Genomic DNA, 72,089 nt, shown 5'->3' with positions numbered 1-72,089 from the left:
CCAACTTAACAATGTTCTTTATATTTCCAAATCAATTCTCATATTTCAATAACTTAACAATGTCTGTCTCCATTTCTGGTGAAGCTCATGATTAGATTGTTGTAATCCAAGAAAGACTTTTCTTACTAGTTGTTGATCTAGACAAGAAATTTATACGCATTATCTATTAGATAGCAGGAGATTTTCTAACCAACTAAGTTAAAATCATCTTTGTCTCTTTTATGATTTTGATGCCTAGGGCTATTTGCTTGACTGGTTACTGGTATAACTTATTTTAGATTGCTCAAAAATTTTGCTTTCTACCGCCTATCTATTTTTCCCAATAACTTAGGTAAGAGCTTTAGTTGCTTTGTGATATTCTTGTTCCGTTAAAAATGAATGATAGTTTGGTAGTATTGTTAAATTCACTTCTAATTATCCCAGATTGAAGATGTCTCGTAAAGAATTATTTAGTAGTATTGTTAAAATCACCCACCTCCTCCCATATAGAAGAAAACATTAAATGGAAGATCTGTTTTCTTATAAATAATTATTTAATCCAACTGAACTTGGTGTATGCAACTTATTGTGATTCATCATGGGATGCAAAGCCAGCAGAGATGAAGAAGGATGAATAAAAAATGTTACAGAGAAGCAAATGGCACAATGAGGCAACAACATATGCAACTTAGTGTGATTCATAATGTGCAAAATATGAGAAAGATTGTGCACCCCGAACCAAACTTAAGAACTCATGTGAGCACAAGAACATACAAAACAAGGCTTTCATGATCAAGTAACTAGTGAATTCAAGATACAGAGCCGAACAGGATGCTTCAGAGCTTTAGAATTGGTTCTAGAGAATCTTAACTCAGTTAGCTATCGTGAATCTCACACTAGATGATGACGCACAAGCATTATTACTATTTAGTTCCTTAACATTCAGTTGGGAGAATTTGGTTGTCACTCAACAATTGTACTACAAATGAAAAGTTGACTTTGCAACAGGATTGACTACATGGATTCTTTTCCTATATTCCATCTACTCCAGGGATTTTCTTTGGTTCAGATATCGATTAATTGAAAAAACAATAGAAACTTAGTATAATTGAGATAAAAATTTCAATAATATTCTAATTCATGTTCAATTTAAGCAAATGTTTCTGTTGTCCCTACTTCCACACGTGAAACAGAAATTGATCATTCTAGAATTAAACCCAAGAATGAAGTTTGTTGCATTCTGAATCAAACATGAAAATTAGGATCACATTCTACATGTTAAAATTTGAGATGTAGGAACAGAGTGGGAATAGAAAAACTTTGAAACAAATGAGCTGTAAGGTCATATCAGTAAGGTATTTGAAATCAAATCCTTCTTCACTATTTGAACCTACATGGTCTTTGAAAATACCTATAACCTTCTCCACATGTTTTACCAACAATTACTCGTCAATGCTATGGCTTTTAGGTCCACATGTGCATTTTCAGAACTATTTATTTCCTATTGTTATTTTTCTTGTATTGGTATATATTCCACCTCTACATCTTCATTTTAGCCACAATTATCTCCAGTCAAAACAGTTCGCCAACCGCTCAGATTTATTCACGATATAGATCAATTTTTACAGTTCCAAGTTATTCCATAAAACTAGCAAAAATCTCTTGCTTCCATCATATCTACTATACACAAATCTAGAATGGAGTGAATCACCCTCAATCAAAGCGAAAAGCATTTTCATTGTGTCTGCCAACAGATTCAGAAGCAATCAAAAAGAAAATCCTGTCAAAATCCCTGGCACCCCCATGTTTCTTTTGAGTTTGAATTGACTCTAACTGATATTTAGGTTTAGCATTCACCAATGTCCACAATCTCTATGCTCTTTAATAACATAGGCTATCCTGATTTATCTCTTAATAATAATAAAAATCTAGCTGGGGATTATGACGGAAGGTCCTAATGGTTTGGCCAATCTCAGTTCAGTTTTTTATTCTACAATGTTTAACGAAATTTCAAATCCTGATTGGACAAACAAGGAAGGCATATTAAAAACTGTATGAGAGGTTAGAGAATTGGAATGTAAATGAAAAGCCAGGAAGTCGATCAGGTCATTTATTTACTTATTTATTTATTGTTAAGGGGCAAGCATGTAAAAAAAGTGTTATTAGGAAGAGAGAAAAAAGAGTAAGTAGAAAGATAATAACAGATCTTTCGACAACAGAAAAGTTGAATAAGTCAATTCCAGAATGCAAACAAACTCTTCCCAAAATAGACGAAGAGACACCTTGAAAGAGACCATGCATCTTAATCAAAGAGATATTGGGAAAACAAAAATTTCTCCAAAAGTAATGATATGGTTAACAGTCTCTAAAGACCCTAGTATTCCCCTCCGACCATAACACGAAAAATCCCAAATAGTTGCCAACAGTAAGGATTAAGTTTAATCCGCATCTTATCTGAGTCAACATATATAGATATTTACTCTTTCCATTTGGATGGTGGAAATGAAATTCAGTCATAGTATCTGTATAACTGAATATTAAAGCACGTGAATGTGATACTGAGATGAACAAATTTTCTAGGACCTGAACCTCACTTTGTTTTGAATACAATAGATGATCTATCAGGAAATCTTAGGCAGCGGATATTAAGAAGCATGAAATGATACAAGGCAACACACATGATAAAGACTAAATACCAATACATACATTATGCAATTGGATCAAGGCAAAAGAACTCTTCATGAATTAAGAAATGCATAAAGTAAGAATCAGATTTATTTAAAAAAAAAACAGAAAAAAAACTTGGAAAATCAAACATGCAGTTGAGGAATTATAAAAACAGGCTATGATTATTTTAAATACAAACAGAAACTGGAACAAGATAAAATTTACCTGGGCATCATACATGATAAGGCCTGCATAAACAACTGTGACTCCAAAAATGGAATCAGAGAAACCCCTAAAGACACAATTAAAAAAAAAAAGTGAAAGTTGTCAAGTAAGTCATTTAGCAAAATGATATTATCCCTTGAGAAACTGATACATACAGGCTAAAATTCAAGAAACATTACCTTTCAAGAGCAAGAGAAGTTGCTGCAGCCACCACAGACTATATATCCATATGTAAATAATCGTAAAGAAAAGGTTGAGTATGAAAGAAGAAAGTATAGAATAAGTAAAGCAAATTGCAGGAAAGATTAATGGCATACAGAAGAATGTGTAGAGGGGAAGCCACCAGCTTGAATCGCAGACTTGAAGTCGAAACGTTCGCCATAAAGAATAACGGAAGTGAAAGGCTTCGAAAGCTGGCCAATTGCCGCCGATGCAGCAGCCGCTATCAATACCTTCATATAGAAAATTGAGATTGGCGGAATGTATAAAAAAAACAAGAAGAAGATTGGCGGAATGTATAATAAAAAATAAAAAAAAAAGAAGAAGAAGAAGAAGAAGAGGTGTGAAAGATTTGAGTACCTTGTTATGGGCAATCTCAGCAACTTCCTGCAAATCAAATTTGAAGAAGCAAGTGAAGTGCGAAGGTTTCTTGAAAAGATTGTATTTCAGTAGGGTTTTGAAGAAGAAGGACCCTGGAAATGGAGCACTGGCATTGTTGGATGCAGAACACTGGAGTAGCATAATTCGTGGCTATAATTTCTTTAGCAAAGGTTTCTGTTTGTGTTGCAGAGGTGGAAGATAGAAAGGCTAAAACCAGAATCTCTTTGTTTATCCTCAAGTCTCTCTTCGTTGTTTTTCACCACAAACACTTGACTATTTTAGTTTATAAAAGATTTAAAGTTTAATTTTTTGACTATTTTAGTTTAATCACCTTATAATAATACTAACTATATTTTTTAGTTTACATATATCTTCATCAAAGCTATTTAATTCATCAAATTTAATAAAATATTTTTCATTTCGATTAAATTCATGAGCAAAATTTTAATTAAAGTACAATATTACGAATTAAAAGGCAAACACAAATAGATTTTGGTCTTCTATAATCACATATGATTTGAACAATTATGGTACTGATTTTTTATAATAATAAGACTAATGATATATGGAGATTTGATTATTTTTAATATATAAAATGATTAACTAAACGATTTATTTTTTAAAAAATAAAATATCAGTGATTGATTTACAATAATTAAAAGGTTAAAAATTAGATAAAAAAGTGAGAAATGACAATTAAACCCTTATAAATGTATAAACTATAATTTTAAAATCACTTTTTATTGTATTATTAAGGAAGCATCTTTTATCTTAGCATTATGGTAGTCTAATTCAAAAAAATTAACACTATAACAATCATCTCATAATATAATACTAGCCAAAATACCAAAATTTATCACATATTATTTGTAAATATTTAAATTTTATCATGTACTATTTCTTTTATCCAAATCAATTAAAAAATTATAATAAAAAAACATACAAATAATATCATCATTATTATGACCATCTGACGTAATTTCAAATAGGTAACATAATAATAATAAAGAGTTAACATGACAAAAAATATAAAACTAGCACCAGAATGAGCATATGTGAATAACATGTAATATGCCCTTTAATAGGTTAAATAACCCAAATATGAAATTGGTCCTCTATCTTCTCCACTATCACCCTCCTCTCTTCATCATCTATCTAACCATTTGAAGCACCATCCTTGTCGGGCTCCTCCATGATGTTCTGAAGCTTTTTTTAAAGGTAAAAGTTGTTTGCACTAGAAAACATTCCGAAAGTGTTGAAATTGTGACGAAGTGTTTATAAATCCTCTTGTAAGACCACCATAGCCTATAAGTTTTAGGACCTCTCTTCTTACTAAGTGTTTGGTAACTCTCTTACTACAGACCAACTACTGCATGATAACGAACTCCATCAATTTAGTTTCTTTGCCTGTCAATCTTCAAAAATCATCTTTCTTTTTGCCCTTAAATGTTTTGAAATTGAATTTGTTTATGCGGATGATTTAAGTGTTGAAACATTAGTAGAAATTTTAGGTTCTATTGTTATAATTTTGAACCCTTATATTTGGTCGTTAGGTTTTATAGTTTGAACTTCGGATAAATTTATAATTTAAATGCATGTTAGTAGAAAAAAAATGATAAAATTATTTTAATAAGAAAACTTGATAACTTAATGCTATATTATTGTGCCAAAGTTTTTCATACTTAGCATTCATATTAACTTATTTTAAAACCAACAAACAATTTCAAATATTTAATAACGTAAATGTGCGCACCAATAAGAATCATGATATAAATGTTAACTTTTAGTTTGACAGAACAATTTTTCAGTACTACGCAAAACCAAAGAACACTTAGAGGAATAATAATATTCATGAGCACTTAAATACACCAACTAGTAATCCATGGATGGCCAAGATAACCTTATACAATGTAAAGGAATAAGAGAGAATCTTTTTTTTTTTAGATAAAATAGTAGTATTGATATGTTTTATGTCAGATAATTAAATCACACCCTCTTTTAATTAATTATTTTAATGTACATTTGTTTCCATAAATTACACAATAACATCCATTATCTCTTAAGAAGAAGAAACAATAAAAATTGAAACATTGAAAAAGTTTCTGAGTTTCTGACTGAAAATCATTGAAAAAATAAAATGAATTATTTTCTCATATGTTATGTGAGCATTATCATTGATGTGTTTAATCTACGCCTTTTATGTCTTGGCATGTGCGCTATATTATAGTGGCATAAAAAATAATGGGGGCATTTGCAAAGTAACTCAATTTATTATTTTGAACATGTGGGTCCCATATTTGGAATCCATTTACATGTCACTTTAAGTTATAGGGGTCCATGTGGGGCTCCATGTCTTTTAGTTATGTATTCCCATGAATGATTTTTTAAGCTTGTGATTCTTAAAACTATTTGTTCATTGTGATCCAACATGTTAACTTTAGGATAACAAACTACTTGTTACTCCAAAATTCTTATAAATGAATTGGAGTTGCAAAAAAAAAAAAAAAAAAAATTTAAAAAAAAATATTTTATCTTTCAATTAAAAAAGAATTATTTTAGATTGGCACAAATGAGTACTATTAGGATGTAAAAAGAGATAAAAAAGAGAATATACATTTCTAGGACGATATAAAAATTATTATTTATTTTGTTAAGGGTGTCCAACATTACAAATTGGTTTTCACAATTATTGCGTAACTTATTTGTCGATAAACTTTAAATTATTATTTTTTACCAACTAACTTTCATTACAATAATTAACCAATTAATAGGTATGACTGATATGCCAATTAAATTAAGATTTCATCATAAAGGAAAATTTTGGTATAATAAAGAGTTGAAGTATATGGGTAGGGAGACAAAGATTTATGATAAGGTTGATGTTAATCAATTTGGATGGTTTACATTAAAGAACTATGTGGTTGATCTAAGTTATACAAGTATAAGAAGGGTATTATGGTTATTACCTAATATGAGCATAGGCAATAGTAGGTTTAGATTGTTAAAATGGCGATAAAGTATGTTAAGAATGTCCTGGGTTCATCTGTAGCGGTAATACTATGGACATTTTCTTGAAAAGATGTATTCCATTTAAACCTATGGTATATCCCACTAGATTGCAAATTCATGAGAGAGATTTATTTAGAGGATGTCTTTTGTATTTTCATTTACCATGAGAAAGTTGACTTTATAAGTTTTAGTGAATTAAGGAGACAAGCTATAGGAGATGATGGAAATTATTTAAAGGAAACAAGGGATGCCAAAGATGAGATAGATGTAGCACACTTACCACAAATGTGTGATAATAACAACATAAACAAATTAAGTAGTAGAGTTTTAAACATTTGAATATAAATTTGGCATAGAAATGGTGTGAGAGCAATTACACTAATTGATTAAATCCACGAAGTTACTTGGATAACGATATGTATTCATATGATGATGATGCAAATTATATTCCTAAAAAGGAGAAGCTCATTTTACAATATGGTGCAAATACAATTTACCTTGATTAGTCTCTCAATATATTGTTGAAAGATGCAAATGACTTTAAGAAAGTTGTCATTAAGTATGTTGTAGCAAAAGGAGTTTGGCTTCAGTATAAAAAGAATAACCCACCAAGCTACTAGTTATTTGTAGATGAAACTACCCATTAGGGTTGTACACTAGTAGCTCCACATTAAATAAGTCATTTAAGATAAAGATTTTCATACCGTAGCATATGTGTTACAGGGATAATAAGATAAAAGCAATCACAACTTTATACATAGATAAGGTCTATAAGAGCATAATTGATGACAAGTAAACATTAAATTACATGCACTTAAAGAGCTCTTCAAGAAGAACTTATACATAGATAAGGTCTATAAGAGCATAATTGATGACAAGTAAACATTAAATTACATGCATTTAAAGAGCTCTTCAAGAAGAACTGAAGGTGAACATCACAATTAATAAGTTCAAACAAACAAAGAAGATTGTTTTGGATGAGATTAAGGGATGTTACAAGCCTCGGTATATAAGATTATATAATTGTATAGAGGAATTGAGAATTCCCAATCTTAGGTCAATTTTCATAGTTGTGGTGCACAAGGAGGAGATTGATGGTAAAGAAAAATCATTATTCAAGAACTTCAATATGTATTGACGTTGTAAAATGTATGGATATCTATGTGTATACCTATTGTAGGCATTGATGGGTGTTTTTTTTAAAGAATGGGTAATTGTTAGTTTTTATCTATAATTGATAGAGATTTCAAAAATTAGATATTCTTAATTACATAGGGGATTGTGATGGTAGATTCAAAAGCCACATGGAGATGGTTTTTGCAATTACTAAATATATTGATTTATTTAAGGGCAAGGAATCAGACATGTAAAAGGTATGAGTTGCAGTATTTACTATAATTATTATAATTTTCACACAATTACCTTTATATATGATGACAAGATTTGATTCTAACAGTTGAAGAATGATATCCCTTGGTAGGCATAGACTTTATGCTAGACATATTAACTTGAATTGGGTGAAGAATTGGAGAGGTGATGAGCTGAAAACACAATTTTGATCATGTACTCGGTCAAAGTATGAACAACAGTTTGCACAACAACTAGTAGCATTTGACATGATCGTGAAAGGATTAGTTGGAAATGCAATCAATGTGAGTCCACATAAATCGGTCAAATCCTTATTCAACATTACACCAAAGTATGATATTATTGATAAAGACTTGGCTGAGACATTCAATACGTGGAGTTTAGAAGCTAGATACAAGCCGATAATTCATATACTGGATGAGATCAAGATGTTGATTATGAATATGATACATATAAAGTGGATATCAATTGAGTATTAGGCTAAAGGAATTTCCTCAAGAGTAACGAAAAGGTTAGAAAATCTTAAGGTTTATTCATGGACTGGAATTATTACTAGGATATCAGGTTGTATATAGAGATGATGGAGATATAATATGTCAAAGAACGAAGATGATATACGTGGTCAACGATCCACATCAGTAGAATGCACACGTGGTGGATACTTAGACAGGAAAGGAAAAGCAAAGGTGGCAGAGTTGCCACGTCAGGAGACTGAAGGTCGTCTCCCTCCACCTCAGTAGCAGCAGTACAGAAACCCTTAAGTCTTTGTCATCGTGTCTCCCAATCATTGGTGACCTGCAGATCTGTTAATGATTTTCCACATATTCCTTGTAACTGATTGTGCAGTGGGTGATGTACCTATCATATGGTTGTCTTTGTTTATTTTATTTTTTGATTATATTTTATTTTATAAAAAGGAAGAAGAAAGATCCTTCGAGAAAATACTATAATTCTTCTTCATTTTTATTAATACACAAGAAAAGGAAGGCAGTAGGTGATACTCTATTTTTCACCAAAACTGCAAATTTCATTTTCTCTCAAACTCGTTTAAATCTTTTCATGGTATCAGAGCCATGGCTCAAGATGAACAAAACCAAACCCTCAACATCAACTCCTTTACTGTGAGCGAAATCATTTTCGATCCTACCAATCCCATCAGTCCATATTACATTGCCCCCAACAAAAACTCAGGAGCCGTTCTTGTTCCGCAGCTTCTTGATATAACAAACTATCATGGATGGGCTAGGTCCATGAAGAGGGTGTTGAGAATAAAAAAAAAGTTAGGATTCATCGACAGGAGCGTTCTTCCTCCAGCTAATGCCAATAACTAATGGACCCCTTAATGGAATACTGGCTCAAATGCAACGATATAGTGATCACTTGGTTGCAAAATGCACTGTCAGCAGACATTAAGACAAGCACTCTCTATGCAGAAATGACACACGAACTTTGGAGTGAGCTTGAGCATAGGCATGTGCAGCAGAATGCACCAAGGATTTACGAAGTAAAACAGAACATCGTAAACCTCGTATAAAGAAGTGACTCAGTATTTACTATTCTAAACTCAAGGCACTTTTTAATGAACTGTTGAACTACGAGTTAATACCAAATTGTACATGTGGAGGCTTGAAAGCCGTGGTTGATTACCAACAACGAGATTGCGTGATGAAATTTATGATGGGGTTAAATGAATCCTTCAAAGGATTGAAGGCTCAAGTGCTCTTGATTAAGCCTTTTCCCACATTGAATGAGGTATATTCCATCATTCAGCAGGAAGAAAAAAGGAGGGATATATCAGCTGACCAACCAAAGGGGAGACGATGGCCATGATGACCAAAGATGGAGGAAAGCAAAGCAACACACAAACTCCAAACTCGAAGAAGTATTATTGTAGCCATTGCAAGGTTCCGAGGCACTCACTGGAAAGATGCTTTAAAGTGAACCCAAACAAACCTAATTGCTCGCACTGCGGAATGCCAGGGCATACGATGGAGGTCTGCTACAAACTCCATGGATATACCCAAAGGGCATAAACTGTATAAAGGAAGTAAATCCGAAGAGACTCATGCAAATCAAGTCTCAAAGGACGCAACACAGGAACTGTTTGGGATAATAAAAACCCAACGTGATTAGCTAGCCGCACTCTTGAAGTAGAATGCTAGTTCTTCCTCAAAGGAAGATGACTCAAACAATTTGCCTAACTGTTCTGGTATATTTACTTGCTTATCTAAACTCAAAAACCCACTAAAATCCAGTCATCAGGCAACTTGGATCATCGACACAGGTGCGTCTGATCACATCATATGCAGAACCTCCACTTACACTTAAAATACACTCAAGGTATCACACTCAGTTGTTCTCCTAAATGGAAACAGAATAGCAGCAACCCACTCCGGATCCGTTAAAATCACAAAAATCTTGACCTTAAATAATGTTTTGTGTGTACCCAATTTTTTTTTTAATTTGCTATTTACCAAAAGATTGACGAAAAACCAGAATTGCTGCTTGACCTTCATATCCAATGCTTGTTGTTTACAGAACCTTTCGACTTGGAGGATCATTGGTATGGGTAGAGTAAAGGATGGCTTATATCACTTTGTGAGAGATGAGGACGCTGCTGCTGCTGCTGCAGGAGAGTCTCTTCCAGGTTTCCCTCAGAAACTTCAGCTACCAGTCGTTAATGCATTAGAGACAAGATTTGATTTATGGCATTTTAGGTTAGGACACCCCTCAGATTCTAAGATTAGACTAGTAGATAATAGTGAGATTAAATATTATGAATGTAAACCTTGTAACGTCTATTGTTACTCTAAACAACGAAGCTCCCATTTGGAAACACAACACAGAGCCTCAGAACCTTTTGAGCTTGTTCACTACGATGTATGGGGCCCCTGTAATGAGATTTCTTATGATAATTTTTGCTTTTATCTGAGTATAGTTGATGATTACAGTTGGTGTACTTGGGTTTACTGGCTTAAACATAAATCAGATGTGGCCATGAACTTAGAAAATTTTTGTATCATGATAGAAAATTAATTCGAAACCAAAGTTAAAACAATAAGGAGTGATAATGGCGGGGAATTCAACTTAAAAGAATTATACCAAATAAGGGGGATCTTACTCCAGAGGACTTGTACTGAAACACCACAAAAAAATGCTGTGGTGGAAAGAAAACACCAACACTTGCTTAACGTTGCTAGAGCTCTCAGGTTTCAAAGTGGATTGGGGATGGTTTTTTGGTCTGACCGTATTCTCACAGCAGTTCACCTGGTGAACAGGATACCCACTTCTGTTCTCAACAACAAGACCCCTTATAAAGTGTTATTTGGAACCAAACCCTCCCACAATCATTTGAAGGTTTTTGGGTGCCTTGCCTACTACACTACACTGACAAATGGGAGACACAAATTTGATCCTAGAGGGAGGATATGTGTTTTTCTAGGATACCCCACATGAATTAAATGGTATAAATTGATGGATTTGGAAACAAAGAGAATTTTCGTGTTAAGAGATGTTGTGTTCCACGAAAATGAATTTCCTTGCAAGTCGACCTTAAACTAGAACCCTCAAGAGAATCAAAATATCCCAAATCAACAAGAGATCAACATCCCTTATAACAATTTTCAATTAATGAACTTACAACCATCACCACCAGAAATGAGTGAACAAAGAGATGAACAAGTAGAAAACTTTATGAGTCCTCAAACAAAAGATGGAAATGAGATTGTTCAAACACAGTCACCAATTAGTACATCCAATCATATTCGCAGAAGATCAGATAGACAGAAGAAACCTCCTGCATACTTGCAGGACTTCATGTGTCACCAAGTGTCATCGTCCGAACCCCTGAACAATAATCCTTGCAAGAAGAAAGGGTCTGGTGAAACAGGTATTCTTTTTCCTTTAAATGACTTTATTTTTTATAATCACATTAACCCAGAATACAAGGCTTATGTATCTTCTATAACTACTCACATTGAACCTAAAAATTATTTTGAAGCAAGAAATGTTCCAAAATGGGAAAGGGCAATGAGGTTTGAGATCACTACCCTTGAGGAGAATGACACATGGATTATGTGTGATTTGCCTAAGGGGAAGAAAGTAGTGGGATGCAAATGGGTATACAAAGTCAAGTACAATGCTGATGGGAGTACTGAGAGGCATAAGGCCAGATTAGTGGCGAAAAGGTACACCCAGCAAGAGGGCTTGGACTATCACGAGACCTTTTCACCAGTGACGAAAATGGTAACTGTCAGAGTTCTACTGGCTCTCTTGGTTATGAATAATTGGTCTCATCACCAATTCAATGTTAACAATGCATTCTTGCACGGAGATCTTGATGAAGAAGTATATATGGAGCCACTAGAAGGTCTAGAGACAAAAGAGAAAGTATGTAAGCTGATGAAGAGCTTATATGGATTAAAGTAAGCATCAAGACAATGGTATACCAAGCTATCAGATTTTGCAGTTCAGATGGGGTTCACTTAGTCGAAGGCAGATTACAGTATTTTTACAAAGAAGAAAGAAAATGTGTTCATGGCAATGCTTGTGTACATGAACGACATTTTGTTGCAAGCAACAATGAGGAGGCCGTAGCTGAACTGAGAGACTCCCTCAACGGCAAATTTAAAATAAAAAACCTGAAAAATCTCAATTTTTTTTCTAGGGATTGAAGTTGCTAGAAGCAGAAGCGGAATACATATTAATCAGAGAAAATACGTCTTGGATTTGCTTAATGACTCCTGAACGAGTGAATCTTCACCATCAATGATTTCCTTAGATCGCAACTTAAAGTTATCTAAGGAAGATGGTGTGTTGCTTGATGATCCAACAAGTTACAAGAGGCTGATCGGAAGGCTAATGTACCTCACCATCACCAGGTCAGATTTATCTTATCCCGTTCAGTTGCTTAGTCAATTTATGGAGGAACCACGAAGCAGTCACCTTAATGTCGCTCACAAGTTCTTGAGGTATATCAAAACAACGCCAGAACAGGGCCTATTTTATGCTGCAAATTATGATGTACGCCTCTCAGCATATAGTGATAGCGACTGGGCCTGCAAGATACTAGAAGATCTGTCACTGGTTATTGTGTACTGTTCGGGGCAAGTCTAGTCAGCTGGAGATCAAAGAAACAACCAACAATTTCTAGATCATCGGCAGAAGCTGAATACTGCGCCATGGCAACAACTTGTTGTGAATTAACTTGGTTAAGGTACCTACTAAACGATCTTCAAATCAAGCATCTTGATCCTGCTGTTCTTCAGTGTGACAATAAATCGATGATGTATATAGCTGCGAACCCAGTTTTTCACGAACGTACTAAGCATATCGAATTAGATTGCCACTTAATTCGAGTAAAGATTAAAGAAGGAATGGTAGTTATTTCACAGGTCCAAAGTGGATTACAGTTGGCTGATATGTTCACCAAATCATTGGGTAAGGAAACACTAGTTTCTCATATGAACAAGATGGGAGTAGAAAATATCTACAGCCCATTTTACGGGGGAGTGTCAAAGAACGAAGATGATGTACGTGGTCAACGATCCACATAAGCAGAATATACACGTGGTGGATACTTAGACAGGAAAGGAAAAGCAAAGGTGGCAGAGTTGCCATGTCAGGAGACTGAAGGTCGTCTCACTCCACCTCAGCAGCAACAGTACATAAACCGTTAAGTTTCTGTCACCGTGTCTCCCAATCACTGGTGACCTGTAAATATATCAATGATTTCCCACATATTCCTTGTAACTGATTGTGTAGTGGGTGATATACCCATCATATGGTTGTCTTTGTTTATTCCATTTTTTTATTATATTTTATTTTATAAAAGGGAAGAAGAAAGTTCCTTCGAGAAAATATTGTAATTCTTCTTCATTTTTATTAATACATAAGAAAAGGAAGGCAGTAGGTGATACTCTATTTTTCACCAAAACTACAAATTTCATTCTCTCAAAACTCGTTCAAATCTTTTCATAATACACCTAGGTAATTGACTTGTTGAACATGGAACTTATCTAGCATCTCCTACATGCATGATCTTTTTTTATAATATTTTATGTCCAAAAGAAGCCTGAGGATTACATATAACAATACTATAGATATTTTGTTGAGATCTATCTTGTAGAGGTACTCAAATTAGATTAGATATTAATTTATAGGTTTCATCATAAATTTAATTGATTAATTCCAATTACACACAATAGTTCAAAGGAAATCCAAAGGTATTCCATTTTTCAAGAACTTCTATACCAAAAATAATTGTATTTCTTATTATAGCTCATCTAGAATGTAAAGTATATATCTTATCACCATCACTGTAGTGTAGGGACTATGTCGATTAGGGTCATATTCTATAGTTTCTATTATATCATATTTGTCTTTTTTATTTCGTTGAGAATCAATTTACGATATAAATGCTTATAACATTCCCCTTTATGCCTTGTGGCAAAGCTAGAGTATGTAACAATTTTACATGCAACCTGCCAAGTGAATGGCAATGTGGCCAAGTTGTATACGTGGTCCAATATATCTTCCAAGCTAAAATCTCATGCATGGAGAAGGGATAATTATGAAGAAAACAATCTCATGTTGAGATTGTTTCAACAAGTCGAAGTAATATGGAAAGGTACACGTCTACTTAAAATCAAGGCAACTCTAGGAGGAAAAGGACAACACGAGACACAATACTGCTAGAGGCAGAGGCATAGATAGGGGCATGACTGATGTAGATGCTCATGTTAGTGTAGTGGCACAAAGGTAGTTTTAACAAACTATAGTTAAAATTCCACAGGAAATATGTGGGGAACAATAAATTTTAAGTTGTGCCACCATGAATATGTGGAGAATAATAACACTATTAATTTTTGATCTTAACATGTGTGATTTTATCTATTTAGTTGTAAAATATGATATGTATATTTTAAGTTTTAAACTATGCCAGTGATAATGGCATAGTAGTATGGATTCAGATGTATACTTTATAGATGAGATTTTATGAATTTAGTTTGATGAGTTTATATATTTTAATGGATTCAGAAGATGAAGTGTTTTGGTTCCAATGTTTATAATGTATTTATATATATATCTTCTATTATTATGTTTTCCATTTTCTGTATGTATACATAGGACATAGAGAATTATCTAAACAAAATTCTTTACATATTTATATTGAAAAAAACAACGCCATAAGATTTGAGTCATTACATAACATTTAAATCATTACATAATATAAACATTTAAATCATTACATAATATAGAATTTAACCCAACAAAAAAAGTAGAACCATAGGGCTGGGGAGCATATCATAGAAGGGTAGTGCCAAATAGTGTATAAGCATTCCTGTAAAGCATAAACCCAAGCTGGAGTCCTTGAAGATTTTATAACTTTGCTTTTGTAGACAACCTTTCCCTCAGCTCTTCAGCTACTGCATCGATAAACTCTTCAGTATTAAGATAGTGAGCTCTAGTAACCCTGCAAAGAAATTGGAAGTACTAAACAGTAAACAACCATAACTTTTACAGATAAACTATATAACAATATCGTTAGCAAATAAATGCACTTCTAACTTTACGTACTTAGGGCCATGAATCAGAAGTGCTAGATCTTTAGTCATCTTCCCAGATTCAACAGTACTAATACAGGCTGATTCCAGTTTCTCAGTAAAATCCAACAGTCTGGCATTACCATCCAACTTGGCCCTGATAACATTGTTATAATCAGTTTTCTACTTTTTACGTGATCATTCAAAGAAAATCAAATATGAAAACTTAAAGATATTAAATAGCGAGGAAATTCATTGGTGCATCGGACAGTCTACATGAATTTGTTACCTATGTGAAAGACCCCGTGACCAAGCAAAAATGGATGCTATGCTGTTTGTGCTGGTTTCGCCTCCGTTCTGATGAACCCGGTAATGGCGGGTAACTGTCCCATGCGCTGCTTCAGATTCTATGGTCTTCCCATCTGGACACACCTGGAACTCAACCCAACATATCATGTATCAAAAATACAATCAGAAAGGACCTAAACGGGGAAAAGTTGAAGTAAAAATGTTGTTTTCAATACCAGAACTGACGTCATCAAACCAAGAGATCCAAATCCTACAAATAAAAACACCAATCAAACAATGAACTCTAACGTATATATCCGGACAAAAACAGTGTTATGAATCAAGAACAGAATGACACATTGCCTAAAAGGCAGAGGTGGGACCCATGACTGAAAAAGGCCCCAGGATTGTTAAAATTTTATTAGTTATGTAATTCTTTTATTTAGTCATGTAATAAACTCCTAAGAATAGAGAAGTTAGGATAAGTTTTAATGTTCAGTTCCTATAGATGTGGGAATTCAATTACTTCCAACAAGAGAAAGTAAGACTTCGTCGTGCATATGAAAACATTTCTTTTATTTTAATTTTCTACATTTTCATATGTATTTTATTCACAAGAAACATATAAGATAGTTAAGAATGAAGAAGATAAAACTGAAAATGAACGATAGAATTAGAGAATTTTAAAATAATTTTAGTGTTTCTAGAATATTATTCTCATTTTTACTCTGATTATTCTACAAACGTACACATTTTACATACTTTTTAAATAAAAACATGCATTACACTATTAATTAGAAAAATGAAAAGTAGAAAGTGCTTTCACGCACCAATCAGAGCCTAATCATTCCTTAGGAGAATTCTCGTGTAAGACCAAAACACTTAATTGAAGAAGAAAGGCAAAATATTCAGAAGAATCTAGTTCTTTGTTTATGAGATTGAAGGGTTCTCTCCAACTAGCCCTTAGCTTTTCATTGTTTAAGTTTCATTCAGCTATGTAATTGTTTTATTTAGTTTTTTAATGAATTCTTAAGAGTAGAGAAGTTAGGATGAATTCTCATTTTCATATACTAGAGATGTAGGAATTAGTTACGTCTGACATGGGAAGTTAACTCCTCCTCTGGAGCAGCTGTAATCTCTTTTATTCAAAATACTGATCTGAAGAAGTCATGCAGAATGTCCAGAAATATTTATTTCGTTCTTATTTATGACACTGAAGGGTTCTATCTAACAAACACTTGCCCGGCCATTTACAATGTCAAAAAGAAGAAATTCTACTAAGAATGCAAGTTCTTCACTAGGTTTCCCAGTGCAAAGATCTATAATGAGGTCTAGAGTAGATGGGCCCAACATTTTGGTATCTTATTTCCAGCAACAATTGGAGTCTTTTCTCAAACTGTATCGAGAGGATCAGGCTAGAGAAAGGCAAGAGTGTGATCCAGACAAATTGAAGTGAGAAAATGATCAGGCTGCCTTGGAGCCTAAATACCAAGAATTTGCCAATCAGTTAGGCACTTAGCCAACATGCATCTAGACCACGCCCCAGTATCATGATCAAGGAGATAGCAGACTCAATCATGGCATCAGATAGCAGCATGGTGAGGCTGTTGATGCTGGTCCATTTGTTCCTTGATATTCAAAATTGGACTTTCCATATTATGGTGGTACCATGAATCCATTGAGATGCAACAGATGATGATATTTCTTTTGCAATCAAGGGACAGCCACAGAGGAATCAGGTGGTTTTGTGTCCTTCCATCTTGATGATGATTCGCAACTCTGCTTTCTGAAATCTAAGAGAGACAGCCAGAGTTATCATCAGAAGAACTTAAAAGTTATTGCAATCTGCAGTTTGGCCTCCAGTCAAAATAAGCGTGGCAAATTATCCAAGTTAAGACAGGAATGTCAACTCACTCCTGACTAAGAAGAGCAAATTTCCATTAACAGTCTACAGGAGTAAATTGTGATTGAAGTGGAGTTGCAGGAAACCCCGTGATAACTGCCATGATTTTGTCACGCTTGTATGAACATAGAGGAGATCTTCAACAGCCTTCAATGCTCGGTGTCAGGCACCAATTAGGTTCTGGTTTGTCTTCTCAGTGGACACCCTCCAATTGTCAAAAAATTGTCAATGATTGGACTATAAGATGGGAGCCAAAAAAGATTTTGTTCCAACTATGATGAACGATATTCCTTTGGCCATCAATAGAAGCAGCTGCTTCAGTTGGAGAAAAGTGATGAACCAGAGGTGCTGCTGCTCTTTCCTCTGAGGGTGGTGTGCTGATTGGACCAGTTCCTATAGATTGGATTTAGTTACTTCCAGCAAGAGAAGCTAACTAACTATATCTTAAGAGCAGTTGTCTTCTCTTGTATAACATTAGAATACAATCCGAAGAAGACAGAATTCCAGGAAAAATTATTTGCTCTTTTATTTATGAGATTGAAGAGCTCTCTAAGAAGCCTTAACACTTGTTAGCAATAGGTCAAAAAGGAAGAAATTCTAGGACGTGCAAGTTTTTCACCAGATTTCCTAGTGCAAAGACCCATAAATAGAACTCAAGTAAAGGAATCTAGTAAATAGCAACTAGAAAATAAAATGAAGTAATGCATGGATCTTGTCACAAGTTAAAACCTTGGGCTAAAAAATCACTCTGTACATCTCCATCATAATTCTTGCATGCCCATACATAACCCCCTTCACTTTTCAAGGCATAGGCAACCATATCGTCAATAAGACGATGCTCATACCTGCAGTGCAGCAATGTGGATTAGGCACAAATTAACCAAACTGCACAGAGTATATACGTCCCAGGATCTGTAACATATCTCACCATATCCCTGCTGCCTCAAATTTGGATTTCCATTTTGTTTCATAGACTTCCTGGAAGATGTCTTTGAATCTTAAGAGAATAAAAAAGCATCAACACCAGATATAAAAGACAAATATCAATACAAGATGGGGCTAGAAAACATCTTTTACATAGAAGAAGAGTTAAAATTGGGGGAAGGGAAAGAGGTCCATGAGCTGAACCCATAAAAGTCGTGCAAGCTTACATAAATTTTTCCACCACAATTGAGTAAAAGAGTATGTAGGCATTATGAAGATTATCGGTAAGAAGAAAGGGGCCATATGAATGCGAAATGTAAAGTAAAAGGAATTTATGTAGAATAAGTACCTTCCATCATATTTTTTAAGGATGGTATTTTTAGTGCTAAGGTAAAGTGGCCAATTCTTCTGGTAAGCAGTGTTCATTGATACCTCAGCAAACGCATGAATAGACTACAGACTCAAGTAGATAAAAGTACAAATCAATGACTTTTACTTGCACTTAAACTGATAATGGGCTAAAATATAAAATAATAAAGAAAACTCTTTCAGAGTCTGTACCTCATCAGTGTTATACATAGACAAGGCAACACCTCCATTACCAGTAAATTTGAAAACCTCTAACTCAGTCTTCTCACTGTATCCATCAGGAACTGCAAACATTGCCATTGCATAGATAAGACAAATACATGTGAAATAATAGAAATTAAGAAATTACATAAACAACAAGAGAAATAAATAAATAATCATTCTACTATTTTTCACTTAAAGTTTAGGAGACAACAATAATTTTATTCCCCTCATCTGAAGAGACTATTGGCTCAAGAGGCACAAGAGCTCCATAGTGAGCCAATGAAATGGGATCCAGTCCCTATTTACAGCACCAATTCATATATTTATATATTACTTGCTCCAACATGCTATTGAGTAGATTACATCTAATAAGACCACATCACTTCCCTATTTGGTATATTATGGGTTGTAAACAAAATGACTTCACAAAATCAAAATCTATAACTCAAGTATACAATACTAACCTATTTACAATGCATAATGATTCATGCGATGTCTTAACTGATCAAGGTCAGATTATTAGACTAGTATGTAAAAGATTTCGGAACACAAAAACACACATAGCACTCCCCTCAAGTTGAAAGAATTTATGGCTTCATTTGGTTGCCATTTTGGAAAACAATTTTCCTTTTGCATCTATTAATTTTTTTTTTCCTCAAAAATTTTAGTTACTCGATAACAAGCATTAGTTACTTCTTTCACATGAAACAAAAAGACAGTTAATAAATTTTATTTCATTTCTGAAAAAAGAATAAACTGAATATTGTTCATGCTAGTATGTTGAAGGAATAATACATGAAATTGATAAGGATACTTAGAAATGAGAAAAAGAAAACTAAAACTACTCTCTAAATGGAATATTGTTCATGCTGAGCATTCAGTAGTTGCTAATGAATTCCCCCACTTATCTTTGGACACTCTGACAAATAATATTCCATTGATTGAGAGGGCGTCCGGACATCCACTGCTCCTAAGAAATGAGGTGGAGCACATCCATATAAGGTCTGAAAAGGGAACATCTTCAAGCTAGGATGTAAGTAGTGTTGTACCACCATTCTGCTAGAGTGAGCCATTTGACCATTTGGCCCAAGCCTTTGGCTCTTGATGCGCCAAGCATCCTGAGTACATTTCAAAACATTGGTTGGGTTGCTCCATTTGCCCGTCCTTTTGCAAGTGAGGGAACTAAACTGAAGTGTGTTCCTCAGCAGCTTCATTAACTCTTTCAAATAGGCTTGTGAAAACCAAACTAACACCTGTGGCCACCCCTTGAACTGTGAACGGGTACCTTAGAGCAATGAAATAACCGTATTTAGTAAACCAGTTGACAACAATGAAATCTAGGGACAGATGGGTCTAAGCTGGAACTGGTACAGCCAATGGTTGCAATAAGCAAGGTACAGGGACCCTCTATGTTTTACACCTTTGGTAGGTCTCACAATATTTTACTCATTATGCCACCTGTTACTTGGCCCCCGACCAAAAGAAATTTTACTAAGGCGTTCATAAGTTGTGACATTAGTACAGGATATTGTTCCTCAAATCCGTGTTGGACTCTATAGCAGTTTGATCCTTATACCTGAGAATTCCATTTTTCAAACTGAAGGGAGGCCCGTTGTTCGTTTTGATTAGTAATTCATCCATGATACTTAACAATGATGAGTCACTCTTGTAGCTAGCAGCAACTTCCGATAGCCATGAATGTGTAGCCGATGTGACTGACACCCACAGTTTAGTCTGATCCACATCCTCCGATCTTTTAGAAAGTGCATCTGCCACCCTATTTTCAATTTCCTTCTTGTACTAGATCGTATAGTCTAGACACAATAAGTTGAATACTATGACATCTCAAATGCTAATTAAGGCATATGGGTGTTAGATATAGAAACAGAATTACGAGTACAGGATAAAAATTATATACAGCGGAGCAAATTAATACAAATCCCTTACAAATATATGAGTTCAAATTATATATATATATATATATATATATATAACTGAGGCTAGAAGTGGCTGCAAAATATAATGTCAAAATATAAAAGAGAGCCACTTCTTTCATTATATTATTGGACTCGTCAGAGTGCGGGAACGATCATACACTCAAGTTTTGCGGATCTATAGGATCCTCATAAACTTCAATGGTTAGGTCAGCTGATGGTTTCTCATTATCTTCCTAATCTGGGGGGAACATGGAAAGAGTGACTTTCATATGCTCAGTAAACAAAACAGTATTTAGATAACATCGTAAACTTTTAAAAGGTGAATTATTTTAACATAAACACTTACCATTTGGTTACGCTGTAAACCTATTTTGCCTTATGAAAACAATATATTTATTAAAGAAAAACATCACGTTATAGCCAACAATCAAAATAAAACACACAGTATATCAAACAATAGAGAAAATCAAATAAATTATGAAATGCTTAGATTTTTATATCATGCTTCGAAAAGTCGTTACAACTTCCATATCTAAAAGTAGATACAGATTTCTGACTACCCATGTGGAATGACAAGATCATATACAGATAACAGTAATTTGCTCAGACATATTTCCGGCTTGCCAAACCATAGCACGATCTATGATCATGGCCGTACCAAGCATAATGGTCCTATCAGATATTTTATGGTCACGACAATACTTAATCAAAAGTGACCCCTAACAGATATTTGCGTCACCAGTCTCGTCAGAGAGTACGGTGTCATCCACAAAAAGCGATTCTCTTACGTATTTTCAGATCAGATGAGGGAGGGAGAAAACAGATACCCCGGATTAGGATAGGAGAACAGATACCCCTCAAAGATAAAAACTTCAACGAGACACTTGATGCGTTATGCATGTCAATATAGATACATACTTCGAACAATTCATGCTTCATTTCATTTTTTTCTTTCTTTTTTTTGTTATTTTTATTTTTCAGATAATCTTATCGGTTTCATATTATTTTAATTACATGTAAATTATCAAATGTTTATCACTCACATAGTATGCTTGAAATCAAGAACAATTCAACTTATTAAGTCTACAAACACAAAGCATGCAAAACAGGTAAAATCACAAAATTATCAATTTAATATTTTTTTTGGTTTAAAAATACCCCTTAAAACGTTTAAAGAAATACTAAATTTCTCACCGAAATCTTGATAATTTCTTCTACACCGTTCTTCTTTTCTTCATCTCCCTCTCTCTTTAGATCACTTTCTTTCTCTCTCTTTCTCTTTAACTTTTGAAAGGTGAAAGAATGGAAGTGTGGAGAAAATGGGAGGAAGGACCCCTATTTATAGAAAACTGGAGTTGTAGGATTTGCGCCAAGTGGCGAAATCTAAGGGAGAGAGAGAGTAAAAAGATGTTTGGCACGAAAAACGGAGGAGAAAGACTTCCTCCATTGGCGGCGGCAACACAAGCGGCGGCATGCTGCCCAAGGTGGGCGGTGGCACACTACCTGAGGCAGCATGTGCCTCACTCACCTGGCGCGCGTTGCAGGCCTAGCCTGCAGGTGCCGGGCAATCGTGGAGGAGCTGGCTTGCGCGCTGGGGCGCCGCGCTTGCACATAGTGTGCGGTGCCTGCCTGTCCGCGCACGATGTGACACGCGCAGACGGGTCCTACCTGCGTGTGACAAGACGCACACGCAAGCCTGTCCTCCGCTCTGTGTGCGATGGGACGTGCGCACTGTGCGCACGTCCTGCGCCTGTCGCGCGCAGTGTGGTGTAAATCTCGAAAGTTTGACCAAACAGGTAATGACACCATATTCTCAGAGTAAAGATAATGGCTGCCAATTCCAGGTTGTGAGTATAGTAATTTTGTTCATGCGATTTCAACTGTCGGGATCCATAAACGACCACTCTACCATACTGCATCAAAATGCACCTTAAGTCAATATAAGATGCATCGCAGTAGACCTGAAACCTTCTAGTGTTATCAGGGAGAATTAATACCAGAGCAGAGGTAAGACGACGCTTCAATTCCATAAATTTTTCACCACATTCATGATTCTAGACAAATGACACGCCCTTTCGGGTGAGTCGAGTCAATAGAGCAGCAATTTTAGAAAATCCGTCGATGAATCACCGATAGTAACCTGTCAAACCAAGGAAACTACGTACTTTGACCACATTGGTGGGTAGATTCCAGTTGATTACTGTTTCAACCTTAGATGGATCCACAAAAACTCCTTCATTTGAAATTACATGACCGAGAAAGAAAACGCGATCCAACTAGAAGGAACATTTGCTAAGTTTAACATACAGTTGTTTCCGGCGAAAGGTCTCCAACACTTCAAACAAGTGTACTACATATTCCTCCAGGCTCTTAGAGTATACTAAGATATCGTTAATAAATACGATGACGTACTGATCTAGTGCGTGCCAGAAGACTCTACTCATAAGGTCCATGAAGGCTGCAGGAGTATCGGTTAACCCGAACGGCATTAATCTGAACTCGTACAAACTGTACCTACACCAGAAAGCAGTCTTCGGAATATCTTCCTCTTTGACTCTCAGCTGGTGATATCCCTTCTGAGATCGATATTGAAGAAGACCGTACCTCCTTGCAATTAGTCAAAGAGGTCATCGATTCGAGGTAAAGAGTACTTACTTTTAACCGTTACTCGATTAAGTTCCTGGTAATTCACGCAAAGTCTGAGTAAACCATCCTCCTTTTTCACGAACAATATTGGAGTGCCCTAAGAAGAATAACTAGGGCGGATAAACTTCCGGGCAATCAGTTCGGAAAAACAATTTTCTAACTCTGCTAGCTCAGAACAACTCATACGATAGACGGGCTTCGAGATCGGTTGGATTTCAGATAGCAGTTCAATTAGAAATTCCACGACTCGCGGGGAGGTAGACCAGGAAGTTTGATGGAAAAAACTTCCAGAAAATTGCAAACAATCGGTACGAAACACACAGCAGGATCAACACCTATATTCCTGTTTAATCAATTGTTAAAAAAAATAATAACAATAGATTTTATTTCTTTTTCGGAAATTGTAAGGTTACAATTTTACTTTCACAATCAATTATTGCTCCATATTTTTCTACCAAGTCCATTCTTAATATCACATCAGATCCTGAGAAATCTAATAGTATCAAGTTCACAAATACTTCTATCCCTAAAGCCTTTATTTTGCAATCTTTATATACATAGTGCGTTTCTAATAATCTCTTAAAGGGAGTCTCTACCGTTAATATTTCCGCAAAAGGTTTTAGCCTAATATCAAGTTTACAAGCAAATGTACAGAAAATAAAAGAGTGAGTAGCACTTGTATCGATCAAAGTCTTAGCAGAAATATCATAAATAGAAAGCATACCTTTGATAAGAACGGGAATGGGGAGAACACCTGATTCATCTAGGTGGTACACACGACTCTGGGCTATAGGGCTAGCCACGTCCTTTGGTCGCTAGGAGCAGTCCTTTATAAGGTGTTGGGTGCTTCCACATCGATAACAGACATGATTGATACGCCGACAGAGTAGGTCACCATGCAAGCAACCACAATGCTGACAGGACTGGAAATGTCGGGCAGGTTGTCCAGTAGGTGGAGGCAAGGTAAGGGGAAAGGCAACTCGGGTTCGTTTATCGGGGTGGCTACTTACTGGATTAGGCAATTTTTTTCTAAACTGTTGGGGTTGTTGTTGTTGGGTACAGACTCGGGCAATGCGTTGGTGTTTGGCCGAAATGAGGTATTCGGCCAACTGGGCATACTCTAGCACCTCCTCGTACGAGTTGACTCTCAGCATCACAACCTGATCATAGACATTAGCACGGATACTTTTTAGAAACTTGCTAACTTTTCGACTTTCGGGGGGTGACCATTAGAGGGGCGAAGCTAAACAGTTGGATAAAACGGGCTGCATATTGGGCAACCGTTAAATTTCCTTGGCAAAGATCCTGGAATTCCTCATTTTTTTCTCGGACATAGGCGGAAAAAAAGTTATCAAAGAATATATCCATGAAAACTTTCCAGGTGGTAGGGGTAGGCAAGACTTCTTTCTTAAATCTCTACCAGTGTTTTGCTTCACCGTTTAGCATAAAGGCTGATAGGGGAACCTTTTGTTCCTCAATGAGGTCTAGAACAGAGAAAAGTTTTTTTATTTGCAGAATCCAGACTTCGGCTATTAAGAGGTTAGGGTTGCCTTCAAAGTGTGGCGGGTTAAGCTTCCTATACTCTACTATGTAATGAGAAATGGACCTCTTAACTGTTCGGTATTCTGGAGCAAGGGGTTGACAAGGGTTGACAAGATTTTGTCCTACGGCAGCGGCAATCTTTGAACAGCTCGAAAGAGTTCGGCAAACTGAGCCCTGATTGGATGATCCTGGGTCTCGAGTCTTTCAGTATGCTCTACGAAAGGTCTTCCTCGCGTCATTCCTATAAAAGAAAGGAAGACACGAGTTGGTAGTCTAATTTGGAAAAGAAAACTCATTCTTCCTAGATATCCTAAGGGTCTTTCTACTTATTTTTTCAGTTGTAAGAGATTTGATCCGTGTAACTGCTTTGATACCATCTGTAACATCCCAAATGCTAATTAAGGCATGAGTGTGTCAGATATAGAAATAAATTACGAGTGCATGATAAAATTTATATATAGCAGAGCAAATTAATACAAATCTCTTACAAATATATATGTTCTGATTACATATATATAACTAAAACCAGAAGTAACTGCAAAATACAATGTCAAAATACAAAAAATGGTTACTTCTATCATTATACTATTGGATTCATCAGAGTGCAGAAATGATCATGCACTTAAGGTTTATAAATCCACGGGATCCTCATAAACTTCAATGGGCAGGTCAACTGACGGTTCCTCACTATCTTTCTCATCTGGAGGGAATGGAAAGAGTGAGTTTCATATGTTTAATAAGGAAAACAGTATTTAGATAACATTGTAAAGTTTTAAAAGGTGATTAATTATAACATATATATTTACCATTAGGTTACATCGTATTCCTAACTTGCCTTGTGAAAACAATTTATTTATTTAAAGAAAAACATCACGTTATACTCACAACCATTAAGGTAAAACACATAACATATCTGACAATAGAGAAAATCAAATAAATCATGAAATGCTCATATTTTCGTATCATGTTTCGCGAAATCGTTACAACTTCCATCTCTAAGAGTAAATACAGATTTTCAACTACCCATGTGGAATGAGCAGATCAGATACAGATAACGACAATTTGCTTAAACACATTTCTGGTTTACCAAACTATGGTACGATCTCTGACGACGGCCGTACCAACCATAGTGGTCTTATCAGATATTCTACAGTCACGACAGTATTTAGGCAAAGGTAACCCTTAACAGATATTCATGTTACCATTCTCGCTAAAGGGTACGCCGACGTGCATAGGGAGCGGCCCTCTTACGTCTTTCCAAACTAGATGGGGAAGGGGAAAAATAAATACCCTGGATGGGGATGGGGATAGGGAAGCAGATACCCCTCAAAGATAAAAAGTCTAACGAAATATTTGATACGTTATACATGTCAAAACAGATACATATTTCGGACTATTCATGCTTCATTCCACCTTTTTTTTTTGTTATTTTTATTTTTCAGATAACCTTACCGGTTTCATATTATTTTAATTACATGCAAATCATCAAGTGTTTACGACTCACATAGCATGCTTGAAATCAAGAATAATTCAATTTATTAAGTCTACACAAAACATGCAAAACAGGAAAAATCACAGAATTATCAATTTAATCTTTTCTTTTTGTTTAAAAACACCATTTAAGACGTTTAAATAAATACTAAATTTTTTACCGAAATCTTAATAATTTCTTCTACATAGTTCTTCTCTTCTTTCTCTCCTCTCTTTCTCACTAACTCTTGAAAGGTGAAAGAATGGTTGTGTGGAGAAAATGGGAGGAAAGACTCCTATTTATGGAAAACGGGAGCTTTTGGATTTGCGCCAAGTGGCAAAATCCGGTGAAGAGAGAGAGTAAAAAGATGCTTGGCATGAAAAACAGAGAAAGATCTCCACCGACGGCGGCACCACAAGACCAAGGCGGCACACTACCCGAGGCGGCAGTGGCCTCACCCGTTCGGCACGCGTGTTGCAGGCCTAGCCTGCAGGCACCGGGCTACCCTGTCGCGCGCAAGAGTTGGCCTACGTGCACGCAGGCCCCAAGCGCGTAGGCCTATCCACGCAGGCCTGCTGTGCGGATGGCCCGCGCACAGTGTGTCGCCTGCCTGTCCGCGCACAGATGGGTCCTTCCTATGCGCGACAAGACGCATGCATAGGTCTGTCCTTCGCACTGCGCGCAATGGGATGTGTGCACTGTGCGCATGTCCTGTGCCTGTCGCGCCCCCGCAGGCAGCCCATTCCCGAGGGATTTTTCTCGTGGGATTTTTTCCCCCTGTTTTCTAGATTTTATTTCTTAAAAATCATTTATTTTTAAAAAAGACGATTATATAATAAAATTAGATAAAATTAAAATTAAATAAAATTAAAATAAATAAACATCGGCATAATTTACGAATTACGATAATAAACTGCGGAATAAAATAAATGAGTTCAGTGTGGCCTTAAGTCCCGAATAATTAGAATTTTTTAAATACAAATTAAGCACAATAATGAGCTGGGTGTTACAAATACACCCTTTTGTTGTGTCATGGAAGTGGCCTTCTATTCTAGAAAATATTTGAGGTTTCTTTGATCAGCTGAGCTCCTTCTGAGTAGTGGGCCATTTAAAACTAGACACAAGACCGTAATAAACTCCCTTTCATAGATTGGTCTTTCTTGATTACGCAAGCACAGGGCCTTCCTGATGAAGGCAATTGCCACTCTTTTTGCATTAGTACTGCTCCTATACCTCATCCACTTGCATCTGCTTTTACAGTGAATTGTTTTGTGAAATTGGAGAGAAGCAGGACTGGACTATTGGTCATAGCTTCCCTGAGTTGCTGAAATACTTGTATAGCTTCCTTAGTCTATGGAAAGCCTCCTTTTTGAGTGGGTTTGTGAAAGGCTTACTAATGACACCATAGTTGGAGATAAACTTGCGAGTTAGGCTAAGAAAACCTGCAGAGCCTTCACAAATTTGAGCTGCAACCAGCTGACTGTAAGACTTTCTTGGATCTATTCTGATACCCAGTTGAGAAATAAGGTGCCTAAATACTCTATTTGATGCTGCAAGAAAGAATTACTTGGCAAACAATTGGTGTTTTCATAGCAAGGTCAATATTTTTTCCAATTGCTCAAAGTGCTCTTGGTCATTGAGGCTATAATTAGAATGTCACCAAAAAATATCGGCACAAATATCCAAAGGCAATCCCGGAAAACACGATTCATCGGGGCTTGAAATGTTGCTAGTGCGTTAGTTAATCCAAATTCATCACTTTGAATTCAAAGTGCCCATTATGTGTTCTAAAGGCAGGTCTTATGTATGTCCTCCCTCATTTTAATTTGGTGATAGCTTGCCTTTAGATTGATCTTAGAAAAAACTAAAGTTCCACCAAGTTCATCTAATAAGTCATCAATGATTGGAATTTGAAATTTATCCTTTGCAGTGAGAGAATTGAGTTCACTGTAGTCGGCATAAAATCTTCAACTTCCATCTTTCCTCTTGACCAACAAAACCAGACGAGAATCAATTGTTACTAAGCTAGATTATCAATCTTCTAGCATTTCCAGAACTTGCCTCTCTATCTCATTTTTTTGGAACAAAGCATAGCGATATGACCTTATATTGATTGGAATGTGGTTGGATATCAATTAGATGGCATGATCATAAGGCCGATTGGAAGGAGGCCTTCAGGCTCCTCAAAGATGCCGCTGTAGCTGTTTAATTGCGACCTAGATTGCTCCTAATTCTTATCTGTTTCCGGGGCCCTCAACTACTTGAGACTGGTCTTCTGTTTTCAATTATGTGACCATCACATAGAAACAACTCCATCATCAATAGATTATTCTTTTTAATGACCCTCTTCACACCACCTTCAATTGTGCTAACTACCTTGTTTGTGCACTCCGCTCCATTCAGGAAAACTTTCATACCTTCGTAAGTGAACTTTACTGTAGACTTGGTGAAATCAAACACCATCGGACTATACTGTTTCATCAAATCCACCCGGTGTCACATAATAGCCTCTAAGTCCAATAATCCTGAAAATATAATGGAAACATAACCTTGCATTACCCAAGCCACCTTGGGGCTCTCCTCCCTACTAGTAATCTTTTTTCCGTTGACTACCATCACCTTATGCAGCTTCTCACTCATGAACTTATTCTTGATGAACTTCGCGATGTTTCCATCAAGAAAAGGATGGGATACCATTTTCTAGGAAGTATTACCATGTGTTGTACTTCCAACACTCCTCTAATATTGAAGGTACCACCCACAACAACCCCTTCCAAGGCCTAAAGGAATAAGGTGCCAATATTTTCTTCCATCTCAATCAATCCAAAGTCCTCAGGTCCACCATCATCGATTTCTTCAGCTTCTTCTGTTTCCTCTACCGCCATAATGTTTTTGGTCCTACAAAGTTGACCAGGAAAGTATCTACCTCCATACTGGAAACAAGCTGAGGGACTCCTTTTAACCTCCACCTCCTTCTGGAAACTAGGTGTTGAGGCTTGTACTTGTTTTTCTCATTTGACCAGCTATTTGTGGCTGTCCAATTTGGACAGGAGTAAGATGAGCTCTTTCCACCGAAATTCTGACTTTTAACAATTTCAATTATTGACAGTTCCTGCAACAAGGCCCGTCCAAAGGCTTAATTCAAGGATTGAGGCTCCAACAATCTAATCATAGACCTTAGTTCTGGTTTTACATCACTAATGAAGTTAGAGAGATAAAGAGTCACTCTGACAAAGTAGCATTATCGATTAACATAAGCGCTCTGAAATGTTTAAACTGTTTAAAATACTCTAGAATCGTACCCACCTAAACAAGCTCATTCAACTCTTCCATGAAATCCCTTCTATCAGCCCTTCCAAATCGACTTCATAAATCCTCACCAAATACTTCCAATTCTAACTCCTTGTTCTCAGCTAACCACCCCCGGTACTACAAATCAACTTCTCCCAAGAACATAGATGTACTTTCCATAATCTGATCATCAGGAGTTCTATTCACAAATTATATTTAAGGCACCTCCTAACCCAAGCTCTTGGGTTGGTACCTTCGAACATAGGTATCTCAACTTTGGGTAGCGAAGAGTTATTAACGTTTTGCACATGGCCCTGGTTACTACTTCCTCTGGCCTCATGCAACATTAGTGTAGGCAATACTCCTTTATCAAACTGAGTAGTAGTTGGTTGTGGAGTTACCTGACTGTTCGATTTGGTTACACACACATTGTCGCACAGAATGACCACAATCTGATCAAACTGTTGACGATGGTGCTTTTGTGACTCGAACATTTCGGTCATCAATTCCATTAGCCTCTATTGGACATTCTTGACTGACTCATCTAGTTGTTGGAATCGATGCTGCTCAGCAAACACCGATTTCCCTTTGGATCTCATCATCGCGGCCATAGAAGCTTGCGTTGCCGAGGAATCCAGCTCCTCTGATGCTACTTTATCAAGAGCCTTGGTCATTTAGCACTAACGAGTTGACTCACAGCAATGGACTGTGTAGGATTTGGGAGAATAACAGAAGAAGAGAGGAGACTTTAGAGAGAGAAAATTCAGATTCAAGAGAGGAGAGAGAATTTGAATTTCTGGCATGATCTCTGAGTTGCTACAGCTCCTACTTATATTCCAATTAAAAGAACGGGAATGCTATGAAACAGAATAAAATTCTAACTTGACCCTACCAACTTGCTCACACAAAAAACCAAAATAACCCTTTGGTTTACACCTTAGTTCCAAGCCTAAAATATAATTTTAAAGGCTTACACAGGTTACTTGAGCTGACAACATTCTATCTACTGGATATGGAACTTTTACCAAATATTAATTTAAGATTCCCAGGTTCTCCAATAATGATATCAGTTGCTCGGTACTGATCGCCAAAAGCATGCCTTCCTATGCAGATTGGCTTGGTCCAACCTGAAAAGGAGATTCATTTTAGCCTATTTATAGTAGTAATGGCAAAGAATAAATGCATTAAGCAAACACTACATACTTGGCACCAGCCGAGGGACATTTCTGCAGATAATTGGTTCTCTAAAAACTGTGCCTGCACTTCATAGAAGACAAACAGATTCACTATTAGTCCAGAATCCTGAAGGAATAGCAGGAAAAGATACCGTTAGGAGAGGTTTATCAACCATTCAAAATGTTTCGAATTGTTCCATTTGGGCTCTTCCACATATTTTTCAAGTTGAACTCCTTAACACGTGCCTCATCTATCACAAGTCATAGAATTTTGTAAGATTATTGATATTTAAAAATAATTACCAAGAATCCATTAGCACATTCTCTAAGATAACTGCATGATTACTGCATGATTAGTATAAGGCATACCTGGGGTGATAGTTGCACACTTAATTGCAACATTGTACCTATAAAACAGGACAGAAAAAGAACACAATGACATATGAGGAACTGACAGGTGAATTTTCAGAAAACATAGAAATCGAGAAGCAAATGATCTTCCTTGAAGCACTGGCTGAAGCTTAAAAAAAAGAATTAGCAGAAAAAAAATTGTACCTTGCAATAATAAATTTTCATTCTCTGCTGTAATACTTACCAACATCTATAGTGTTTAGAAAAGTTGACCTCAAAGAAACTTACCATATTAAAAAAAATTCCATAAAAAAATAATTAGCACTTACTTTAGAGTAGCTTCAGCACTTTCTATCGTAACTTTATCATCAGTGGAATCACGGTTAGGGAGACCAAGGTCAAAATACTTAATATCCAGCTCTAGAAAAGGGAAAATAAGCTGTAGAACACCAAATCTAGTTAAAATAAAAAACAGGAATAAGAAATATAAGAATGCTACAAGAAGAATTACCTTATCCTTTATGGACTTCCAAAAAACTCGTGTCATTTCATCTCCTGTATTTGAGACACAAGAAAAGTCAGTATGTGCCCAATAATGGATAGAGAAAAGAAAAGATAATGAATTTAATTTATCAAATCCTCAGGTAAAGAAATGTGCAGACATTGGAGAAAGATAAATACCTAAAACTCATAGCTTTCGAAATAATTAAGTTGGATGCCCAAGCATACATATTCAATTCATAACAAAACTCATAAAAGAGCAGAAATGTTAGTAGATGGAAAGAGCCAAAGAAAAACAAAGGGAGAGGAAATAAGGAACCGAGAAGATTAGAATGCCCAGTGACTATGGGAAAGGAAAGGCCGTGAAGAAGTTAGAAGCCTAATTGATGCAGGATGATTAGCGGTTAGACTAACTTGTCCCCCAATTTATTCAGAAATGATGAAATTTAGGTGATAAACAAAAGATATAGTTAGTCCTGAAAAGTTAAGAGATTAAGGTAAAGAAATATAGAGAGAAGTAGAATGAACGAGACAGGTTAGATAAAATCATAACCGGAATAATGAACACAATTTTAGTACACAGCCTCTTCAAGACATTAATAATAGATACAAGCTTGATTACATAAAAATACATAAATACTTTCTAATAATCCATGAGGACGAAATACTTGATACAATATATCATGTATAATTGGATAGATTATATGATGTAGGACAAATAAGATTGATTTGTCCAATTAAGGATACGGAAATAAAAAATCTAAACACGACAACTAGAATTTCTTACACGTCATATGTAAAAAGTATTAGACACCCAATTAAGGGTTTGATTGTACTATACAACCAGAAAATTAAAAATCACAAAAGTATATTATTAAATATTTGAATGAGTTCTCTCAGAGTTTACAACTATATTCATAGATTGCTAATAGATATTTCCTAAACTAGATTAGAAAAACCAAAATTAATTTAGGAATATTACTTCTAATAAAATAAGAATACTAAACATTAAAGATTAAGAAGATTAATCCTTATACAAATAAGAAATATTAAAATAAAAAAAAAATTAAATATTAAAAAGAATAAAATCTTAAAGTTACCAAAACTATAACAATAGTCTCCTAAGTAGTATAGTAATTTTATATTTAACAAAATTATAATTTCTAATTTATTTAGGCATAAACCGTTTGGCATCATTCTTCCCTAGTTTGGAGAAAACTCGTTCATGAGCTTTGAAGTGGTGAATAACGTAAAACCTTGATCCTTAAGCTTTCTTATTAAAATTTAACAAACTTTGTGCTTAGTCATTTTGTTCACCAGCAAACATAATAGAAAGATATAATTGTTGATAAGTATAAAATTCTAGTGGGAGAATGAAATTAACATAAAATGATAAGTATTGATAACCTCATTGTGCTGAATATTTTGATAATAAATAGGGATGACAATATAGCGGGTGGTTCAGGGCAAATTTTACTGAAACCGAATCCACCCTGGGTGGAAAATGTATTGCACTGTGGCCGCCCTGAAACCAGGGTGAGTTTATCAAAAGAAGTTTTTATCACACCGTGTAGGTTTCCAGTGAAACACCTCGCCCTGCCGTGAAAATCTAATTAGCAAAACCTAGATTAGATATTTGAGGAAAAAAAGAAGGAAAAAGAAACCACATGAGGGGACACGAATAGAAAATCAAACTCTGAAGTCAAATCCAGACAAACAATAAACCCAGAAAATATAAATCATCAGGAGGCAAAGGCTGAATCCCAGAGGAGGAGGCCAATTCATGTGATGAAGCGGAGGAAAGACGATCCGATCCACATGAAGATAAGCAAGACAGCTTCTATACCCATTGTTTCGTGAGTTGGAAAGTGCGTACCTTATACATTGATGGAGGTAGCTGCACCAACACTGTTAGTCCTACAGTAGTTGACAAGTTGGGCTTGACATACGCAACACATCCTCATCCCTTAAAGTTACAATTGCTTCATGAACATTGAGAGGTGGAGGTATCCAAGCAAGTATCGATTTCTTTTACTATTGGGACATACACCGCCAAAGTTTTCTGTGATGTGATGCCCATGCATACTAGTCATACATTACTTGGGCAACCATAGCAAATATACATGTGCACAATTCATGATGGCCTTAGGAATCGCAATTCCTTTCGTTGCAATGGTCGAAAATTTACTCTTACTCCTTTGAGGAAGTGATTGAAAATCAACAAAGGATCAAGAAATCATTGGAAGAGAGAAAAGAAGTCGCAGGACAAAAGGAGAATGATGCCACAAAGAAAAAAGGAGAATAATGCCGTGGGAGAACAGGAGGATGGTGCCACAGGAGAAGAGAAAAATAATGTCGCGGAAGAGAAGAAAATTGATGATGACCCCTTCGTGAAGAAAAAGAAAAAGGAATGTTTATCTAATCCTCACTCATCCGTGTTTAGTGGGGGTTGTGCCTTTCTCGCAGGATTCTAAGAAAGTGGAGTTGATTAAACCATTACATGAGAAGGTCCTGCTTTGAGAACAAATCATTTTGAAGAATAGGGAGATGATAAGAGCAAGAGGACGGGGCGGGGGGGGGGGGGTGGGGCAACTTACATTAAGTTACATGAGTCCCGATGGTCAAGACATAAAGCAAATAAAACTCAAGTTAATTCATCTAAAAAAGAATTATACAAGCATAAGAAGTCTGGCAACAAATATTCTAAAATGATTACATACAATTAGTTATCAAAAGGAGTCTTTAATACCTTGGACTCTCAAGTATTTCAATTCCTACAATTATGGAAAGTTAATCACTCGCTTTGGGAGAGTCCTATTTGAGCTTGGAACATATTTTACATATGAAATTAAAAGATTTTATCCCTCAAAATCTGGTTGAGATTCCACATTACCCAAGCTGCCCACTTGTATACAATCTTTATCACACATTCTCTTTATCAAGATGTGGAGTTCAATTTCAAGTCATATTTGGAATTCAAGAGTCCTAATCCAAGTAAGAATCATGGGAATCAAGCTTAAAGAGTCATATTTCATCTTTTCAAGAGTCTTAGTTGAATTCCCCTTTCATAAAATCATATTAAAAAAGTGTTGGAAACATAATAGACAAATGGAAGCTCAAGGAAGATGGATTTCTACTCATGGCCAAATATCTCCCTAGATTTTTTCATGAAGAAGAGTTGTTTTCTTACTGCAATTCAGATCAATAAAATTCAAGTTTTTACTTTAATTTTCAGCTAATGTGAGTGCTCTTTAAGAGGTTGTCTTCAACCATCTTGTTGAGTGAAGAATTGGTTCTACTTATTAAGGTAACTCTTGTGCCGTTTTATTAATTTTTGTTTACTTTCTCAATCACTTTAGGATGCATTTATAGGTTGAATGTGGATTAAATAAGAAGAATTTATTTAGAAATTAAGTTTTTATGGTAAAACTGTGTTGGAAGTTTTGATAACATTGGTTGATACTGAGTTCCGCATCAATATTGAGACTAAAAAGCAGTCTAGGCATTATGAGATGATCCTTTGCCTGTGAACTAAGTAAATTGGGTATTTGTTAAAAAGAGATCTCTTAACTCATATTATCTACAAAAGCATTACATTTTTCTATCAATCTGGTCATTCTATTCCCCTAAACAATGAAATTCCCTCTTATACACCGAAATGGATTGTAAAGGTCTAATAAAAGACAACTCCTCCCATAGTAAAGCCTGAAATCTATATCTTTTTGAGCCCATAATACTAGTGAATCACCAACTTCCCTTTCCTTTTACATTTAGAAGGATTGAAAATGAGAAGGTTCCCTTAACTGCGTCCACTCTTGATGAAAATCTAACGCCTTCAATGATGGTAAGATTGCCCACTCCTTGAACCGACTTTCCCATAAAATTCAAACTAGAATACTGTCAATTTCTTCTTTTTTCATTTACTAAATCATTACTATTACAGGTTCGTCCTTAGTAAAACCTCATTCATATTTTTTGTAACACCCTACTCACCACTATGCTTAATTGTATTTGCAAAACCCTATTTATTCGGGTTGTATGGGCACACGGAACTCATTAATTTTATTTCACATCTTATTATCGTAATTTCATAAATAATGTCTATTTTTATTTTATTTTATTTTGATTTTATTTAATTTTATCTAATTTTACTTTGATTTAATTATTAAATTATTATTTTTTAAAAAAATAAATAATTTAAAAAAAAAAAAGAAAAGAAGGGGAAAATCCCGCGAGAAAAACTCGTGGGAAAAGGCTGCCAGCGTGGGCACCCGCGCGCTATGCGAGCGCGACAGGCGTAGGACGTGCGCACAATGTGCACGTCCCATCTGTGCACGGCGCAGAGGTCAGACCTGCGTATGCGTCTTGTTGCATGCAGGCAGGTGTCGCAAACAGCGCGAGCGCCGTCAGCGCAATAGGCCTACACAGATAGGGCTGCGCACCTGGGGGCCTACGCGTAGTGGGCCTGCGTGCAGCGCCCCAACGCGCTTAGGCCTGCGCGCGGCACGGTAGCCTAGCGCCTGCAGCGCGCGCCAAGCAGTGAGGCCACTGCCGCCTCGGGGAGTGTGCCACCACCGATGGAGGATGTCTTTTTCCTCCGTTTTTCATGCCACGTCAAATCAACCATCTTCGATTTTCAACACTCTCTCTTTTTACCGAATTTTGCCACTTGGCACAAATCCAATGGCTCCTGTTTTCTATAAATAGGAGACCTTCCTCCCATTTTCTCCTCATTTCCATTCTTACACCTTTCAAGAGTTAGAGAGAGAGAGAAAGAGAGTGATCTAGAGAGAGGAGAGAAGAAAAACGGTGCAAGAAAAATTATCAAGATTTCGGTAAAAAAAATTAGTATTTCTTTAAATGTTTTAAGGAGTATCTCTAAAAAATTAAAATAATTAATTTGTGATTTTGTGTGATTTGTATATTTTATGTTTAGTAGTTTTTTTTTAATAAATAAATTGTTCTTGTTTTCAAGCATACTATGTGATTTGTACGCATTTTATGATTTGCTTATAAATAATATAATATGAAATCGGTAAAATTATCAAAAAAAAAAATTTTTTAAAAAAAAGTGGAATGAAACCTGAATGACCCGAAGTATGTATGTATCTACATTGACGTGCATATTGCATCAAGTGTCTTGTTCGGTTTTTTATCTTTAAGGGGTATCTGTTTCCCTATCCTCATCCACGGTATATGTTTTCCCTCTCTTCCATCTGATCTAGAAAGACATAAGAGAACTGCTTCCTATGGATGACAGCGTACCCTCTAACGAGAGCGGTAACGCGAATATCTATTCGGGGTTACCTTTAACTAAGTACTATCGTGACTGTAAAATATCTTATAAGACCACTATGGCTGGTACAGTCGTCATCATAGATCGTACCATAGTTTGGCAAGCCAAAAATGTGCCTAAGCAAATTGTCGTTATTTATATCTGATCTGATCATTCCACATAAATAGTCAAAAATCTATATCTGCCCTTAGAAATAGAAGTCGTAACGATTTCGTGAAACTTGACACAAAAATCTGAGCATTTCATGATTTATTTTATTTTCTCTATTTTAGGTATGCTATGTGTTTTATCTTGATAATTGTGATTATAACATAATGTTTTTCTTTAAATAAATAAATTGTTTTCACAAGGTAAGTTAGGAGTACGACGTAACCTAATAGTAAGTTTTTATGTTATAATTAATCACCATTTAAAACCTTACGATATTATCTAAATACTGTTTTCCCTACTAAGCATATGAAACTCATTCTTTTCATGCCTCCCCCCCCATATGAGGAAGATAGTGAGGAACCGTCAGCTGACCTACCCATTGAAGTCTATAAGGATCCCGTTGATCCACAAACCTCGAGTGCGTGATCATTTCTGCACTCTGATGAGTCCAATAGTATAATAATATAAGTAACCCTCTTTTGTATTTTGACATTGTATTTTGCAGCATCTTCTGGCCTCAATTATATATATATATGTAATTAGAACTCATATATTTGTAAGAGATTGTATTAATTTGCTCTGCTACATATAATTTTTATCATGCACTCGTAATCTGTTTTTGTATCTAACACCCTTATGCTTTAATTAACATTTTGGATGTTACAAATAGTATCAGAGCAGTTACGTGGACCAAATCCCTTACAACTAAGAATGTAGGTAGAAAGACCCTTAGGATATTTAGGAAGAATAAGTCCTTTGTTTCAAATTAGACCACCAACTCATGTCTTCCTTTCTTTTGTAGGAATGACGCGAGGAAGACCTTCCATAAAGTGTACCGAAAGACTCGAGACCTAGGATCATCCAACTAGGGCTGAGTTTGCCGAACTCTTTCGAGCTGTCCAAGGATTGACAGCTGTCGTAGGACAAAATCAAGCCAACCTTTGTCAACCCCTGCCCTAGAATACCGAATAGTTGAGAGGTTCATTTCTCATAACCTAGCGGAGTTTAGGAAGTTTAACTCGTGACACTTTGAAGGTGGTCCTGACCTCTTAGTAGCCAAAGCTTAGATCTCGCAAATAGAGAAACTTTTCTTTGTCCTAAACCTGACTGAGGAACAAAAGGTTCCCCTATCAGCCTTTACGCTGAATGGTAAAGCAGAACACTAGTGGCGACTTAAGAATGAAGTCCTGCTTACCCCTATCACCTGGGAAGTTTTCATGAATACATTCTTTGATAACTTTTCTCCCACTTATGTCCGAGAAAAAGAGGAGGAATTCCAAAATCTTCGCTAAGAAAATCTAATGGTTGCCTAGTATACAGCCCGTTTTGTCCAACTGTTTAGGTTCGCCCCTCTAATGGTCACCCCTGAAAGTCGAAAAACTAGCAAGTTTCTGAAAGGCCTACGTATCAATATTTATGATCGGGTTGCAATGTTGAAACCCAGCTCGTACGAGGAGGTGCTAAAACATGCCCAGTTGGCCGAAGACCGCATCTCGGCCAGGCACCAATGCATTGCCCGAGTCTGTACCCAACAACAACAACCCAGAAGAAGATTGCCCGATCCAGTAAGTAGTCACTCCGATAAACGAACCCGAGTTGCCCTTTTCCCTATCCTGCCTCCACCTACTGGACAACCTGCCTGACTTTCCTAGCCCTGTCAACATTGTGGTCGCTCGCATGGTAATCTACCCTGTCGGTGTATCAATCACGCCTGCTATCGGTCGAAAGCACCGACCACCTTATAAAGGCCTACCCCGAGCGACCAAAGGACGTGGCTAGCCCTGTAGCTTAGGGTTGTGTATACTACCTAAATGAACCCGGTGCTCTCCCTGCTCCCATTCTCATTCAGGATATACTTTCTATTCATGATATTTCTGCCAAAATTTTGATCAATACAAGTGCTACTCATTCTTTTATTTTCTTTGCACTTACTTGTAAACTTGATATTAGGTCAAAACCTTTAGTAGAAATATTGACGGCAGAGACAACTTCTAGAGGATTACTAGAAATTCACTGTCTATATAAACATTGTAAGATAAGAGCTTCGGGAATAGAAATATTTGTGAAGCTAATACTACTACACTTTTCAGGATTTGATGTAATATTAGGAATAGACTGGTTAGAAAAATATAGAACAATAATTGATCGTGAAAGTAAAGTTGTAATCTTGCAATCCCCGAAAAAAAAAAGAAAATCTATCGTTAGTATTTTTTCTTAACAGTTGAATAAACAGGAATATGGGTGCTGATCCTGCTGTGTATTCCATACCAGTTGTTTGCAACTTTCCGGAAGTCTTTCTCGTTGAACTTCCTAGTTTACCTCCCCCGCTAAGGTAGAATGTCTAATTGAATTGCTACCCGAAACCCAACCAATCTCAAAACTCACTTATCGCATGAATCGTGCTGAACTTGTAGAGCTAGAAAATCAACTTTCTGAGTTTCTTGCCCAGAAGTTCATCCGCCCTATGGCGCTCCAGTATTGTTCGCAAAAAAGAAGGATGGCTCCCTCAGACTTTACGTACACTACCGAGAACTTAATCGAGTAACGGTTAAAAGCAAGTACCCCTTACCTTGAATCAACAACCTTATTGACCAATTATAAGGAGCACGGTCTTCTCCAAGATCGATCTTAGAACAAGATATTACCATCTGAGAGTCAAAGAAGAAGATACTCCAAAGACCGCGTTTCGGTGTAGGTACGGTCTGTATGAGTTCAGGGTGATCCCGTTCGGGTTAACTAATGCCCCTGTAGTCTTCATAAACCTCAAAAATAGAATTTTCTGACACGCACTAGATCAGTACGTCATCGTATTTATTGATGACATCTTAGTGTACTCTAAGAACCCGAAAGAACATGCGGTCCACTTATCTAAAGTGTTGGAGACACTTCACCGGAACCAACTGTAATACTAAACTTAGCAAATGCTCCTTCTAGTTGGATAAAGTTTCCTTCCTTAGTCATGTAATTTCGAGTGAAGGAGTTTATATAGATCCGACTAAGATTGAAACAGTGATAAACTGGAATCCGCCCATCAATGTAGCCGAAATGCGTAGTTTCCTTGGTTTACCAGGTTACTACCGACGATTCATCAATGGATCTTCTAAGATTGCTACTCCATTAACTCGATTCACTCAAAAGAGCGTGACTTTTGTCTACAATTATGAATGTGGCAAAAGCTTTATGAAATTAAAGCGTCGTCTTACCTTTGCTCCTATGTTGATCCTCCCCGACAACCTTGTAAGATTTCAGGTTTACTGTGATGTATCTCATATTGGTTTGGGGTGCGTTGTAATGCAGCATGGTAGAGTGGTTACTTATGAATCCCAACAGTTAAAACCTCATGAGCTAAACTACCCTACTCACGACCTAGAGTTGGTGACTATTATCTTTGCCTTAAAGATATGACGTTATTACCTGTTTAGTCAAACTTTCAAGATTTACACTGACCACAAAAATTTGAAGTACATCTTCTCGCAGAGCGAGTTAAATATGAGACAGAGACGCTGGATGGACCTCCTGAAAGACTATGACTATAAGATCATCCACCACCCTGGTAGAGGAAATGTAGTTGCTAATGCACTAAGCTGAAAGGAGTCTGAAGTGTTGACCCAAACAATGGCCTCAAGTTGGAAATTAATTGATATTATGCAGTCATTACGCCTAAGCTACTATGGCAAAGGTACCTATCTCGCTCATATCCGAGTTCTGCCGGATCTCTTCATGAAGATTTGGGAAGCTCAGTTCACGAATCAGAAACTCAGCAGAATCTGGGTAAGTTCTCTTCTAATGAATTTCCTGATTTCAGGATTTCAGATGATAGACTGTTTATATTTCGGAACCCAATTTAGGTCCCTGTCGCTGTAAGGGAGGAGGTTCTCAAGACTGCCTATTTCTCCAAGCTATCTATCCATCCTGGGAGCACCAAGATGTACTAGAACTTGAAACACCAATACTGGCGGTCGGGAATGAAGAAAGACATAGTCGACTACGTCTTCCGATGTCTTACTTGGCAGAGGATTAAGGCAGAACATTAAAGACCCGACGGTTTGTTACAGAGCCTCTCGATTCCAGAATAGAAGTAGGAGCATGTGACCATGGATTTTGTCATCAGACTGCCCAGAACCTGTTCTGGTCGAAATGTCATTTGGTCGTCATGGACAGACTAACCAACACCGCTCATTTCTTACTCATCAAGACCACTGACTCCACCAGTAAATTAGTCCGCCTTTATGTTGATGAGATTGTTCGACTTCATGGTGTTCCCTCATCCATTGTGTCCGATCGAGATCCTCAATTTACCTCCCACTTTTGGGACAGCCTTCAGAAAGCTCTGGGGTTTGAATTATACTTCAGTACTGCTTATCATCCCCAAACGGATGGTTAGTCAGAACGTACGATCTAAACGTTGGAAGACATGTTGTGTGCTTGCGTCCTCGACTTTGGAAATAACTAGTATGAGTATCTTCCATTATGTGAATTTACTTATAATAACAGTTATCATTCCAGTATCGGCATGGCTCCGTATGAAGTCTTGTACAGTAGGTCCTGCTGTTCTCCCACTTGTTGGAGCGAAGTCGGAAACCAGCGTTATTGGGGACCGAATTTCATCCAGGAGACTATTGAGAAGGTCGCGATCATCCATAAGAACTTGATTACTGCTTAGAGCCATCAGAAAAGTTACGCCAATAATCGTAGGCGACCCTTGGAATTCGCCGTTGAAGACCAGGTCTTCCTCGCTTTTTCCCTACAAGAAAAAAATGCGGTTCGGGAAAAGAGGAAAGTTAAGCCTTCGGTATGTGGGACATTCTCAAATCGTTGAGTAAATTGGACTCGTAGCGTACCGCCTTACTTTACTCCGAGAGTTTATGGGTTTAAATGATGTTTTCCACCTTCAATGCTCAAGAGGTACCACCCTAACCCTTCTCATATCATTTCTCACAATAAGACGCAAATACAAGCTAATATGACTTATGAGAAATTTTCCGTAGAGATTCTTGGATGGACCGACAAGATCTTGTGCAACAAGACAATTTCCATAGTGAAGGTAAAGTGGCAACATCATACACCACAAAAAGCGACATGGAAGTTAGAAAGCGAGATGAGAAAAAAGTTTCCGGACCTGTTCGAAACAAATTTAGGGACCAAATTTTTCTAAGGTAGGGGGGAATATAACACACCGCTCACCATTGTGCTTAATTGTATTTGAAAAACACCATTTATTCGGGTCTTTAAAGCCACATCGAACTCATTAATTTTATTTCACACCTTATTTACGTAATTCGTAAATAATAACGATTTTTATTTTATTTTATTTTGATTTTATTTAATTTTATCTAATTTTATTTTGATTTAATTATTAAATCGTCATTTTTTAAAAAATAAACGATTTTCAGGAAAAACGAAAAAATAGGGGAAAAATCCTGCGAAAAAATCCCGTAGGAAAGGGCTGCCCATGCAGGCGCACAGTGCGCACGTTTCATCCGCGTGTGGCGCAGAGGTCAGACCTGCGCGCGCGTCTTGTCATGCGCAGGTAGGCAGGTGTTGCACACTGTGCACACGCCATCCACGCAATAGGCCTGCGCAGAGAGGTCTGTGCGCCTGGGGCCTACAGGTGGCGCCCCAGCACCCAAGCCAACTCCTGCACACGGCAGGGTAGCCCAACACCTGCAGGCTAGGCCTGCAGCACGTGCCAAGCAGGTGAGGCCACTTCTGCCTCGGGCAGCGTGCCGCTGCCCATGTCGCCGCTTAAGGTGCAACCGTCGGTGGAGGTCTTTTTCCTCCGTTTTTCGTGCCGCGTCAAATCAAGCATCTTCCATTTTCAACACTCTCTTTCTTCACCGGATTTTGCTACTTGACGCAAATCCAACAGCTCCCGTTTTCTATAAATAAGGGCCCTTCCTCCCATTTTCTCCTCACTTTCATTCTTCCACCTTTCAAAAGTTAAAGAGAGAAAGAGAGAGAAAGAGAGTGATCGAGAGAGAGAATGAGAGGAGAAGAAGAAAAACGGTGTAGGAGAAATTATCAAGATTTCGGTAAGAAATTTAGTATTTCTTTAAACGTCTTAAGAAGTACTTCTAGAAAATTAAAATAATGAATCAGTGATTTTGTGTAATTTGCATGTTTTATGTTTAGTAATTTTTTTTATAAAATAAATTGTTCTTATTTTCAAACATGCTATATGATTTGTAGGCACTTGATTATTTACATGAAAATAAAATAATACGAAACTAATAAGGTTATCCGAAAAATAAATAAAAAAAAATGAAAAAAAAAATGGAATGAAACCTGAATGGTCCGAAGTATATATGTATCTTCATTGACATGCATATTGCATCAAATGTCTCATTAGACTTTTCATTTCTGAGGGGTATCTGTTCTCCTATCTCCATCCAAGGTATCTATTTTTCTCCTTCCCGCACCTAGTCTGGAAAGATGTAAGAAAACCGCTCCCTTTGGATGACGGTGTACTTTCTGACGAAAGTGGTGACGCGAATATTTGTTAAGGGTCACATTTGGTTAAGTACTGTCGTTACTGTAGAATATCTAATAGGACCACTATGATTGGTACCATCTTGATCATAGATCGTACCATGATTTGGCAAACCATAAATGTGCCTGAACAAATTTCTGTTATCTGTATCTAATCTGGTCATTCCACATGGGTAGTCGAAAATCTGTATCTGCCCTCAGAAATGGAAGTCGTAACGATTTCGCGAAGTATGACACGAAAATCTGAACATTTCATGATTTATTTAATTTTCTTTATTATTAGGCATGCTATGTATTTTATCTTGATGTTTGTAACTATAACATTATGTTTTTCTTTAAATAAATAAATTATTTTCACAAGGTTAGTTAAGATTACAACGTAACCTAATGGTAAATGTTTATGTTATAATTAATCATTTTTTAAAACCTTACGATATTATCTAAATACTGTTTTTCTTACTGAGCATATGAAACTCACCCGTTCTATGTTTCCGCTCTCCCCCCAAGATGAAGAAGATAGTGGGGAACCATCAGATGACCTACCTATTGAAGTGTATGAGGATCCCCTATATCCACAAACCTTTAATGCATGATCATTTCCGCACTCTAATGAGTCTAATAGTATAATGATAGAAGTGGTCCTCTTTTATATTTTGACATTATATTTTGCAACCACTTCTGGCCTCAGTTATATATATATAATTGGAACTCATATATTTGTAAGAGATTTATATTAATTTGCTCCGCTGCATATAATTTTTATCATGCACTCATAATTTGTTTCTATATCTGACACTCTCATGCCTTAATTAACATTTGAGGTGTCACATTTTTCCTATTTAGTGCACTACCTAATCCATCAATTATTCTAACTTTCCAAACTCATGGACACTCTGAAGACCCTTATCCCTCACCTATTCAACTAGACCTCTCCTTCGCGCTAATTTCCTAATCCCCATCACCACATATTTTTTCCTCTGAATATAACTCTTGGGTGATGCCACCACCCTCACCTCCCTCCCCAGTTCACCGATTAACCTAAAGTCCAAATTGTTCATGAGGTTGTTTGGGTTATCTTGATTAATATCTATCAAATCTGGTTTTATGGAAATGGCAGTTTAAGAGGATACCGTGCTCTCTTGGTTCACAAGTTGATTTCTATATTCGTGTTTGTGGTGTGGAACGAGCATAATGCGTTTACCTAATGATGCCACATCCTCCTTGGTCCCTATCAACTCATGAGATAAAAGTGAGTTAGGAAAAGTATATAGGGTAGGATGGCTAATAGGAGAGCCACAATTTATTGCCTCCATATTTAGATTGCACAGCCTTTCCTTCTCTTGTATTATGCATTTGTTTGGATTCCTCTACATCTCTAGTCCATGACTTCCTTGATGTTGTTCATCCTTGCCCTTATCTTGCCCCATCTCTGATATTTTACCCCAAACATGAATTGTAACCCCTCCAATATTTTGTTTATATTCTTTGTCGGGAGCCTTTTTGATTAAATTGCATCATAATGGATTCTCAAACAAGAATGGCACCTAGGCATTCAGCACGGCCAATTATTCCAAGTAGAGCGGTAACAGATGAAATAGCTAACAAGGCATTCCCTGCGCTAGCTCATTTCCTTCCTCGAAAGCCTAGAAGTTAGCCATAACTCTTAACGATACAAGGAAAAGCTATCCTTTCGTGCCCAAGTTTAAGCATGGGAAGAGACTGACCTACTGATCCTAGTGGCTCTGGGTCAGGTCACAAACGATATTCGATTAATTTGAGCTCTATCATCACACAAGAATGAAATTACTCATGCATTGGCTTGTTGCTTATAGACTGCGCGTGTAACTAAAAAGCTAAGGGTTTTTTCTCTGTGTCCAAATGATAGATTTATATTTTGCCAATGAATTGCATGATTCGATCAATAATCGGATTCTTGGCTGGAAGAAAGGTTCTGTGACATGGACACCTAGCCTAACTCGGTAGGTCAGTTGCCCCCCCCCCCGCCCCGCCGCCCCCCAAAAGATGATGAGATTCTTGATCGATTTGATCTAATTTTTAAAAGCCTTTCTCCATAACTTGGAGAAATTATTTAAGAATTTACACGGTATAATTTAAAATACATTATTCCAGTTCTACTAAAAATGCTAGGATTTCATTTTCTATCATTTTGTAATCACTAATATTCTTTGATCGTTACAATAAGGTTACGTGTAACTAAAAAGCTAAGGATTTTTTCTCTGTTTCCAAATGATAGATTTATATTTTGCCAATGAATTGCATGATTCGATCAATAATGGGATTCTTGGCTGGAAGAAAGGTTCTGTGACATGGACACCTAGCCTAACTCGGTAGGTCAAAGAAAGGTTCTGTGACATGGACACCTAGCCTAAATCGGTAGGTTAGTTGCCCCCCCCCTTGCCCCCCAAAAGATGATGAGATTCTTGATCGATTTAATCTAATTTTTAAAAGCCTTTCTCCATAACTTGGAGAAATCATTTAAGAATTTACACGGTATAATTTAAAATACATTATTCCAGGTCTACTAAAAATGCTAGGATTTCATTTTCTATCATTTTGTACTCACTAATATTCTTTGATCGTTTCAATAAGGTTACATTTCCTTAACAATGCTACCTATGAAAACAATTTATTCCTAATATAGGCTTACTAAAAAAAATCCTTTAAATGCATTTTAAAAGTTTTTAAATTTTAGAATTTAAAACGTATTGTTGAATTCTCTCAAAATTTGCTTCCTCTCAAAGGTCAAAACAAGCCTGTGTTTCTAGATAAATTCTATTAATGAAGTCTATATTCCAAAAGTTGCCTTAGTCAAAAGAGGTTTCTTTTTTTTTTCATGGTATTTCGGAGGTCTGCAATCCATCAAACTAAGTCCTCATTTAGAACCTAAAAGGATTTGATGGCATTTTCAAAAATTCTAACTTCAACACTAACGTCCCTATTGCGAGATTTGAATTGCTTTAATTCTTAATATCAATAACTGGTTCAAAGATAACACAACCTGAACCTTTATTTGGAACTCTAAACTCTTTAATACCCATAGCTAACAAAGAGGGTAGCCTTCCGAGTCTTGAAAAATTAATCATTCATTGCAGTTTAATCAGTTCCATGAGGTTTGCAAAAAAGTAATTAATTAAAAGAAATTGAAGGAGAATCATTTTGCAGATGCATATGACGTAAGATGAGATAGAAAATATGATTGAGAACTGAACAATGGAATTGAACTGACCATCCATTTCAACGATAGGATTGTCCACCTTGATCTTCACAAATCCCATCTCAGTAGCTCACTTGTATCTTCTTTCTTGAAAATTGAAAAGACGAGTGATCTCTTAATGTCTCTCCCTAATTATAAATAGAAGTGCAGACCTAATCCGACTATGAAGAGAGAGAGAGGTAGGACTTGTTAATAGAAAGAACCCCATGGCCACATGTCGAATACATCACCATCTCCCCCCTCCTCGTTGTCTCAGGAAAAACCTTGATTTACTTTTTCTTTTCCTGGTATAAACTGCAATTTCCCAATGTAGATATGAATTTAAGACTACGTCCAGCAGTATCGGCATCTTTTTTCTTTTACGGTTAAGTTCAATTTTTGATTTTTTTTTTTTTTTTTTTTTTCTTTTTGAGAAGTTTGTCTAGAGGGTTTGAACTCTAAAGCATTTATATTATATTAGTATCCATATATATTTACTTATATATTATTTAATAACAAATATGTGTGAGATTAACTAATACTTAAACTATTATTTTAATATATTTAGTATCTGTTTGGAAACAGTTTTAATATGTTGCTTCTGCAGTAAAAGGTCAAAGGTACTAATTTAACAAACACAATAAATTATAAGCATTTTTAGTAAAATATAAAGTGAAAATCTACTTTCAACATATGACGCAGAAATAAGTTTCATCTACTTTTAAAAATCTATTTTTGTGTTTAAGAAAAGATTAACACATTATTATTCAAATTATTTAATTGCACAAAAGTGATACATCATCTTTCTTCCAAAATTGACATTTCGGCCACTCAAATCATGCTCATTCTTTGCGTTATTTCTCACTCTGTTTTTTCTTCTCTCCCTATTTATTCTCCATCATTTCTTAGCCAAAAGCCCCCACTTCTTACCAAATTCCCTCCTTTTTCATTCTCTTTTATTAGTTTTGGCTGCATGGGGCAAATAGTTCCAGCCCATTAGTGCTAATTGATAGAAAATTTGACAGAAAGGAGGCAGAGCAAAATGAACCTAAGAGTAAGTAGAAGTAAAATATTTTAATTCAATACTATACGTTTGTAGCTTACACAATATATATAGTCATCAGCAATGGCACCATAACAGAAGAAAACAAAAAAAGCAGGAAAACATACAGTAGGAGAACGTACCAGCACTGGTACGTGGGCAATGGACAAAAGAAAAAAGAAATAAAAACGGTTACAATTAAATATATTAATTATTCTTAATACTCCCCCTCAAGATGGAAGGTACAGATTTATTGTGCCCATCTTGCTCAGTAAATTGGCGAATTGTGCAGGATGAAGGGCCTTTGTCATTAAATATGCCAGTTGATTTCGAGTGGATATGTGCATCGTCTTCACGGTACTATCTTGAATCTTCTCACAAATAAAATGACAATCAAATTCAATGTGTTTTGTTCTTTCATGATATATTGGATTTGAAACAATATGTAGAGCGGCTTGATTATCACAGTAAAGTAATGCAGGGCCTTGGTGTTGAACTTTTAAGTCACGCAATAACTTCAGAGTCCAAACGATTTCGCAAGTAGTGTTGGCCATGGAGCGATATTCGGCTTCGGCAGATGACCGAAAAATGACTTGTTGTTTCTTTGATTTCCATGAGACTAATGAAGACCCAAAGAAAACATAAAAACCAGTGAGGGATCTTCTAGTATCCAGACATGTACCCCAATCAGCATCATAAAATGCCTTAATCTGAATGGCAGATGATGAAGGAAAGAAAAGACCTTGTCCAGGGGTTCTCTTGATGTACTGGAGAATCCGTAAGGCGGCTTGGAGGTGACTGGTTCTAGGAGCAACCAGAAATTGACTCAATCTATTGACAGAGTAGCATATGTCAGGGCGAGAGATAGTTAAATACAACAGTTTTCCAATTAGTCGCCGATAACTGGTGATATCATTCAAGAGCTCGCCATCATCTTTAGACATTTTGATATTATGATCCATAGGAATAGATGAGGGTTTACAACCAAGATATCCAGTCTCAGTTAAGAGATCCAATGCATATTTCCTTCGGCACAAGGTGATTCCTGTGTCATTTCTTGCAATTTCAAGTCCAAGAAAATATCGGAGAGTTCCCAAATCTTTCATTTTAAATTTTTGTTTGAGTGTACCTTTGAGTTCTTTGACAGCTTAATCGTTATTACTGGCAATAACAATGTCATCGACATACACCAACAATGCTAGGAAGGTTTTACCTTATTGTCTGACAAATAGGGAATGGTCACATTGTGACTGATAGAACCCTTCTTGAAGCAATGTTCATGAAAACTTATGAAACCACTGTCGGGAAGCTTGTTTCAACCCATAGATTGACTTGTGGAGGCGGCAAACAGATTAATGTGGAAAAGTCTCCCCCTCTCGAGGAGAATAGCCTGGAGGAATAGTCATATAAACTTCTTCGTGAAGGTTACCATGTAGAAAGGCATTTGTGACGTCTAATTGAGTCAGGTGCCAACCATGGATAGCAGCAAGTGAAAACAAAATCTTGACAGTAACCAATTTGGCAATAGGAGAAAAGGTGTCAAGAAAATCGATGCCAAATTGTTGTGTGTAGCCCTTAGCAACTAGACGGGCTTTGTATCTTTCTATGGTCCCATCAGCTTGATATTTAATTTTGTAAACCCACTTGCAGTCAATTGGTTTCTTCCCAAGAGGGAGGGAAACAATGGACCAAGTGTTATTGTCCTCTAAGGCACGCAACTCCACATTCATAGCATTCATCCAAACATCGGACTGGTTAGCTTCATGAAAGTTGGTAGGCTCAGTGTGGGAGGAAATGAAGCAAATAAAGTTGTGATATTGGGAGGTAAGTTTGGTATGAGTAAGGAATGAAGAAATAGGATAGAGTGCACGGGTATCTGTATGGTAGCAGTGATAGTCAGACAAATAAGAGGGTGGTCGTGTTATACGTAGTGGGCGAGATGAGTGTGTTTGGGAGGATTCACGTTGTGAGCAAAGAGGTGTATCAAGACAATCTGAGGACTGTGTAGATGTATGGAGAGGAACCGGTAAAACACGATCGTGAAAGAAATCATTGTGAATGGGATCAGGTAATTGAGAGGAAAGAAACGGAAAGATATGTTCATGAAAAATGACGTTACGTGAGATAAAAATTTGGTTGCTCTCGATGTCGAGAAGTTTATATCCTTTGTAGCCCAAAGATAAACGAGGAAGATACAAGCCCTGGAACGAGGTGAAAATTTGTGGCGATGACTATCAAGAGTTGAGCAGTAACATAGACAACCAAAGGTACGCAAGTGATCATAGGAAGGTTTTTTTTGAGTTAACAGTTCGAATGGAGTTTTATTTGATAACAAGGGGGACGGTGTACGGTTAATTAAGTAAACAACGGTTAAGATGCAATCGCCCCAATACGCAAGGGGAATATGGGATTGAAACAACAAAGCACGAGCTACATTTAAAATGTGTTGATGTTTACGTTCAACAATAGAGTTTTGTTGGGGAGTCTCAACACAAGAATGGTAAGAAACAATGCCCTTTGATTTGAAAAAAGAATGAAAATTCAGCTCGTGCGCATTGTCAGATCGCACAGATTTAATGAAAATATTATATTGTGTAAGTATAAGAATATAAAATTCAGGGAGAATAGTAAGAACGTCGGACTTTTGACGAAGGAGATACACCCAAGTAGTTCTAGTGCAATCATCAACTATTGTGAGAAAATATTTGTACCCTTCGACAGTGGGTGGAGAGAAGGGTCCCCAAATGTCAATGTAGATTAGATCAAATGGATTATCAGATAATCTATTGTTAGAAACGAAAGATAATTTATGTTGTTTAGCTAAATGACAAATCTTACAATGAGAAATATTCGAAGTTTGTAAGGAGTCATTAATATACTGAAGTTTTACATTGTAATGATGACCCAATCTAAAGTGCCATAGGCTACTTTTAGAGTGAGTGGAAACATAATCAACAACAGAAAAAGGAAAACATCTGGTAGTTAAGTAGTAGAGGTTGCCAATGCATCTACCCTTCCCAATCAACAAGTGCCCAGTGCGGTCCTGAATGACACAAGAATGAAGAGACAAATCAATTGTGCAGTTATGGGTGGTGGTCAACATGCTGACACTGACAAGGTTAAAAGAAAAGTGAGGGACAAAGAGAACATCATGTAGAGTTAGTGTGTCGGTGAGTGGTGTACTTCCAACTTGATTAACTATCACTGAACTACCATTTGGTAAAGTGACTGGAATGGGATGCACAGTTTTAAGGTGTGTGAAAAATGTGGGTGTACAACAAATATCATGTGTGGCTCCAGAGTCAATGATCCAGGATTCAGAGGTAAGTGTGTGTGTGTGAAGTTGGAAAGACAAAAGGGTGTGTAGGATATACCTGCCGCGTGAGGGTCAAGGGTGGTATGACTTGCAGAGAGAGATAGAGTGTCAAGCATGATGGCGGTGTTGGGTTGGTGGAGGCGTGCACTTAGGTGAGCAATAATGTTCTTAATTTGTGATGTGCTTAAGTTATTGATATAAGCAGCGGGATGAGATCCCGGTAAGCAGTTGTCGAGAGAGTCAGAAAAATTCTATTGTCTTGTGGTCGGGTGCATGCCCAAGGAGGATGAAACTTCATGGGCCAAGGTATGGTTGGCTGAAAAGAACCTAGGCTTGGATTGAGGGCCAGGTGGGTTGAAAAAACTAGTTCCATGAGTGGGCCGAGAGATAGCTGGTGGGTTACGGTCTTAGGCCCGCGTTTGGGCAGACCCCTCATCAAAGACAGTTGGAGCATTGTGGGTCTGTTTTTGGGCCTGCACAGTTCCATCATTAAAACGTGTTTTGGGCTTGGGCTTGAGGCCCGGTGGGTATCCATGTAGGCGGTAACATCTGTCCACAGTGTGGCCCACAAGCCCACAGTGTGAACAGATGGGTCTCCTTCTTCCTTGAGTTAGGGCAACAGAGGGTGCGGAACCGTGACCTGTTTCTGCGTGTGAGTCGAACCCGATTGCACGGTGTCGTTCCTCCTGCACCACCAGCAAGAAGACTTTCAAAATGGATGGAGAGCATTCCATCATCAAAATTTGGGCTCTAATAGCAGCATAGGAGGGATTTAATCCCATTAACAAAGTCATCTGAGCAAAAAGATGTTGGTTGAAGGTTTAAGGCTCTGATACCATGATAGAAAATTTGACAGAAAGGAGGCAGAGCAAAATGAACCTAAGAGTAAGTAGAAGGGAAATGTTTTAATTCAATACTATACGTTTGCAGTTTACACAATATATATAGCCATCAGCAATGGCACCATAACAGAAGAAAACAAAAATGAAACAGAATGCAGGGCACAGGGAATACCGTAACAGAAGAAAACAAAAAAAGCAGGAAAACATACAGCAGGAGAACGTACCAGCACTGGTACGTGGGCAATGGATAAAAGAAAAAAGAAATAAAAACGGTTACAATTAAATATATTAATTATTCTTAATACTAATAAAGAAAAAAAAACAAAGGAAGGGAAAAAGTTGTCGTTAGCAAGGGTGATTTTCTTTAGTTTTTTTTTCCTCATATACATGCACAAAACACGAGAAAAGAGGTGTTGTTTCTTCAGTTTTTCTTTTTCCACTCATTCACACACAAAAACTAAAGAAAATAGTGTGTGGCTTTTATTTCTCTCACATACACACACAAGAATCAAAAAAGGAACAAGGGGGGAGGGGTTGTGTTTCTCTCATTTTCTATGCATGGGAAACGACAAGAGGGTGCTAAAGTTTGGTGATTCTTTTTTCGCTTTATGTTTTGGTGGTTGATTAAAGTTTACAAGTAACTTTTAGATCAATTTTAGAGGGTTATTCTCTAATATTTTGGTATGATCATTCAAGGTTCATTGAATTTTGCTATACAAGTATTTATGTATTTTTTTTAATTATTGGTAATCTCAAGTGCGAATTACTTGAAAATAATTTGTATTTATTTTTTATAGTGGATTTGACTTATATTTCGGTCCGTGATTTTTTCCTTTATACTAGAGATTTTTTCACGTAAAAAAATGTCTCTTTTTCTTTTATTGTTGTTTCTTTACTTGCTATTATTTTACCACATTATGCGTCGGTTTTGCTTTATGATATTGATCAACTTGAAATTATTAATTGGACTCTATGGATTAATTTGGTAATTATTTTAACTTACACAAGTAATTATATTTCTTGATTAGAACCCAACAAGTGATATCAAAGTCTACTTGATTGATTTATAGTATGGATTAATTGTGTGAACCATGATAGAGGAATTCATGGGTACAATGATTAAATTTTCGACTTCGAATTATTTAATTTGGAAGTTAGAGATGAAAAATCTTCTTTATTGTAAGGATTTATGTGATCTTATTAATTAGGAATTGTTAAACCAATTAGGAAATCATAAGATGATTGAAAGAAAATGCATAGAAAAACTATAGGAACTCTTCGACAACGGGTGGATATCAATGTTTACCGTCATATAAGCAAAGAAGTTAGCACATGTTTTGCGGAAAAAATTGAAAATTATGTATGAGAGGAAAATTACTTAGAATAAATCTTTTGTTATAAAAAAGCTTGTGAACCTGAAACTGCAAGATGGATGGTCAAATGCAAAACACTTAAATGATGACTTGAAAAATCAATTGAGCACCATAAAGATAACTTTAGATGATGAATTGTAGGCTTTATTGCTCTTCAACTCTTTATCAAACACTTGGGAGACCTTAATGGTGTTACTTAGTAACTCTACTCCAAGTGGTATTTTATCTTTATCCTTAATAAAGGATAATATGTATAATGAGGAGACTAGAAGGAAAAATATATACATTGATACTTCACAAACTCTTGTCACACTTACAGAAAGCAGGGATATAAGTAAAAATAAAAGTATTAAAAGGTGCAATAAATCTAGAGGCAAGTCATAATCGAAAGGAAAATTCAACTATTTTCACTACGGTAAGGAGGGGGATATAAAACAAAACTACAAGGCTTTAAAAACATAACAAAATGATGACAAAAATAAGAAAAGGTAGATGATCAGAATACCACTGCAATGTAGCTAATGATAATGAAGAACTAGTTATACTTTTATTTGTTAAAAATAATAGCCATGTTATTAGTCTTATAGTTAGTGAGTATTTACTATGTACAAAGTAGAGAATTTTGGCAAAATGAAGATGGGTAACACTAACTTTGCAGATACAGTGGGTATTGGTTATGTTTGTGTGCAGACAAATATCAGTTATAAGTTGATTTTAAAAAATGTGTGACATGTTCCAAATTTGCACATGAATCTAATTTTTACTCATGTTCTAAATCTAGATGGTTATTACAACTTTTTTTATTATAGAAAATAAAAACTCACCAAAAGTTCAATTGTGATCGTCATAGGCAGATTGTGCTACACACTCTATAAGACTCAAGTGAAGATGATTAAATTGCTCTGAATATAGCTGAAGATGATGTTTCATTAAACTTATGGCATATGAGGCAGAGTCATATGAGTGAGAAAGGTTTGCAAATTTTGACAAAGAAGTCTCTTATTCCATTTGTGAAAGTTATGAGTTCAACCCGTTATGATGATTATTTGTATAACAAGTGATATGAGACAAGGAACCTAAGAGAAGTATTTTTCGAAGACATAAGACACACCCTGATGTGGAACTCAAGATCAACCAATGTGATCAAAAACCTAACATATGACATTTGTAATCAGAATATTAAAATTCTCGATATATCCTCCCAACTTTACCTACATTCAACATGTGAATGTCAACCAAAGTAATTGAGATGAAGGTTGAATTGATTAAATACCATAAGGACGACTCTTGATAAGTAAAATCAATTTAAAAGTGGTTTGATTAAAATGCCACAAGAACTCTCATTAATAAGTAAAATCAACCTGTTACTTAGTAAGACAGTTGAAAATACTTTCTCGAATAGCTCTCACAATTAACAAATAGTTAAAAAGCTTTAAGGTCGAATTTTATTAAATACTTGAGTTGGAATGAATATAATTGAAAGGGTTGTCTCCTTATATAGGTATCCACCATGCTTATTCTAGTATAAAATAGAAAACTAAATACTAATTAAACACTTAATGTATCTTAGACTAGAAAACATTAAAATACTAATTAAAAAAACAAATTTAACTTAAAATAAGTTTCATCTCTCTTGGCTGAATGAGTGTTCTACCCGAACTTGATTTTCCTTCTTTCAATTAGATTGTATTTTTTATTTTTAATTATTTTCTTTAGAGGAATTTGAGTTGAAAAAACTTGTAGTTCTCGGTGTAGGAGTAGGAGATGTGATGGAGAATTTGGCCAAAAAAAATATTTTTTGGCTGAATCTTGTGAGGATGTGATCTTTTTCTTCTTTTCGAATTCTACTTCTCTTCCCTTGGAAGTTGATCTTCCTTTTGATATAGAACTAATTTTTTAACAATTCAATTTTAGAAATGAGAAAATTCTTGGCAATTAGACTTATAAAGGAAGAAGGATTTGGCTTCCCGTAGGAACGGGTTTCGTTCTCCTCCTTTGATTCTTATTCCCACAACTTTCTTTCTTTAAGAGTTTCACATGACTGACTCCTTCTTGTATTCCTCATTTTACTAAATCTTCCAATAAGAGATGAAGTCAAATATTCTTATGAGGGATGGAGTTCTCATGATGGTTAGATTCTTTCCTCCTCCCTCTTCTCAGTCATGTGGTCCCAATGATAAAGACATGTATGGTTGAATAGTTCCTTACTTTATTGGGTCTTATCTTAATGAATTTTGGGCTTCAAAACTTGTTTTTTGTCTTAAACACTCTTGGGTCGAGCAGTTAAAGTTTTTGGGGATTCATTTGGGTTGGTTTCTTTGAATCTTTCCTTCAAGAATCTTAAACCAGCTTTCTTAATGCTTTATGGACTGATCTTGGTGTTGGATTAGTGGAAGAATGGATCTTGGACCAAAAATAAACTCCTTGATGGATTTGGAGTTGACGCGGGAAGATATAGGGAACATCGAATCAACTCCTATAACCGACACAACGTATGCAATATTGAAACTTAACTGCCTAAAAAATTCCTCTCTCTACTTGAATCTATAACACTTAATAAACATGCATAAATAAGAACTATGAAATTAAAAATAGGAAAAGAAAAATGTCATAAACTTACTGATTAATTGATCCCGCTCATTGGCTCAACAAGACTTTTGAAGACTCTTACTTTTTGAAGAACTTGAAGAAGCTGAAGAAATTAACAAATGCTAATTCTTGAAGAAAAGTCAAAGCTTTTAATTTATTTTTCTCTAGTGAAAATTGTGTTTACAATCTATAGGCAAAGGCCTTTATATAGGCTTTTTCTGGGATAGTTTTAAGTGATTACAAACACTTAAAAATTATTAAAGTAATATTATATCCCAATATAGAATTCAAATTATATAATTAAATAAACCTAAGAGATATAATTTATATTAAATTAAACATAAAAATATATTAAAAAATGCTACAATTATCCCATTAAAAAAAGATGTGAAAAGTGTGGAGGTGGAGTAAAAAAAGGAGTCAAGGATAGGGAAGGTCGATTGGGCTGCAGGTCATCCGTTTGGGTGCAGACCCGGGCCAACTTGAGAAAAACACGTGAGTCGTGTGGAGTAGGCTTATGGGCTGGGCCAACGTGTTAGTTGCTGGACCGTTTAGGTGCACCTAGGCCAGCAACGTGTTGAATACACACTTGATCGGTTAGTCCTAGGTGCGTGTAGGTTGTCAAGCACGCGAGGCCTACAAGCATTGTGCATGGGCACTACTACGTCCATAAATGCATGGCCCATGTGCGCGCACATGCTGTTCATGTACTTGTGCGCGCGCAGGGCGTGTGGGCTTACTCGCGCGCTTGGCGAATACATGGGAGGGCTCGTCCATGCGTGGGACGTTTTGTATACGTGCCGAGGATCCTTCATGTTACATGTCATTTTGCGGGGAATATTGTCGCCTTGACTAGTGCATCACGGGTTCTTGGAATACCAGCAGATATCGTGACCACATCTCCTGAGCGTGTATTGCTACACATGTGTACCCCATGGGTACCCATACCTAGACAACATTTAGGTCATCCTCTTGGACCGAGATTTTTAGACTGAGTCGTTCTTTGGTAGTGAGGCTTGTTATCCTCTAGGTTTTCAGTATTTTCTGGTGTCGTTTCTTCTTGGGCTGGGATTTTTATCCAGTGGTATTCAGTCTCGCTGTTTGATACTTGGTCAGGACTAGAGTTGGCTTGAGTACTCTCAGTTTAAAAATGTTTCCTTTCATTCTCTAGGAGGTCATTAGTGCTAGTCCTCTTTTTTCCTTCTACCGGTTTAGGCATGCTTCGACTTTTATCGCGTCGGGAGTTATAGAAATTTAAATAGAAATATGACTTCAAGTTCTAGCGAGATTGGGAATTCTTGTAGGTGCAGGATGTCTTATCCACGGTATCTTCATATGTGCACACCCTAGGTGTGTGTGTGTTGCCTTCATGTGTGCGTAGGCAGCCTTCCATTTTATCCTCGTGTATGTGGACACCTTTTTTCGTGTGTCACTTGTGGGTGCGCTCACAGGCGTAGACAACTCCTTATTTGCGGGCATGCTTTTTACGATCATCCGTGAATTATAGCTTTCTTGTGTCTAGGATCACATCACATCCCCAGAGCATGTGCCAATTTATGGGAGGAAAAAAACCCATAAACATTCAGTTGAATGGGAAGTAACCTTCATGCACATGCACACACCCATACAAAAGTTACGCACACGCATACCAACACAATAAGGTACTCACGTTCGCACACATATGCAGTAGAAAAGATATAGTACTCATGGGAAGGGGGATTTTTCTCACTGGAAAAAAGAATCCTCTTACCACAAGGAGTCTCACAATTCCAACTTTAAAGAGGAATGGGATTTCGACCTAAACTTGTTTCCTAAACCAACCCATCATCAAGACCAACCCTTGATTATTTAAAAAGGTGGGCTTGAAGCATACTTGGACTCCCACGGGCTAGAGAAGATCCATAATAAGGTAAAAGGCTTTAACTTGGCCCAAAAAGGAGCAAGATTTGGCCTATTCAGCCTTAAGGAGGAGTAGTATGTTTCACAAATAGGTCCATGTGTGATTCACACACTTGGTTGAGAAGATTAGGACAAGAAGAATCCCACCTGTATTGGGTTCCATCCCCATTGAGGAAACAACTCCTCATCATAATTTTCCTTTTGAAAACTTAAAGAATTCTATTCCCATTTGAAGACCACATGCATATAAGGAAGAATAGTCCAAGAAGCATTCAAGTTTGAGTCCTAGAAAGAGTTAAAGATGAGGCCAAAAAGGAAGATTACTCCTGCCTGCACAAGAATTTTAACCCGATGAAGAATCCTCCTATCTGTGAACTCCTACTCTCAAGATTGGCCAATAAGTCCTTTTAGGACTCGTATTTGTGACAAGAAGAAGATTTACATGCTCCAATAAGGGATCATCTTCGATTAAATTTAATTAATTGATGAAGGAAGAAGTTAAAGAGGAATCAACCATGAATAAGATTGATCTTAGCCAAATTCCTTCGTCAAAAGTCTTTTTGGAATATGTCTTTTACTTCAACTTCAACAAGGAGATACTACTATAATTCCTAATTGGATTCAACAACACCAATTAATAAATTAATTGAAGTCTTAATTCAAAGAGTTCAAGGAAGACAAGTTCGGCAAAGAGACTTCAATTTATTCAGGAGAGAAGAGTTAATCTTTTAATCAAAAGTTTGCTTAATTAATTATTATTTTAATGCAATCTTAGAGAAGGTTGTGTTAAGATTTTTATTAGAATTTTCATTTCCATTTTTGTAGTATGATTCATATAGAGAATGCATATATAAAGGCCACCACTCCTCAATTGTATTCACTTCAGTTTAGATCAATAAAAACATTCAGTCACTGTTTTTAGCTTTTTTGCTAATTGTGAGTATTCATCAAGAGGTTCTTCAACCGTCTCATTGAATAAAAAATTAGATCTACTTATCGAGGTAAGCTCATGTATCTTTTCAATTTCATTTTTTTAATTCCCAATTACCTTAGTTTGCTTTAACATTATTGAGTATAGTTTAAGTAGGGAGGGTTTACTTAAGGATTTAAATTTTTGCGTGTTGATGTTATATGTAGGGTTTTGGATTACATTATCGATTTCGGGTTCTGTATCAACAAACAACACAAAATTGTTTTTAGTAGTTCATCTAAAAGGAAAAATAATGTCCTTAAGTTAGTTTGTTTTGATATGTATGGTCCCATTGATGTGGAGACTATAGTAGGTAATAGATATTTTATTATTTCTATTGATAATGCTTCATGAAAAGTTTTTGAGTGTTTGTTTTGAAAACAAAAGACTATGTTCTTCAGTACTTTAGTAGTTCTATGTCATGGTAGAAAGAGAGAGATGGACATCCTTAAAGTGTATTCGCAATGATAATAGAGGTAAATACACTTTGAAGGAGTTTGAGAATTACTGTATGCAACATGGAATTAGACATGAGAAACCTATTCTTGGTACTCCACAAGATAGTAGTGTAGCTGAAAGAACAAACAAAACCATCCTAGAAAAAATCATATACGTGTTAAAAATGGCTAATCTACTAAAGTCATTTTGGGGTGACTATCTACTACTTAATGAATCACTCTCTATTAGCTCCTTTAGATTTTGATATTCCTGAGAGTATGGTATATGGAGGATGTTACTTACTCTCACTTGAAGCTATTTAGGTGTAAAGCATTTGTACATGTACCTAAGGAGCATATATAGAAACTTGATGACTGGACTATTCTATTTATTTTTTTGGGTTATGGAGATGTAGAGTTTCGATACAAGTTATTAGATCCAATAAAAAAGAAAGTTATTAGGTTCGAAGATGTGATATTTCATGAATACAAGACCTTGTTCGACTTTAATACATTAGATAAGACTACAAAAAGTGAAAATATTCTCTTTCTGCACTAATTTCTCTTTCAATCAGAGATGCTACAAATGAGAGAGAGTTACATAAAGAATATGGATTAATGATATATTAGTGCTACTTGATGTCAATGACAATGTTGAACGAAATAGCCCTTTCCACCCCATATTGTAAAAAGACCTCAAGTTAGGAAGTCAATTAGAACAGGTCATCTATTTATCACGTATCCCAGTTCTAAGTATGCCATGATTACTAGAGAGGGGGAGCTAAAAAGCTTTTAAGAAGTTTTTAAACATGGAGAGAAAGCTTAATGGATTAAAGATATACAGAAGGACATGAGTTCTTTAAAATAAGGACAATACATATGAATTGGTTGAACTTTTAAAGTAGAAAAGTCTTGAAAAATAAAAGGTGTACAAGCTTAAGATGAATGGAGAGAAACTAGTGAAATATAAAGGATTTTGGTAGTAAATGATTTCAATAAGAAAAAAGGGGTTGATTTTGATGAGATCTTTTCTCATGTTATGAAGATGAGCTCCACCCGAGTGATTCTTTATCTAACTACTAGCTTAAATCTTGAGCTTGAATAGTTAAATGAGAAAAATGTATTCCTTTATGGTGACTTCAATGAAGAAATCTACACAAAACAACTAGAGGGATTTGAAGTAAAAAAAAAAAAAAACACGGTTTGCAAGTTGATGAAGAGTTTGTATGGGTTGAAACATGTTTCAAAACAATGGTACAAGAAATTTGACTCTTTCATGATGAGTCATGGCTACACCAAAATAGATGCAGATCATTATGTGTACTTTAGGACATTTGAAGACCGATAAATTTGTCATTCTTCTCTTCTATGTGGATGATATATTAATAGTAGCGCAAGATGCTATAGTGATTAATTGTCCAAAAAAAGAGTTGTGACATGGGGTGGAGTACATTTACTCAATGGATCAAAAATACCTCGATCTTGAGATTAAAATACTAAATATTTAATCCTAAGGATAAAATATAAAAAATTAAATTACATTTAAAATAATATTAAAATAAATTTATAGATAAACTCCTTCTTTTTCATGAGCTGAATTTTGAGGTTAAGTTGCTGCAAAGTCCTTGTAGATATTATCCCCTAAAAACCACATATGAAATAAGAAAAGACTCCCTGCTGCAGAAACTCCCATCTACTAGATGTTTGACACGTGTAAGAAAGGATTATTGCATGCCCCACCCTCGCAGGCAATTTTTCCATAACTTGGGAATATCAGGCATGCGGGCGGGCCAACATGCACACTCCCTACGCGTTGGGCCTTTTGCACATGTAGCATGTGCCATGCGCAACCTGACATGCTTGCCTTGTGTGTGCACACTATGTGTGAATTATCCTACGCACACAGGCCATTTTTCTCGCACATGCATATGTATGTGCCTACTTCAGGCTTGGGTTGGGCCTCTCTTGCATCTATAGATTCGGCCCAACATGTATGGCCTTCTACCTATAGTTGTCAATGGGGTGAGGCCCATTGTGGCAAAAAGTTCGTGGGATTGGGCTTTCTTCTTTTTGGATTGCTCCAAAGGCCCACTCTTTATCTTTCATCTATTGGTTCGATTGGAATAGAGGCCCAGTGGCATAGTTTAGCTTGAGGCCTTCGATGAACCATCCACAAGGTTTAAGCTTTTACGAACTAGATCATCACAACTAGATGGACTAGATTTTACCTCTCGGATGCGGGCTTGTTTGCTAGGCTGCATCTTTTTCTGAATCTTGGTCCATATACCTATACCATATAGGTTACCATGTGAGGCATGGCCAATATTTTGTGGTTTGTATTCAAACCTCCTTAATATCACATCATCCTCCCCTTCTTCAAAAGAATTCTCCCTTGAATGCACTCTATTGTCCTTAATTGAACCTGACCATAACAAAGAAGTTAAAAAAAAGTGTAAAGAGTTAAGTTGATATTAGGGTCTAACAGAAGATGTCCGTATGTGGAACTGAGCTAACGTATTTGTTTTAAGACCCATCTTTTTGCCTTACTATCATTCAGATTTTTGCCACTTGTAACTTTAAACTTCACTCACCAAGTTGAACGTTGGGAATGGGGTCTCCTTTAATCAAGTCCTGCAAGTTAGACATGATTTGTAAGAAAATTCCTAACAAGCTCTAAACACTCAAGGGATGCACGATTGAATAAATATGCAATGCAGACTCAACAATGCAGAAAATTTAGATATGAAGCAATGGTTTTTGCGTGTCTTAAAAAGATAGTTAATTTTCCTTACTTGTGCAAATGCAAAAAAGAAAAAAGTTATCGCATACACCTAGTGGGTAAGGTAATCTTCTATCAACGAATCAAAAGTTTTCATCATATCGATAGACAACTATTCTTCTTTTGTTTATGATGCAACAGAATGACTAAGGTTGCCTTATGGGGTGCAACTAGTTTTCTTAGATTTTGTAATTTTTTGATATGTTTTGACTCAATATCACAAACAAACTACCATTTAAATAAACGAACATGATATGATCAAATGGGATGCAAATTCACAAGTAAAATAGATTAGCAACGAGGTATTTTTGCTGCTAATTATACAAATACAATATAAAGCAAAATAACATAGTAGGTTCAAGCATGTGCCTAAACTCTGATACCAAATTATGTGGGGTGAAGTGTGTTTACTTCATGGATAAAAAACATCTTAATCTTGAACCCACTATATTCAACAATTCAAAACTTAATTACCTAAAATAAACCCTTTCTATTAGAATCACGGTCAACTAAACGAAAGCTTATCTAAGTAATTGAAAGAAACAAAAGAATAGAGAAAGACGTTACATATTTACCCAACAAGTCGATGCTTGATTCATCGCTCAACCAAGTAGTCTGAAGCTTCTAACTTAAAGACACATGAAGAACTTGATAATTACTAGAGCTAATTTAAACAAAAGCTTTCTTTATTGACATTCTGAATTGTGTGCTTACAACATATGGGCAAAAAGCCTTCATATAGACTTTCTTGGATTAATTATGCTATAATATAAATACTTGATTTTAATCTAAATTCTAGCTAGATATAATTTTATCCTAATCCTAAGATTAAAAATACAATTAAAATAATTAATAAATAATAACTTAGTCTAATCCTAAGATTGAAATAATAAATATTTAATCTTAAGGATAAAACATAAAAAATTAAATTACATTTAAAATAATATGAAAATAATTTAGTAGATGAATTCCTTCTTTTCCATGTGCTGAATTTTAAGGTTGAGTTGCTGTAGAGTCCTTGTAGAGATTATCCCACAAAATCATATGTCAAAGACCAAAAGACTCCCTGCTGCAAAAACTCCCATTCGCCACATGGTTGACATTTGCAGGAAATGATTCCCACATGCCCCACCCATGCGGGTGATTTTTTCATGACTTGGGCATGTCACGCATGCAGGCAGACCAGTGCGTGCAGGCCTTCTGCACATGCACTGTGTAATGAACACAGCTTGACACACTTGCCTTGTGCACGCACACTACATGCAGATTGTCTTGCGTGCATGGGCCACCTATCTCATCCAGGCACGCGTACGTGATTGCTTTGGGCTCAAGTTGGGCTTCTCGTGTATCTACAGATCTGGCCCAACGCATATGGCCTTCTGTGTACGGTTGTTAGTGGGCCAAGGCTTATTGTGGCAAAAAAATAATGGGCTTGGGCTTTCTTCATCTTGGATTGCTCCAAAGGCCCACTCTTTGTCTTCCGTCTCTTAGTTCTGTTTGAATGGAGGCCCATTGAATCGGTTTAGCTTGAGGCCTTCAATGAACCATTTTACATGGTCCAAGCTTATACAAACCAGATCATCACGCCTAGATGGGTCGGTCTTTACCTCTCGGATACAGGTTTGTTTCTTAGGTTGTGTTTTCTTTTAGATTTTGGTCCATACACCTACACCATGCGGGTTACCATGTGAGGCATGGCCAACGTCTTGCGGTTTGTTTTTAAGCCCCTTTGATATCACATCAAGTTGTTTGGCCATTTGATACGAAATATTTGGGACTAGCATGATAGATTTTAGGGATGTAGATTACTCGTGATAGGAAAGCTAAAAAGTTGTGGCTATCACAAGATAAGTGTGTTGAACAGGTTTTAAGTGAATCTAATGTGAAAAATACTAAGCCAGTTAACGTACATCTTACTAATAAGTTTACCTTTAGTAAGAAATCTTGTTTATCTACTCAAAAAGAAAAGAAAAAAATGACAATCGTTTTTTACTCCTCTACACTTGGGAGTTTGATATATGTTATGGTTTGCACTCAGCCAAATATTGCTTATGCTATGGGTTTGGTCAGCAAGTTTCTTTTTGAAGCTTAGTAAAGATCACTGGGAGGTGGTGAAATGGATTCTTAGGTATTTGAGAGATACTTTAAGATGTGCTTATATGAGGCTCAAAATCAATTTTAGAGGGATATACAGATGTAGATATGATAAGAGAGAGAAAGAGAGAGAAAGAGAGAGAGGAAGAGAGAGAGAGAGAGAAAGAGAGAAAGAGAGAGAGAGAGAGAGTAGTTTAAGGAATGAGTAGGGAAGTTGTATAATGAAGAAAGAACATAGATGACCGAGAGCAAGAAGAAGAAGGGGCTTAAACTCGAGGCATCCTTTGTGGTCATAAAGTACAGACCCGTAATCAGGACCTCCTTCTTCAAAGTAATTCTTCTTTATCTTTGTGTCAAACCTATCAAGACTTTTACCTATTATTAAGCATGCTTGTGTAATGGTTTAAGAAGAGAAAGCTATAGTTGTACTACTGTTAACTAAGAGGACAAGCCAAAATACCAAAACTCAGAAGCCATCAAGTATGCATGTTCAACTTAAAACTTGTTGGAGAATTTTCTTAAAATTTTTTAATCCTTTTGGGAAGTTTATTACATGATGTTGTAGTTAACCATAGAGGAAACTAGGGGACTAAAAATCTAAAGAAAATAAATGAACTTACGGTGAGAAAATCTGAACCAAAATTGAGTTGATGAACTTACTAAACACACTCTTTCTTCAGGTTAGGGATAATTCCCAGGGGAAAATTTTGGTGAGTTTTAATCACCCAACTGAGTTGATTTTTGACCGAAAGTAAGGTAAGAAATTGGTAGTTTTTTAACGTGTAGAGATTATGATTTTATGAACCAATTACTAACCAGATTTTATTTTATTTTTGGGCACCTGAACATGTTCCTCTTTTTAAACCATCGAGAAATAGTTGGTTACTAGGTTTCAAGCTAAACCGCACTAATTAGATCATCGAGAGAAGCTTGAAACATGCTACCTAGTTTTCTTTTATTTTATCTTTAGCATTTAATGGTTTATTTCCATTTTGTTTGTGTCCCAATGGAGTTCTAACCCTACTATGATGATGAAAATGGTGATTCTGTGTATGGGGGATAACAATTAGTCAATTTGGATTGAGGTAAGAAAGAATGGAGAAGAGATAATATGAAGAATAAAAAGGACACAAAAATAAATTAAAAAATGGGGGAAAGATCTACTTCATTTTGGAAAAAAATTTAAATTATAAAACTTGGTTTTAAATGCTAAATTGAGAAAACTTATTTTTGATGAAATTGAAGTAACAAGATAATTATAAAATAAGTCAGTATGAAAATCAATTTATAAAAGATGTGGTAAAAATTTAGAGAAATTTGAGGAAAGGGAATTCATAAATATATTAATGCAAAAAAATTTTGGATGGATTTTCAAAGAAAAGAAAATTTGAATTGTGAATGAATTATATGAGGAGGGATAAAATTTGGAGCAAATTGAAGAAAAAAAATTGCTTTTAGCAATATATTAAACTTAGAAGGGAAAAATTGTAAAAATACAAATTTGGAAAAAAAATAGTAGAATAATGGATATTAATCTTGGCACCCAACGGGTAAAAAGAAGTATGAGAATATTTAAGGATAACATGGAAGAGGGGAAAATTTGATTTATAAAATTTAATTTGGAAAAGTGTGAAATAGGTAAATTAAAAATATGGTGGAATGTTAAAGAATTTATGAACAAATAAATAAATTATAGGAAATGTCAAAATTAGAATATTACTTTAAGATATAAATAGATTCTATGGGACAAGAAATAAAAAGTGGGATATAAAATAGAATCTTTTACAAATAATTTTACAATAATAGAATAAATTGGAAGACAAGTAAGGTAGGAGAACAAATTTAATAAATTAAAAAAAGTAACATGTTAAACTACTTAACACATATTTATAAATGAAGAGTTTAGAGTTTACAATAGTACTAAGAAGAATTTGAAATTTAAAATTAAACAATAATAATTGTAAATTCTAGTATTCAGAAAGGGAAACAAAAGTCTACACTATTTCGTAAGGTGGGATATAAAATGTGAGTAGAATCTATTTGGCTATCTATCACAGAGGAATTCTGTGTGTATGGCTGAAATTTGGCATTGTGTTGGTGAACCTTATCATATGGATAGGTGAGTTTGTGTGTGTATCTAACCAATATTGGAGGGAGTTTGTTAGTGGCCACCTTGACGAATGTTATTGTGACATTTCATTATCCGTTATCTGTGTAACTATCTATATCGATGGGGAAGAACTCATCTGTCCTCCTTGATAGTGGTTTAAAAGCAGTATCGTATAATGAAATTTCAATGTGTTATAAAAAATCTATATGTGGAAATGTATGTGTAAAGAACGATAAACAAAAGGTGATAATTGTATATTCGTAAACTAGTGGAAATTTTGATTTGAGTTAGTATATTTATGTGCTAAAATAAAATACCAGGAAAGGTTAAGATTGAAACTAAAATATAAATAAATTTTAATATTCATGTAGAATTTTGAGAAAAAATTCAAACCAATAAAAAATAGAAATTTTAGGGGATTCCTTTATAGTAGAGAAAAATATTAAAAATAATTAATTAACTAACATATTTTTTATACTACAATATGCTATTAATAATTTCTCGTCTTGTTGAAATTAAAATTTTAAAGAAAACTTTCACACGAAATTTAACAAGTTTATTTTTTCTTTTTTTAATTAGAATTTTTTTGGAAATTTTTAAGTTGACTTTATTCTTTTTTTAGTTTTTTCCTTCTGTTATTAGAATACTTCTCATTTCTTATTGAATTTGTGAAACTCATCCCAATTCACATTCCATTTTTAGATTGGGAGAATCAAAATTAAATTTAGGATCAATAGAGGATAGTTAGAAGATTGGATCCTAACTTTACTTTGGAATCATTATAAATATATTTTGAATGCTAGTGCCTCATGTGTTTTGCTACAAGGGATAAATATTGATGTATCATAACCATTGCTAAGTAAATTTAAAGAACCTATTATTATGTTGCGTATGTTGATGACCATGCCCTATGGGACTGTGGGGCGTCATATTAGTTCTACATTAAGATGGTGGGACTAAGTAGTAATTGAGTAATGGATGTGTGGACATCTCCCCATTGGTTGGAAAGGGAGATTGTTGATCTTAGCTTGGTGGGCCAAGTAGTTCAGCCCATTAGGTCTAATAAAAAAAGAAGGGAAAAAGTTATCGTTGGCAAGGGACAATTTTCTTCAATTTTTTCCCCATATACATGTACAAAATCCAAAAAAAGAGGTGTAGTTTCTCTCACATACACACACGGGAATTGAAGAAGAAAAAATGGCTTTATTTGTCTTATTCTTATGCATGGGAACCGAAGAGAAGGTGCCAAAGTTCGGTGATTTTTCTTTGGCTTTATTTTTTGGTGGATAATCAAAATTTACAAGGGGATTTTAAATCAAATTTGGAGGGTTATTCTCTAGTATTTTTTATGTGATCATTCAAGGTTGATTAAGTTTTGTTATGGAGGTATTTATGTATTTTCTTAGTGATCTTAAGTGCGGAATACTTGAGAATGATTTTTGTTTATTTTCTTTGATAGTTGATTTCTTAGAGTTTGGCCTATGATTTTTCTCTTTAATATGTGGTTGTACTTTAGTAATTTAAACTCAATCTTATAAAAATATATAAATGTAGATATAATAGGTGATCTTGATAGTAAGAAGTTTACTTCAGGGTACATATTTATTTTTGCAGGGGGAGTTATATCATAACAGTATAGATTGAAGAAGTATATTGCCTTGTTTGCAACTGAAGTATATTATAGTAATTGAAGTTGGCAATAACAATTTATTATTTTGGTTGGAAAGGTTTCTCTAAGAATTGACTTTGAAAAAAAATAAATATGTCATTAACTGTGATAGTCTGAATGCTCTACACTTGAGCAAGAATGTTAGATATGATTGTAAAATAGTGAACAATCAAGAGGCTTTATAGAAAACAAAATATACACTAATAAAAATCTAGTTGATATATTAGAAAAGATAACTTGAGGCAAACACCAATTATGTGCCAAAATGGGAGGACTGAGCTCCAAATGACTGGTGAGGAGCGTTCTCCCAATGGGCTGGATGGAAGATTGTTGAGTGGGCTCGAATCAAGAAGAAAAAGAGAAAGAAAAATATCATAATAAAAGGAGAGGCTTGTGGCTAATGAAGGTATACAATGAAAAACGTAGAACAAAGAAAAAGAAAGGAAAAAAAGGGGCAACTTCACTTTGAAAAAAAGAAGGAGAAAAAATTTGCTTCTTTTGGGGTATTCGCAAATTGAAGAAAAAAATACTAGAGTCCTTTTATTCTTTAATTAAATCTTTGAGTATTGTAAAAAACTAAGGAGTATTTATCATCCAATAACATTTAGAAAATTATTTCTCTAGTATTTATCATAAACAGAAATATTTGGAGGGTGTTGGTTAGAACAATAATTTGAACATTTCTTCATTGTATAATCCTAGTTTGAGATTAATTTGTAATTTTTATACTTATTAATTTATTGGTGGTAGATTTAAAATCTTGTGTCTCATGTTTGTTAGAGAAATAATTTAAGCATTTGTTTATTGTATAATTCAAGTTTAAGATTAATTTTTTGTACTAATTAATTTCCTGATAGTGGATTTGATTTGATTCATAATTTAAACGCAGTTCCATTTTCCTATACACTAGAAGTTTTTTTACATAAAATTTTGTATTCTCATGTTGGTTAGAAAGATAATTTGAGTATTTTTTCATTTAATTTAATTTTGAGGTTAACTTGTGATTTTTATACTTATTAATTTTTTGATAGTGAATTTTATTCGGAATTTAACTTGTGGTTCTTTTTTCGATAGACTAGAAAATGTTTCACATAAAATCTTGTATTCTTGTGTTTTATTTTCTGCAACTTGATTGAATTTTTGTGTGATTGAGCTCTAATTAAAGGTAAAAAAGTAAGGTTATCCAAAGCAGTCCTATTCAGTTGTATTTTTAATAATGTAAGAATGTATTCTAAATCTAAAACCCAAATCACCTGGTTAAAAATTTTGGGCTCAAAATATGTAGCATTGAGACTTAGTTGTTAAAACTTTTAGGCAAAATTGACTCAGTTATTCTACATCATTTATTAATTTAAAATATATTTTGTATTTGTAGTGTGTGTGTATATATATATCATTACTGAATCTTGTGTACAAATCTAGTGTTCTTTGTATGTTGTAAATGAAAAACTTATAAATTAGATTGTTATTAGCATGAAAAAAGCTAATTAAAATTAACAATAATGTTATCTCCAAAATAATATCAATGCCTATCAAATAAAATTTATTAACCTTTTTTTAAATATGTGTCTAAATGTATACAATAATTAACCCAGCCCAGCCCGTCTCGTTGCAACATGATTTTAGTTTAATTTTTGGGGAAATACCTGCAACTCATAAATAGATGACAAATAACTTTAATATTTGGGGAAATAAAATGCACGAATTTTGCAGTACAAAAAAAGAGAGGTTTAAGCGGCGATCCCTTCGTCCATTAAATTAGCAATGACCGTTTCCCTCCTTCCTGTTTTCTCCTATACATTTTTTTTTTTTTTTTTTTTTTTCTTTTTCTTTTTTGTAACTTCAACTGTTTCTTTCTAATTTGCTAATTTATTTTTAATTTAGTGCTTGCTTTTTTATCTTGTAATTTCTTTCTGTTAAATCTTTTCTGTCTTTTTTAGTTCCACAAATTCCTCCACTTGCTGAGTTGAACATAACTTTTTTATTTTTTTTATTCATTAATTGATTCTTTCTTTTAATTGAATGTAATTCTCTTAGGGCGAGAACTATCACATCAGGCTTTTAATTTCAGGTTTATATCTCAATTGGGTGTTTTTTTGCTTTCTTCTTTCTGATTTTTACTCTCAATTAATTAATATTTTCCTTTATGGGTCTAAGTTATATATACATATGTGTCCCTATATCCAATGGGTAGGTTTTGCACCCATTTTGTATATATAATTATCTTGTTCATCTCAAGAATGTATATAATTGTATACATATTCTGCACATGACGTGCAAACCATGTACATATGATACGATTACAAGAAATGCAATCATGTTTCTTGTTTTGTATATTTTCTTAATTGTCCAATCATGACTAGCAATTTAGAAATTTTTATGGCGGAAACCTGATTGATTTTTATATGATCAGGATCGTGTTATATCTCCTCCTCGCATTGATGTCATTCAAGCCTGTCAAGAAGCTTGACTCATCTCCTGAGGTAAGTATAAATCCCTTATGTATATATATATATATATATATATATATAAAATTGTTAATCTCTTTACACATTCGCATATTAGGTTAGAAAGAAAATAGGTGCAAAAGTTTGTCACATATTTGATTATTTTTGTTTATCGAACTTGTAATTCGTTAGATATAACTGATTATGTTTAATTAGGTTGTTAACAATTAGGTTAAAATATTATGAAATTCAAAAGTATGTGTTTATGCATGCAGTCAGGCTACACCTCGCCAGAAGAAGCTCAATCTGAATCACGAAAATTCAAGAAAAACACTATTCTACCACCGGAAAAGATTGATCCAATGGTGGGAAAATCAACACAGAAACATACAGTTACATTTTCTATAAGTGATCCGAAAAAGAGTGAACTTAATCATCGTTCAGCTCCAACTTCAAGAATCCCACCACCTTCACAACAAAATAATTCCGATCAGCAACCCACCACAAGTGCTACAATACAAGCAAACACAAAAGTCAATGTTGATACCAGGAGCGTTGTGATCAATAGTACCAATTGTCGTAGCGACAGCATGGAGAGCACAAGCAGTGCTCATCTCAAGCCTCATACGGGGGGTGATGTAAGATGGGATGCAATTAATTTGATTGCTGCAAAAGGACCAATAGGACTCAGTCATTTTCGACTTCTGAAACGTCTAGGATATGGAGATATTGGGAGTGTTTATCTCGTTGAACTTCGAGGAACAAATACCTACTTCGCCATGAAAGTAATGGACAAAGCTTCTCTTGCGAGTAGAAACAAGTTGCTTCGAGCACAGACAGAGAGGGAGATTCTTGGACTTCTTGATCATCCATTCTTGCCTACTCTTTATTCATACTTTGAGACTGATAAGTTTTACTGCTTGGTTATGGAGTTTTGCAGTGGAGGCAATCTTCATTCCCTTAGACAGAAGCAACCTAATAAGTATTTTACAGAAGAAGCTGCAAGGTATAGATATCTACATATAAATGTGTAATTACCTTTCATATCTTCTTGTTTTTTCTTAATTTGGTTTTGGAATTGAAGGGTATTTAGTTATAAATTCAAACAAAGAATATATGGTGGTAACTCTTGCATTATGTTTCTAATACCATGTAGAAAATTTCCATTATATATTTCGGTGTAACAGGTTTTATGCATCAGAAGTTTTACTAGCTCTGGAGTATCTGCACATGCTAGGAATTGTATATAGAGATCTAAAACCAGAAAATGTACTAGTGAGAGATGAAGGACATATCATGCTCTCAGATTTTGACTTATCACTCCGATGTTCCGTCAATCCAACACTCGTCAAATCTTCATCTGTACACATTAACAGTGG

At 35.6% G+C, this 72,089-nt stretch overlaps 3 protein-coding genes across 3 annotated transcripts in view; 1 reads left to right on the top strand and 2 right to left on the bottom strand.

Moving 5' to 3' along the window:
• The window catches only part of LOC110809615 (Acid phosphatase/vanadium-dependent haloperoxidase-related protein), a 4,060-nt gene extending 325 nt beyond the window's left edge, over positions 1–3,735 (bottom strand). Inside the window, exons 1-4 of the mRNA XM_022035491.2 lie at positions 3,451–3,735; positions 3,189–3,323; positions 3,051–3,088; positions 2,872–2,938 (exon numbers count right to left, since the gene is read on the bottom strand). Coding sequence (XP_021891183.1) covers positions 2,872–2,938; positions 3,051–3,088; positions 3,189–3,323; positions 3,451–3,612 — 402 coding nt within the window. The 5' untranslated portion in view covers positions 3,613–3,735. The remainder of the gene's footprint in view (positions 1–2,871; positions 2,939–3,050; positions 3,089–3,188; positions 3,324–3,450) is intronic.
• Positions 3,736–14,987: 11,252 nt separating this feature from the next.
• On the bottom strand, positions 14,988–47,495 carry LOC110809613 (isocitrate dehydrogenase [NADP]-like). The gene is made up of 15 exons (XM_088213395.1): positions 47,177–47,495; positions 32,005–32,048; positions 31,823–31,932; positions 31,512–31,549; positions 31,316–31,393; positions 31,171–31,224; positions 30,993–31,094; positions 19,069–19,160; positions 18,857–18,960; positions 18,512–18,580; positions 18,313–18,428; positions 15,917–15,951; positions 15,682–15,824; positions 15,427–15,549; positions 14,988–15,322 (listed from the first exon to the last, which is right to left on the bottom strand). The coding sequence occupies exons 1-15, from the start codon at positions 47,223–47,225 to the stop codon at positions 15,229–15,231; spliced, it is 1,251 nt and encodes a 416-aa protein (XP_088069521.1). The 5' UTR covers positions 47,226–47,495; the 3' UTR covers positions 14,988–15,228.
• A 22,684-nt stretch (positions 47,496–70,179) lies between these two features.
• The window catches only part of AGC1.5 (AGC kinase 1.5), a 2,978-nt gene continuing 1,068 nt past the window's right edge, over positions 70,180–72,089 (top strand). Inside the window, exons 1-4 of the mRNA XM_022054420.2 lie at positions 70,180–70,334; positions 70,677–70,746; positions 70,986–71,716; positions 71,898–72,089. The exon at positions 71,898–72,089 is cut by the window's right edge and continues 1,068 nt beyond it. Coding sequence (XP_021910112.1) covers positions 70,705–70,746; positions 70,986–71,716; positions 71,898–72,089 — 965 coding nt within the window. The 5' untranslated portion in view covers positions 70,180–70,334; positions 70,677–70,704. The remainder of the gene's footprint in view (positions 70,335–70,676; positions 70,747–70,985; positions 71,717–71,897) is intronic.

This window comes from Carica papaya, chromosome 2, assembly GCF_054855325.1.
Source record: "Carica papaya isolate Zhongbai chromosome 2, ASM5485532v1, whole genome shotgun sequence".
In the NCBI taxonomy this organism is placed as follows: Eukaryota; Viridiplantae; Streptophyta; class Magnoliopsida; order Brassicales; family Caricaceae; genus Carica; species Carica papaya.
Note: the sequence above shows the minus strand (reverse complement) of the source record. Positions and strands in the feature narration are given on the sequence as shown.

Bases quoted from the DNA above. Each gene is read 5' to 3' on its own strand.
- LOC110809613 (XM_088213395.1), bottom strand. From the start codon at position 47,225: ATGGGATTTGTGAAGATCAAGGTGGACAATCCTATCGTTGAAATGGAT. The intron at 31,394-31,511 runs GTATGCCTTATA...GACTTGTGATAG, and splicing joins GTGTGCAACTATCACCCCAG to ATGAGGCACGTGTTAAGGAG. The intron at 18,581-18,856 runs GTACTTATTCTA...TATTCTCTTAAG, and splicing joins CTTAAAAAATATGATGGAAG to ATTCAAAGACATCTTCCAGG.